Consider the following 51,347-nt stretch of genomic DNA (forward strand, 5'->3'; position numbering starts at 1 on the left):
GAAATAATATTCCCACTACTGGTCTGTGACAGCCAGGCCTTTAGACGGGATCCAGGTACTCTAGATTTGGATGTGTATGTTCTCTGGCCCTGGTCAGAGATCTGTGACTTTTTAAAACCTTGATGCATAGTTCTTTACCGTTTACCCAGGTGGTCACAAGGCTAGTTCCCCTAGGGCTTGGTGATCACTTGATGCTTTCCAAAGAGGTCCAGAACACTGTCTTCCCCCCCTTTTTTTTTTTTTTTTTTTTTTTGATTTTTCGAGACAGGGTTTTCCTGTGTAGCTTTGTGCCTTTCCTGGGACTCAATTGGTAGCCCAGGCTGGCCTCGAAGTCACAGAGATCTGCCTGCCTCTGCCTCCCGAGTGCTGGGATTAAAGGCGTGCGCCACCTTTTAGTCCTCCTTTTAGTCCTCCTTTGCTAAAGCTATGACCTCCCCTACCACACCCAAACTGCCCTCTCCTCATGCATGCATGCATGCACATATCCATCAAACCATCTACCCATCTACCCATCTATCCATCTATCCACACATCCATCCACCCATCTATATATCCAGCCACCCACCACTCATTCACCTATTCATCCATCCACCATTCATATATCTATTCACATATATGAGTTCACTCATGCGTGTATGCATCCATCCATCCAGAATTCTACCCACCCGTACCTTGTCTAACCACCTACCCATTTAACACCTATCCATTTCACCGCAGCGGAAAGCTCTATGCCTGACATGCTGTGTGACAGGCCACAGTTGGAACACAGACACACTTAAAATGCTGTAAAATCACCTACAAGTGTTCAGGGTGCGTGTGAAACATGAATGGGCAGGTAGGTGCAGAGACTTTGACATTCTCCATTGGTTCTGCTTTGGTAATCACTGTCATGCCTGGAGTCAGGGTTGTGCTTAAATGCCCCTGTCTTCTATGTAACTTTACTCCTTCTAGACCCGGGAATGAGGATCTTTAGCCCTGGGTACCCCACTTCTCCCCCTGCTTTAACTCTTGGGTCACATGGGATCCCTTTTTGCTGGTGTGACTTTTGTATGCTCTTTGGATACACCTGGAGTTGAACTGCCTTGAGTGGGCGAGTGAGCATCCTTAGCTGCCACCCCAGACCTACACATTTCCTCAACCCCCAGGCTTGCCTTGTCCTCTTATTCTTAGACATAACATCACCCGCCGTGCAAAGAATATGAAAGCCACATAGCGTGAACTCTGCCTCCTGTGAACCTTACAGTGTCTGTATTCACATGGTTTCCATGAGGATCAGAATAAGAAGGGTCCTTTTTCCCTTCTCCAAGGGACCTCATTATGCATATGAAAACATTTTATTTTTTTTTTTTAAAAAAAATCTGAAATTCTGGTTCCAAGTATTTCAGATAAGAGATATTCAGCCTGTAAGTTATTTGGGCAAGAATGATCAAAGGATGCTAAAATCATTAAGAGACGGATTATTGGGAAGCCATGCATCAGAGGGTCTCACAACAGATCATTTATTTGTGTATGTATGCACATGTGTATATGTGTGCCTGTGTGCATGTAAGTCAGAGGTTAACCTTAGGTATTGTTCCTTAGGAACCACTTACCTTCTTTTCTGGCACAGAGTCCCTCCCTAGGACATGTTGATTAGGCTAGACTGGCCAGGCAGTGAGCTCCAGGAATCTGCCTGTCTCTGTGTCCACCGTGCTGGGATTACAAGCACAGACCACCATGCCTAGCTCTTAAAGTTGGTGTTGGGGGTGCAGCTTGTAACCTTATGTTTGCACAGAAAAGCCACTGACTAACTGAGTGCTTTCCCTAGATTCCGAATGCTTTGTAATAACAGATAATCAAAGATGTTTTAGCAGTAGATAAATCTAGCTAGTATCATTTTAAAGAAGGATTCCATTTACCACCACTCATAAAAGAACAAATTAGGATAATCTGCTTCCTGGGCAGGATGTAGTCTGAATGCCAAGAATGTCTAACCTACATCCGTCATGGGGAAATCAAACAAACCCAAGCTGTAAGAGAGTATGCCCAGAAACTGACCTGTCTTTTTTAAAAATGTCAGTGTCATGAAATACAGTGAGGGGCCAGGAGCCATTCTAGAGCGAGGAGGCACGACACCCACGTGTATGACCCTCGGGGCACTGGATAGTGCCCCAGGATCAAAATGATGTTCTAATTGCCGTTACTGGGGCAACTGAAGAAAGTTCACATGGATGATATGTTTATGATCGTATTCTATCAATGTTTAAATTCCCGAGTTTAACAGTTACATAGAGATGATGGAAGATAATACCTTTATTTTTATGAATTCTTAATAATTTAGGGGGGACATTTGTGCCCCACTCTCAAAAGGTTTTACAAAAAGTACAAAGGAGGGTGAGAGAAAAAGGATAAAGAACCAAAATGTAGCAAAAATATTCATAGTTGATGACCCAAATAAAGGACGTGTGGGTGGTGGATACAGTGTCTCCTTTAAAACAAAGGCAGTCACAAATGAGGCTGGTCTGATAGACACAGGGATACAGGATGGTCACACCCTTGATCTTACACACTGTATCTCTATTAATGTAAATTTGGTAAGAATAGTGTTAGGTGGTGCCTGTGTCTCCTTTACTTATATTGAATATTAAAAAGCTGGGTCTGAACTAGCTCTCTCTCTCTCTCTCTCTCTCTCTCTCTCTCTCTCTCTCTCTCTCTCTCTCTCTCTCTCTCTCTCTCTTTGCCTGTCTGTCTGTCTGTCTCTGTCTCTCTGATTTAGGCTTATGCTGGATTCAGATTCTCCATTCCTCACAGTTCAGAACAGAACTCCAAGAACCACAAAGAAGACTTAACTTTTGGGATTGAACTACAGAGTACAAAATAGCATTACACACATACAACATTTGAAGCAACAAGAAATAAGTAAGATATGATGGTCAGCTATGACCTTCTGGGGGAGAAGAAGCAAGCCTTCCTTGGTCACGCCATAGCTGCCTGTGATGATAAGCATATCATATTTGAACAACTGACTTCACACTTCACAGTACACATACAAGAGATTTAAAGACTCGATTCCCTTAAGCTGTAATTCAATTAATAAACACACGGATTTAAAAACCATTATGAGATCATTATCTAGCGAAAAGAAAGCAAAACAAGACAGGAATTCTCTTGAAATATTACGGCCGGTGCTACATCATGCTGGCGAGACCCCAGTGCAAGCCAACATGTTTACACATTGCTGATGACTGTGCAAAATTCTCTTGGAGAACAATCTGGCAAACTGCAGCTTGTGCCAGAAAAATTGTTCACATTGTTCATAAACTATTCTCCCTCCTGGGGGTTACCCTCCAAAAGCTAAAAAAAAAAAACAAAAAACCCAGAGATGTGTCTTACATAACAGCACCAAGACACATACGCTGAAGTAGCAAGCAGATGTTATATGCTCGTGAGCACAGGGTTTAAAAAAAGCTGTTGTTAAGGTAACAGACTCGAGAGCATAAGAATGATGAGTGGGTTCTGATGGACCCACAAGGTGCTGCTATGTTTGGGCATTATAAGGAATTTGACCTAATCACATGTAGACTAAAGGAAGGAAGGAACGTGTCGAGCACTGAACTGTGTCCCCCCCCCCCCAATTCATACATTGAAGTCCCAGAGCTCAGCACCGTATACCATATGTGCAGAGAAGGCCTTGAGAGAAGTGGGAAAGGATAAAGGAGACAGTGAGAGGTTTCCTGATCCACACATGTGCCCGCACATGCAAAACTGCATACACAGAGCACACACACACTATATATCCTCTCTCACTCATTCCCTACTTCTCCCTCTCTCATACACACACACACACACACACCCCACATGTCCCACTCCCTCTGTCTCTCTCACAACACCACATTCATACCATACCGCACCACACATACCACACACCATACACAGCATACAACACACACACACATTATACACCACACAATACTACACACACATAACAGATCACACACATACCACACACACTACACATACCACAACACACACATAACAGATCACACACGTACCACACACACTACACATACCACAACACACACACAGACTGTGAGAAATGGAGGAAGATGGATAAAAGAGACCCCAGCCAACTATTATTATATACTCTTGTTCACAGCAGTATTCGTCAGAAGGCAGAAGCAACCCCATTTGCCCATCATCCAACCGATGAGCCTTGATGGTTTTCATGAAATCAACCCATCACAAACAGGATCCACTATTCTCCACCCGCAGGTGGTACCTCACATAGCCACAGAAAGCGGATGTTGGTGGTCAGGGACTAACAGGAAGTGAGATGGAGTGGGTGGTTAACAGCACAGTTCCCCCTTGAGAAGCTGAAGGTGGTTCCAGAGATCGAGCTGGTGGTAATGGCCACACAACAGCATGAATACACACACCATTAAACTATGCATTCAAAGGCTAGGTGTGGTGACACACGCCTTTAATCCCAGAACTCAGGAGGCAGAGGCAGGCAGGTCTGTGAGTTCAAGACCAGCCTCATTTACATAATGAGTTCCAGGCCAGCCAGCCCTACATAGTGAGACCCTGTTTCGTGGTGTGGGGGGCGGGGAGAAATAAGAAAGAAAGAAATCGACACACTAAAAATGGTTATTAGGGCAGATTCTTCTGTCATGCATTTTCCCACAATGAAATGATCCCAAAGGGTAGTTTAAGAAGGGTGTTGAGTGGGGTGGAGGGTGGGAAGATGGACTGGATCTCAGTCTGGGTTTCAAGATCCAACCCCAGGGATGATGGAGGCAACTTAAGGGAGAGTCTGGTTAGATTCAGGCAAGCTCTCCAGGCAAGTGATTACTCAGCGTCAGCCGGTCCCACCCAAGTCCACATGATGGATGGGCCAGCTGGGAGGGACCCCATGAAGCCCCAGCTCAGTTTTCACAATTGAAATTTGGGGACCTGGCTCCCAGCCCATCGGCCGGAGCCTTCACTCTACACCGCCTCTCGCCCCTTCTTGCTTCCAATAAAGAGGCAGAGAGGCCTGGGTTGGGCTTGTTCTATGAGCTTGTCCAGAATGAGGGCCCAGTCTCTCTGCCTGGAAGGAAGGGCACTGCTTGTGTACCACATGCTTGGGGCTGGTGTGACCGGCCGGGGATTTGGAGTTCCTCAAACTAGCCATTCCCACAGGCTTCGGTGGGTGCCATGTCCAAGCCCCTCTCCTAGGAAGAAAAACAAACAGCCGAGAGCAAGCAGCGCCAGCTGCTGCACATGCCCCGAAGCTGAGATGGGGAAAGTCATCCCAGCCCCAGATGTCTAGTTAAATGGAAAGCAACAGGCAATGGGAAGGAATGGGAACATTTCCATAAAGCCGTTTTATCAAGGAAATTTGAAAAGCCATCCCCGAGAGCTTGTGCGTTCTGCTTCGTAATTTCGATGTCGGTACTATGATCCTACAGCACATCTGTGTGTGAGCATGTGCCATAAAGCTGAACTCGTAAAACCCCACACGCCCAGGCTGTGTGTGCTGAGCCCAAACGAGGAGAACAGAGAATTGGCTCCGTACTTGATTCCTCGGGGAAAACTCACCCCCTGTGTCAATCACTTCTGGCTGCCTCATCCCCCCCACCCCTGCCGGCCTCAGTACTTGTTAAGAATCCAGTGTATGATGGAAGACCTGAGGTCTGGCTCAGCATGATCACATCTGAGGAGAGCTCTGTCTGGCCTAGGCTCTAGGTTCAACTATCTATCCACATTCCCCTTGTGGAGGCCAGGTATAAATCGTGAGTGGACAACAGGAACTTGTGAGACAGGCTTTAAATTAGGAACAGGGTGAACCCCAGACCCCTACCCCAAGCACGAGTATCATTTAATATTGGCTGAACTCCTATGCATCTAATTTTGTTATTGTTGGTGGGGATGTGTGTACGTGTGTGTGTGTGTGTGTGTGTGTGTGTGTGTGTGTGTGTGTGTGTATGTATGTGTGTTGTAATATGCCTGTGTATACAGTTTCACGTGCCTGTAGAGGTCAGAGGTCAATGTCAAGTGTCCTCCTCTATTATTCTCCATCTTATATTTTGAGACAGGGTCTCTGGCTGAACCTGGAGCTCACTTAATGGCCCGATGTCCGTCAGTGAGCCTACCAAATCCTCTGTCCCTCCTACCCCATTACAGGGGTTACAGACACACGCTGTCACATCCAGGCTTTTACGTGGGTGTTGGGGAGTTGAACGCAGGTCCTCACGTTTGTGTGGCAGGCACTTTACTCTGAACACCTCCTCCACCCACCCCTCCTGATGTGCTATCTCCTGTGGGAACTAGGACCCTCACTGGTCTTCTGTCTTCTGACCTGTGAATGGGGACGACACTGTCTCACACTAGGAGGATCAAGTGACGTATCAGTGTGAGACATAGTCACTACTGTAATACAATGGCGGCACTGGTGAGGCGTTCTCGTATATAGGAAGGTCGGGGTGCTTGGGTACTACAAGTTGAGCAGGTTGGAAAGCAGCCATTGTTACTACAGGACGACAGCTCAGAGGAAGGCCAGGTGAGTACAGATGAGCAAGGATCTTCATTCTGCTGCACCTGACCCCTCCCTCCTGACCACATCCCATTCCTGGTATTGCCCCATGGAAACGTGACTATGGAGACCAGAGCCAGGTAGGAAAGTCCTGCCAGGGTTTCAGATCTGGGGCCCCTCACAACCTGTTGTGTGTGGAAAGGGCCATGGGTATGAACCCAGCTCCTGAAAAGACCCCAGTGACTTTAGTGGGTAAGGCATGGAAATAACAGCTGAAGAATGTTCCAGATGGTGGGTGGAGAGTGGTTCGTGTGGACCGAGTCCTTGAAAAGGTAGTGGGCTGTGACCTTGATTTCTACCTTTGCTGCCACCACCTAAGGCAGTGGTTCTCAACCTTCCTAATGCTGTGACCCTTTAACACGGTTCCTCATGTGTGGTGACCCCCCACCATAAAATTATTTTCGATGCTACTTCATAACTGTGGTTTTCTACTGCTATGAATCGCAATGCAAATGTTTTTGGAGATAGAGGTTTGCCAGAGGGGTTGAGACCTACATATATAGTGACCTATGGGCACTATATACATTGCAAAGCGGTTTTCCCACAGCTGTGACCTCTCTCTTGCTTGCCCAATGTATAACTAAGCCATTTGCTGTGTTTCCCATGGGTGCCACGGATGACCCTTCTTGTGGACCCAATAACAATAAATCATTTACACAGAGACAGGATGATTAAAAAGTTGGGCCAAGCCGGGCGGTGGTGGCGCACGCCTTTAATCCCAGCACTCGGGAGGCAGAGCCAGGCGAATCTCTGTGAGTTCGAGGCCAGCCTGGGCTACCAAGTGAGTCCCAGGAAAGGCGCAAAGCTACACAGAGAAACCCTGTCTCGAAAAACCAAAAAAAAAAAAAAAAAAAAAAAAAAAAAAAAAAAAAGTTGGGCCACTCCAAAATGGTATAACCTTCATGTAAAGAAGTAAAATTATGCCTTTGCCCTCGATAGAGCACCATCAAGGGTCTAGCCTGAGGAAACCATTGGCCATGTGGATGATGGCTTCCGCGCAAGCATGCTCTATGCAGCAAATGGCACGCCCTAGTTCCTTCTGATACCAGGCACAGGCCAAGCTAGAGTCACAGAAGAGGGCCTTTTGTCATAAGCCACACAGAGAAGGAAAGGGTAGGGATCCTGTTCATCATCACAGTGTGGGGCAGGTTCACTTAGAGTGGGTCATTTCTCAAGTAAAGTATATTCAGTGTAGACACCTGACCTGGAAGCAGAACTGAGAAGGGCTCTCTCTTCCTACACTTGAACCCAGGAGAGGCACTACAGCTTGAAGACTGACAAGCAGGACCAATGGCTAAGGACACTTAATAGGATGGGAGAGAAGGGATCTAAAGCCAGGTATGGAGGAGGGAGTCTTTCTTGGGTGAGGGGGAAGGGCTGCCTCTTGTAGAGCCCGAGAGCCCAAAGCCAATATGCACACGCTAGCATGTCACAGGAGCCCATGGCTTCTCCTCCACCAGAGCCCAGGCTCAAGATCAATCCGGCCTCCTTCCTGGCCTTGGCCTGCTGAAGAACTCCACATCATTAATCTTGGCTCTCTCCTGACCCTCAGGGATGACGTTGGAAGCGTTAGCTCCCAGCAAGCGGGATTTAGTTAAAATACAACACTACACTTGTAAAATGGGGTCCCACCCTAGGTGGACCATGTAATTAATGGAGACGAGGAATGGGGATGTGGAGGGGATGGTGACATTGGGCTTCTCTTGACAAAGTAGAAGTCCCCGGAGTCTCCATGTGGAGCCATCTGGAAAGCAACTGTCTACGCAGAAAGAGGTGAGGCCCTGGTTGGAACATCTATAATGTGACCCAAGTATGATGGGGAACACACTGCCCCTCTGGTGCTGGGAAGGTGGACCTCATGGAAGAAGTCACCCAGATAAATAGCTTAAAGGATTCATGGCTTACTCAAAAAAAAAGAAAAGGTGGAAGTGAGTTCTGTTTTTGTTTTTGTGTTTTCGTTAGCAAAATAACAGGCTCTAAGAACCAAGGGAGGACCCAGAAGGGTGTGTGTGGATCTGGTGGCAACTGAGAGACCCCCCAAGGAGGAAGGCAGGGCTTCTGAAAACCAGAGCCTGCAAGCAAGGCCCCGCTTCATCTCCACCTTGGTTTCAGTCCCATTTACAGAGTTGAGGAGTGGCCAACGCTCCCTAACCCCCACCTTGCCCTGTGTCTACCCTGGGGGCCTTCCCAGCTCGCCCCTAGCTCTTTACTTCAGGGTCCTCTGCCAGCCAGGATGCTTAGCCAGAGAGACAGCGTCTAGACGGCTAGAGATCACCCTCCTGGCCACCTCAGGGTGTGGGTAGGGGGAGCTTGCCTGGATACACTCCCTTTGGGCTGTGGAAACTCCACTGGGTGAGAGAGATTCCTGTGGCATTTTAAAAGGGCTGTTGGATTACCAGCACCAACAGAGTTAGAGAATACTGAAAAGGAAAAATGTGTTCCAACAAACCTCCTACCCACCCTATGGTTTTTATGTCTCCAAGTTCCCTTCTCTTTATCCTTCTACAAACATATGTACGTAATGGTCCTCTAAGTGTACACATACACGCAGGGGTTCTCTTTCCCCTCCGTATGACTTTGTAAACACTCTGCTTTGTTGCTGACATATATACAGATATATTTTTTAAGGCACTACACATTAGGCAACATCTTTTATTAGAATCTTACACCTGGAAACTTCTCTGCTTGAGAGTGATAGGATGGTCCACCAGTTCAACTTCCTCCAGTAACACTCATATATTTCTCAAAAGCTAATATGGACCCCTCCCCCAACAGCCTAGTTTCCCAGGGAGGATCTGTCTGTCTGATTATGGACAGAGAACTCTCTAATGAAACTCCAAACAACCAAACGATTGGCAAGAGTATCTTGGAGTGACTTCCAGAGATGATCCCACTCATCCTGGTAGTCAGAGACTGGTCCCAGGTCTCTGCATGAATACAAGGATAGTGGCATCCAGGTCATGCTTGGTCCAGGGCTGGTTCTGGATCTATTGCAGCATCTCTTGACCTCAGACCTGATGGTAAGAGTCCTGTTTCCCCACTCTCTAGATCATGTCCACCATCCACTGCCTCGTCCTAAGCGGTCACAGAAGGCTGGAACTCCTCTCCAGGGTATAGCTGTGTACCTCTATGCAGTGAAGGTATTTGTCATCATGGCCAAATATGTGCTTCTCCTGGTCCTCCTCCAAACAGAACACCAGTAGGGCATTAGCATGCTCAGATACAGTTCACCATGCCTTCAAGCTGACAGCACTCATTCCCCATCTCCTGTAGTGCTCCTATTTGCTTCAAAGCCCAGCAGTTCCAAGCTACTGGTTTACAAGGTGTCATGCACGCACGCACGCACACAGTTTGGTTTTCTGACTTTGGCAGCTTTAGATGGAGACTGGGAGGAGCCACGTGAGAGACAAGGATGTGAGTGTGCTAATGGAGTGAGTGTGGAACGAGGGTGAGGTACTCTGAGGAGGGTTCCTCTCTTTGAAACCCACACTTGCGTAGACAATGGGCCATTTACAGAGATGCAGGATACTGAGGGAGAAAAAAGTCAAGAGGTTTGTCAGCATGCTAAGTTTGCTGTGCTTACTAAATATCCGAGTGGTCATAGAATGTATTAGATTGGGTCCAGGAGGAAGGTCAGAGGGGAAGACAGCCGGAATTTGAGGGGACACAGTAGTGACGTTGGTCACTAGGAAGACAGGTCAGCAGAGGACACTGAGAAGAGGTCCCAAGATGGACGAATGATGCAGGTTAGAGCAAGAAGCCAAGAGCACCCAGTGACTGCTTGAACCAACTAGAACTTCTCAGAGTATCTTCGACCCCCCTGTTGAGCTCTTCAAGGAAGCATTCATTGAGTGCCTGGTACAAGGCAAGCGATGCACAGAGGTACTTCAGACGTGACAGCCTGGAATGTAAGTGATCACTCACATCCCCATCTTAATGCTTTTAAAACATGAAGCTCAGAGGAATTTAATTCATTTCCCCAGATTGCAGATCAAGAATGACCAAGCTGGGATGGCTCAGCTGTTCCTAGCGGGCACTGTTCTGCAGAGGACCTAAGTTCAGTTCCCAGCATCCACACTGGGTCGCCTACAACCCCCTGTAATTCCAACATCCAGGGGACCTGCACTCACATGCACATACCCTCACATAGAAACACACATATACACGTAATTTTAAAAAATACGTTTTTAAAAAGAACAGTCAAGCTAAGATGCAAACTTTGGTTTGCTGACCCTAAAAACATCTCTGCTAGTTCTGTCTGATTCACTGTTGCCTGCTCTACTACCAGGTCTGATCTCTACGGCTAGGGCCCCTCCTTGTTCCTCTCCTTCCTCCCGTGTCTCCCGCAGTGTGGGGCAAGCGGCTGGCATTTGGTAAGGGAGGAGTTGGGTTTGATGTGGGAAGGCGCTGAGTCCTTGGGTGCGCCCACTAAGCCATGTTGCCTACAGGATTATCACGGAAATCCCAAGTGTTTATGACTTCTCACTGATAGGGTGGGGACAGAAGCATGCCAGTTACTTGGCTTTAATCCCAGTCCAAACTCACAGCCCTCAGCTAGTGGCCAAGTCTCCTCAACAGCCCTGGGAACCCCCAGCAGAAGGCAGAACGACAGGTAGATTGCAGAGGTGCATGGCTGAGCCCCGAAGAACGAGGCAGGCCAGGAAAGGAAGGAAGGCGCTAGCCCCAGCCTGCCTCCCTTGCTATTTGCTTAGACAATTGTGTTCTCTAGGGAGGTCTGTGTGCTGGGCACAGTCTCCCGTGTCCTCCTCTTCTGTGCCCTGGCAGAGTCTCAACACACTTGATCATTTCTGTGGAGTGTGGTGAAATAAGAGCCGGGTTCTTAGTTGTAACCACCTCACGAATGCCAATGGGCTTTGCATGGCCGAGCGCCAAGAGAGGCAACTTAGTATAACATGAGCTAGTGACATCCTGACCACGACAGTGGGAAGTGTCCAGAGGACTCCCTTCCTCTTCCTGGATAGGGGGATGAAGGGGGGTGTGTACATCCGGGGGAAGAGTCCTTTCCTCTTGGTGGATGGAGACACTAAGGATCAGACCTCTGGAATAACTTGTCCACAGTCAGTAGCTAAGCCAAGATCTGTCCCCGCTGCAGACGAACTCCAACATCAAAGTGCTTCCCCCACCCCAGGCAGTAGATTCTACCTCACACCAGGCAGCTCGGGGAAAGGAAATACCACGTTCTCCTGGTACCCTTCTATACCCCAGGCCTGCAGCCCAGCCCTGTGGGACCATGGGCCACAATACCCAGCCCCTGCATTTTCCTCACCTAAAAATAAACTGTTTTCTAGATCCCTTTGGTGTTATGGGGATGGATGACAAAAATCTACCTGAACACCTTTGAAGATTGTGAAGCATGAGGCCGAGGGTCTGGGAGCTAGCCGATGAGCAAGTAGGCTGAAGGCAGAGTTGCCAAACCCTTCCTCCCAAGCGTCAGGCAGCACATGTTTTAGGCACTCTAGGTCACATAATGGCTATTACCACTTACCTGGCAGCTACAGTGTGAAAGCAGCCATAGATATATGTGAATGAACAAGTAGGGCGGAGTTCTAATAAAACTTTATTTATAAAAAACGTGGTGATCAGATATGGTCCTTTGCCTAAAAAAAAAGGATTCCAGTGGGATGTGGATGAGACCTCCCTGCTGTGGGATGGTCTGTATGTCAAGTTGCTCTGATTGGTCAATAAATAAAACACTGATTGGCCTGTGGCTAGGCAGGAAGTATAGGTGGACTAACAGAGAGGAGAAATAAAAGAACAAGAAGGCAGAAGGAGTCACTGTCAGTCACCACCATGACAAGCAACATGAAAAGATGCTGGTAGCCACGAGCCACGTGGCAAGGTATAGATTTATGGAAATAGATTAATTTAAGCTATAAGAACAGTTAGCAAGAAGCCTGCCACGGCCATACAGTTTGTAAGCAATATAAGTCTCTGTGTTTACTTGGTTGGGTCTGAGCGGCTGTGGGACTGGCGGGTGACAAAGATTTGTCCTGACTGTGGGCCAGGCAAGAAAACTCTAGCTACACCTCCCCTCTACCCTTCTATCTGTATTGTGCAGCCAGGACTTGATTGGTGACCCGGACAGAGAACTTAGCCACCACACTGTCACCATGCTGCCTGCCTCTGTCCCTTACCTTTTTCACCTCAAGGGAAGTCAGAGACACCATCCTGGGTGATAGAGTTAGGGCTAGAGGTATCAGGGTGTCAGAATTAGCCTGGTCCTTCCTTTTCCTGCCACTTTAGACCTAAGGAGGGGATGGGAGATGCTCTGAGAGATGGGAAACCCAGCAGAGTCCGGTGGGATTCAGGGCAGCAGCCGTCTTTCAGGTGAGTGTTGCCCAAATCTAAGGATCCTAGAGGTGACCTGTCCCCACTTACAGGGCACAAGGGGAAAAGGACAAGTGTGGGCTGGTGAGCCCCTGGTCACATTCTCCAGGGAGCTGTGCACGTGGCAGCAGGCTATGGAGCGGAGAATGGGTTGGGACACTGGCACAAGGCTGAAAGGGAAAGCTGAATGACAGATGCCTGCACCCATTGTCAAGCTGGTGAAACAGACTGCAATGTTTGGCAGAACCCAGAGTGATGACATCTCGCTGGGATCGCTGACAACATCTGCATTTAAGTCGAAACAGCAACAAGACCGATAAAGCTTGTTTTCCTAGCAGAGAATTGAGAACTCTTACCAGGAAGTGTATCTTTTGAAAGAGATCTAGGGTTGGGTCAGGGAATGGCCAGGATTGTTGGGGGGCTACATCGTATTCCATAATTAGATCTGCCTGGGCCAGACCACAGTTGCCTCAGTCTACTATATGCGGCCCTGGCCACACCACACCATGAGTAGGGTCTATTTATGTTTGTTACTCAAACCTGGAACTTTTTAGGAGGTCTGGTGTTGAGGGAGAATGGCGTTGTGCTTATTCTATCCATTAATTTAGTATTGGTTGTATAGAGGGGATTACGAATACAAGAGGTAATGCCTCATCGTGAAAGGGTTCTCTTAGAGTGGAAGGGGACAGGGATCCAGACCAATCATTTCAAGATGCAAATGTAAAGAGTGAGGTCTCCATGCACAGGGGTCTCCAAACCAGGTCTGCTGTGCTACTGCTGTTGGAGGGATGGGCTCGCTCCTCTGGGAGTCGCACCTGATCAACACTACAGCAGGAACAGCAAGAGTATAAAGATGGCTCCCTCATTCGTGGCTGATCTTCAGGCAAAGACGAATGCTTTATCTGCCTGGAGTTGGGAGGAAGGGAGGCTGTGCAAGATGTCCTCGGAGGATCCTTCCAAGGCTGAGCCTCAGTGCCATGGGTGGGGCTGGCACTGTGGGTTTGGCAGGAGCACCCTCTCGGCTCCAGACCCGCACGTTGGAAGTGCTGTGCGGGGTCTGGACCAGGAGCCCTCAGATGGCATCATGAGGCACCTGTCTGGGTTCATTAGAGTCGGGTGGGGCTTGGGCACCTACTGCCCATGTGCAGTCCTAGCTCCAGACAGTCCTGAGTGCTCAGGCTAAACCAGTGGGTCTGTTAATCCTTTGCTATTCTCAAAGCAAAATCTCTCGGAGTGTGTTAATAATAATAATCTAGTGGTCACTGAGTTCTTTTCCTACGCCAAGAACTAAGAGTTTTCACGAATTAATTTGTTTAATCTTTCCAACAGTCCTACAGGGGTGTGGACAATTTTACAAATGAGGAAATAACAAATATTAAAGGTTACTCTTTTTACCCCCAAGATGACAAAATCATTTAGTGATGGAGCCTGGAGTTAAACCACAAGTTTGGCCTCAGAGCCCAGAGCCTAGTGGGAACAGAGATCTTTGTACAATATGCAAAAGACACAGAGAAAATAAAACTGTCATCTGACCCAGCATTTTTCAGACTATGGCTGTGTTCCATTCAGAGATAATGAAATAATGGCTGGGTTGGGACTGTTTTAAAAACTAAGAAGAATTAGAATAGGATAGAAAATCATCAGTGGAATCAGACATTTCAATGTCAGGTTTATATGTGGGTGCTGGCTGTGATGTAAAATGTACCTATGTGAAGGTGGAGAAGAAGAAGAAGAAGAAGAAGAAGAAGAAGAAGAAGAAGAAGAAGAAGAAGAAGAAGAAGAAGAAGAAGAAGAAGAAGAAGAAGAAGAAGAGAGAGCAACAACAGTACCAGCCGCTCCCCCAGTCCCACGTGCTGAGCACCTGCTGCTTTCCTGAGTGTTTTCTATACATCAGCCCTTTACCCTCACAGCAGCCCAGTGTGGCTGTGGCGGGGAGGAATGTCAGCTGTTGGGGGATGTCTTTCAGCCAGCTTCCTCCATTTCAACCTAAGGACCTAGTACAGAAAGGTCGGGTGACATGGCCATCATCACTTGGCAGTGGAGAAGCCAGAGTTCAAGCCCAGATGGGCTGGTTCCAAGGTCCAGACTCACAACCCTTTCTGTCTTAAGACTCTCTGAAGACTATAGGGTCAGCATGTATCAAAATGAACATGCATTCATAACCTCAGCTACGTAACATAAGTCTACTAGTCAAATGTTCTTGAAGGCCAATTCCATATTCATAGCCTTTAGATACTTGATTAAAATGAAAATAACCCTTTTTCCCCTCATGAATGTTTTTCCAAGGTTGCTGCATCCATCCATCCATCCATCCATCCATCCATCCATTCATTCATCCATTCACACATTTGAAAATAAGCCCTTGAAGAATCAAACTAAATGGGCAAAAAGTTGTAAGGCAAAACCATGTACAACACCCTTCTTTGTTCTAAAGGGGATTAAGGCTGTTGATGAGGAGACTGAAATACACTGTGATGGAAGTAGATGAGAACAGGGCTAGGGAGGGCAAGTGTAGAGGCTCCAATGGAGCATGAATAAGATGCCCTTCCCCCAATCTTTTCTCTGTGGTCCATGCACTTGCTATGGGTGGACCTCAGATCTGTCTCTTGGTTCTCATTTTAATTGCCTACAAATTCCCACAAGGTACAACAGGATGGTAATTAATGTAATTAATTTTAATGACTTAAGAGTCATAGCCTCCTTAGGAAGAAAGAAAACTAACTCCTCATAGATGCATACCTCTTTCTGCCACAGAGGCAGGAAAATTCTCTCTGCTATCCTCAAAGTCAGGATTCTGTAACACAATGAGCAATGTCCTTGACCGAAGCTACAGACAAGGGGGGATGCCATGGGATTGTCTTAATAAAGATTGATGGCATCACACACGGACCTCCAAATGTATGGCGGAGTCAGAATCTATGGTGCAGATGGCTGTGTGCTCTGAGCACACTTCCTTGACTACAGGTTTCAGGGACCAACTTGCTTGAAACCAAAAGATTGAAAAAGTAAGCACTCAGCTCAAATGACCCTTGGCCAGATCTCCCCTAGGCAGAGGACTCCACAGCTCTAGCATTTGGAAATGGGGCATTCTTTTTGCATAATTTGCTATGTAACATAAGCTACATTGTGTGTGTGTGTGTGTGTGTGTGTGTGTGTGTGTGAGTGTGAGAGAGAGAGAGAGAGAGAGAGAGAGAGAGACTTTAAACTCACTCTGAGCATCAACCACACCTCATTACATTTTTATTCCCATGATTGAAGGTGATGATGGCCATGGTTAACTGTTGCTATTAAGAAAGAATTAAAGCCAGGTATGGTAGCATATGCTGATAAACCCAGTACTCAGGAGGCTGAGGCAAAGGACTGCCAAGAATTTGAGGCCAGCTTGGGCTATGTAGTGAATTCCAGTCTAGCCTGGGCTACAATATAGAGAACATGGGGGGTATGGATAGTCAGTTCTGCCTGAGGTGAAGCATTACCAGGGAGAACCCCAGAGGCAGCCAGCCAGGCAAGTTCTGGGTCACCCGAATACCTCCTCCATTCCCCATCTTCATGGTATTTGCTGGGAAGGTGCATCCTTGGAGGTATTTAGTCAGGTGATCCAAGAGCCCTCTTCCCTGAGACTGGGAAACACCTCCTTAACGAACTTTGCTTAGTACCAGATGCGAGTGGCCACTGCTGCCTACATGTCTGTGGGCTTCCCTTATACAGCCTCTCCCAGAGGGCAACTTGGTTGTCCAGACAAGAACCTAGGGAGTTGACAGAGGCCACAGCCTCCAAGCCAAGAGATTAGTTCCAATCCACTGAAAATTTTCCTCGCACCCAGGCAATCATATATTACTTCAAAACTCACAGGCTCAAAGGTGACAGTAATAACCAAAAAACCCTGCTCAGGTTTGAACAATTTGAACAGCTAATAAAGTCTGGCAGCATATTCACAAGATTGGGAAACCACATCCCACCCTCCATTCTGAAGCTTCCAGGATGTCATCATAAATCCCATCCAATCACTAAGCCAAGAGAGAGAGCCTTTCTGTGTCCTGCTGCACAGCGTTGCTGCTCAGAGAGCGCTTCTCGGTTCTGAATGGACATCTGTCTTCACAATGGCCACCCTTGGGTCTCAGGTCCACCCTCAGCCAAGTAGAACGTGTCTACCCTTTTCCATGCAGCAACCCTTCAGGCATCAGAAGAGAACTTTCCTCCCCTGCACGTTTCTCTTGAGATGAGATGATCTCCCCCTGCCCCTGCCCTTAGCTTCCAGGATCCTATCCCAGGTTGGCTCCCACCCTTTATTCTCTCCTGGAAACCCCCTTTCGCCACCTAAACGTTCCTGTTCAGAGCGGTTGTAACACCACCATGGCTTTCCTGCTGGGCTGAGACACTTTCCAAACATTCCAGAAATTTGTTATGGTCCTGGCAGCCAAAACCACAAAACCCAGATCCCAAGAACATGTTCAAATCATCCCCTGGCTGGCTTGGCCCATGGTAGACCTTGCTGGACACTATCCTTTGGTCGCTGGGATGAATCATGAGCTTCTCTCAGTGTTGCTCTTGGCCACCCCTCAGTGCCGTGCTTGGTAAGACAGGCACCGCCCCTGATACCCCGAGTATGGAAACCTGAAGGCACAGGCAACACCAGCTATCCCATTTCAATGCCCAAGTGGCTTGTCCCACTTGATGGGGAGTGAGTCAAGATCAGGGAGGTCCTGGGCATCATTTCAGGATTTCCAGCAAAGGGTCATCTGTAAGGGCTGAACCTCCAGAGTCTTGCCCTCTAGTTAACTCAAGGACCCCACCCTGAGCACTCCAAGTCGGCTCTGCCTGGTCCATAGCCTCACTCCAAACAACCCCACCCTCTTCCATGCAAAAGCCATTTTCTCAGGGTGCACCACACCGGCACCGTTCTGTACCCTAGCACAGTGCCCCCTGCATTTCTCCATGACAGGGCTCTAGTCAGCTGCCCCTGGGTCAGCCTCTAGCCTGGAAATCCCTTGAGAGAACCCCCTGGCTCCTGCTTAGCTGTGTCTCGGTCTTAGCAGAGAGCCTGGCACAAGGCAGGTTCTCATGTGATAGGGAGTTCCTTTGGCCTGCTTTGTCAAAGTGTCCGTGTCTCCATGGGAAGGTGGTAAATGAGCAGTCTGTCCTCTGGAGAGAGCCAGGGAGAGACCACCAGAGCCCGGCTTTGCTGTCTCCACCATGGTGGGATGGCCTGCAGGAAACTGGGCTGCACACAGTGCAAAGCCAACAGGCTCCCAATGGATCCCTTTCTTATCTTTCTGTGTTTTTCTTCCTTCCTTTATTTCGTTCCCCCTTTTCTTTCTTTCTTCTTTTCTTTCTTTTTTTCTTCCTTTCTTCCTTCCTTCCTTCCTTTCTTTCTTTTGTTTTGAGACAATATCTCTCTATACAACTTTGGCTGTCCTGGAACTCACTACATAGATCAGGCTGGCTTTGAACTCACAAAGATCCACCTGGCTCTGCCTCCCAAGTGCTGGGATTAAAGGTGTGCCACCCCCCTCCCCAGATCCCTTTCTAAATCTGCCAGCTCTACCTCGCCCTGGCTACAGGATGTGTCTCCCCCTTCTCCCCCACATCCTACACATCATAAACAAACATGGAGGAAGAAAGAATTATGAGTTGAGAGGGAACCAACTCTACCTCCTCATAACTGCAAAGGGAAGCAGGCTTCCCCAACCCTGATTGGCCTCAGCAGCAAAGTGCTATGTGACTATTTTAATGACGCCTCAGGAAAAGAGCCTGCTTGGTACACACCACACCCCAGAGGTCAGGGAGGCTTTGTGTAAGGCCTATGTCCCATGATGACGCAGGGACAGTCAAAAGCCACCCTGGGAAACTGGATCTATCCTACTGGCTTCAGAGGCTCCACACCCTCAAACAGCCTCCCCTTCCGTCCACTCCACACAGAAACAGGCCACACTACCAAAGATGTTGTCTAATCAGAAAGACCAGCCAGCATCCTCCTCCATGGTTTCCACAGCAAGGGCACGGAGGCTCTGAGTCCTCCTCGATCACCCCCAAAGTCTTGGACACAAAAAGACTGCTCTTACCTGCTAAGATGAAGATACCCACAAGAATCAGGAAGACCAGAAGATAGAGTCCCAGGACGGCATGCTTCAGTGCTGACAGGGAGCCCAGCTGGGTACAGCAGCCACCCACACGCCGTTTGTGACATGGGCCTAAGAAGAGGAGACATGGAACAGAAATGATGTTTGAAAACAACCTCATGAGCTGTTTTTCTCTTGAGGTCTCGCCTCTCCCTCTTGCGTATGGATGTTTATGCCCTTCTGCATATCGATAATACAGCCACCTCTGTCGGGAAGGTTCCAGGACCATCACAAGCTGCTCAGCTTTGCTCTCCACTCACCCTCTGTGAATAACCTGAACAGGTCTGCATGGTCCCCACAAACCCATCTCCAAGTAACAGAAGCACACTAAGAAAGGCTTTCCTGTGCATTCTTTACCAAGCACCATTATCTCGTGCAATCCAGGGAGCATGGAGAAAAGTTAAAATAAGAATTGCTAAGCTCACAAAATGCTCAAGGGATGAAAACGCTGTCTGCACATGCCTGGAGACCTGACTTCGATCCCCACAGAGAGAACTGACTCCATAGAGTTTCCCTCTGACCTCCAAGATGTACTGTGTCACGTGCACCCACACATACATATCGTGCATGCACACATGTTAACAATGATTTTTAAAGAATAGGACTTGCAAGTTCCAACATCTGCAGTGGTTAGGAGCAAATGGGAACGAGCACAAGGCTCTGGTAGACTATGAATGGGGTGCCTGCCCTGGAAGAAGTTGAGGGCTATGTAAGACCTAGAGTTTTGAGACATGCTAGAACAGTGTTCTTAACCTTCCTAATGCCGTGACCCTTTAATACAGTTCTTCGTGTTGTGGTGACCCCCCAAACCATAAAATTATTTTCACTCCTACTTTATTTTTTTTTTTTATTTATTTATTATGTATACAGAAGAGGGCGCCAGATCTCATTACAGATGGTTGTGAGCCACCATGTGGTTGCTGGGAATTGAACTCATGACCTCTGGAAGAGCAGTCGGTGCTCTTAACCTCTGAGCCATCTCTCCAGCCCCCACTCCTACTTTATAACTGTAATGTTTTTACTGTTAGGAATCTTAATGTAAATATCCGATATGCAACCTCCTGGGAGTTGTGACCCACAGGTAGAGAACCGCTGTGCCAGAAGGTGCTGCGTGACTCCTTATCTTTAATGTTGGCAACTAATGAGGAGCTGGAAGCAGCAGAGCGGCATACGCAAAAACAGATTGGGAAGCCAAATCTGATCACCAGCTTGCAAACGTGAGCTTTTTAAATCTACCAAAAGCCATAGTAACCTCATCCTGTGCAGTTAGGCCTCTAGCCTCTGCCGGAGACAAAACAGTGACTGTTGTCATGGGCCTTACAGAGGGTGTGCTCACTTCCTGGGGCTCCATCCCACGTCAGCTAACTAAATGCCTGATGCAGTGTTTGATTTTTCTTGTTGCCGTGACAGAACACCTGACAGAAGCGATAAGGAAAGAAGATAATTGTTTGGTCCAAGCACGTCATCCTCACATGGTGGCAGTTGTGTGACATCACACTGCATCCACAGTCAGGAAGCAGAGAGAAATGAACCGTGGTGCTTAGCTGTCTTCCTCCTTTTTATTCAGTACCGGGATTCCAGCCCATAGGATGATGGTTCCCATATTCAGGGTAGACCTTCCCTCTTCAGCTAAACTTTTCTGGAAAGACCCCCACATGTATACGCAGAGGGGTGTTTCTGTGGTGATTCTACAACCTGATGAAGTTGGCAATCAAGATTAACCATTACAGCTGGGTGCGGTGGTGCACACCTCTAATCCCAGCACTCAACAGGCAGGGGCAAGTGGCTCTCTATGATTTTTTAGGCCAGCCTAGTCTATAAAATGAGTTCCAGGACATCTAGGGCGGCTATACAGAGAAACCTTGTCTCAGGGAGAAAAAAAAAGATTAACCATTAAACCTGTCAATACAGTTACTTGAGAGACTGAAGCAGGAGGATGGCAAATTTAAGATTGTCTGGGCTACATAGTAAGTTCAAGGCCAGCCTGGGTAACTTAGTGAGCCCTTGTTTTCAAAATAAAAATAAAAAGGTGGTTGGTAGTTCAGTGGTGGAGTGCTTGTCTAGCATGCGCTGGGCCCTACGCCCCATGCTCAGCACAGCAAATAGCAGCTACCGTTAGTTAGTGATAAACCTTACATTAGGACTCAGGTGGCATGTCAACTCAAATTGTCCTTCAAGGCAGTCCTTAAAAGCCCACACAGAGACCGGGGACTTACAAACCTCCCTTGTCAATCAAGAGAGGGAGAAAAAAAAAAAAAATGGAGGACACCTTTCCATCCCATCTCAGGACAGTTTATAGTAATCAGTGTACGACATTCTTTTCAAAGCACATTGTCTCTATTTCACTCTCTGCTTCATGGAGGTGACAGGGCCCTCCAGAAGGACTGTCCTTCATAGTCCAGTGCCACTAACTGGACAGGCACTGAGAAAGAAAGGGTTGGCAAGAGAGGCTGAAGTTGGTGAGGCCCTTGCAATCCCTTGGTAGTTTCCCTGACTTTGAGAATCTTCGAGAGCTTGGTTTTCTCTCTTGAGCATCCTTACTAATTCCTGGCCTCTGCTGCTTTTGTTACCATGGGGAAATTGCAGGTGGCAACTGAGGCCTTTGGACCCAAACAGTCCTGGATCCTCAGAGGTGTTTTGACTTGAACAACATTTTCCCATTCATATACTCCATTTTATTGCAAACACTAAATCACTAAGCAGGACGGTTGCACAATCTCACCACAAAACATCAGGCACAACACAAAGCTAACTGCCAAAGAAATAAAAGCCAATGATCATTCTCCTCAGTCCTTAAATGTTAGCAAATTTTGAGAATCGAGCAGGTTTTCCACTAGCATTTGAACAGAGCACATCTTTTTAATTTACCTGAAATTTTCTTTCTAGAATGTTCCATCTCTTTCCATACTAGGATCCAACTGGCTTTACTCTTGGATATGTAGGCTCTGGGAACACTTCATCTACCTCTTCAGGGGAGAGCCACCAGCTTTCCTATTGCCACTTAACAGAGAAAAGCCTGCCCCCTCAAAGAGCCAGGGCAGTAGGCACACATTGTACAATAGTACACACATGGCAGTTCTCATCAGCACAGTGGGAGTTCCAGCTGCCCTGCTCTGTGTCTCCCAGCCCTGAGCCTCAAACCAGACTAGGAGCAGGAAAATCACAGCCACGCATATTGCTAAGTCAAGTCTACCCGTCGCCATTTGTGTGCACACTGTTAGCTTGCCACAGGAGGGTGTCGCCTTGGGCATTGCATGTAGCACTCTACACCCCTTTCCTTTTATCTGTGGCTTCTCCTTAATAGTGAGCACCCCGCCTGTGACAGACCCCTTTGTCAACACACACAAGGAAACTAGACCTTCCTTTGAGATGGTCTGGTTCTCTTCGGAAGTCTGAATTCCTTCCTATACCAAAGAAAACTATTTCCAATGGAGCACAAGAGGGGGGCTTCAGATATATTTCCACAAATGGTTGGACAAGCAGAATATGAATACCATGACAAGAGTCTTACAGAATATGACTTTGAGGGAAGGAAGAGAAAATGAGACAAAGACTAAAACATGGAGGAACTTTTGTTACTGTTGGTCTGTTTGTGTGAGTGAGTGAGTGAGTGAGTGTGTGTGTGCGCACGCGCGTCCAAGAGGTCAACTTTGACTGCCTCAATGCTTGACTTTATTTCATGAGTCTGGTCTCTCACTGAATCTGGAACTCACCCATTTGGCTAGACTGACAGGTCAGTGAGCTGGAGGAGGCTCCCGTCTCTACTGGACTGCAGATGTGCGCCGTCAAGTCTGGCTCCTGACATGGATTGAAGGGGATCAAACTCAGGTCTGCATGCTTCTGTAGCAAGCACTTTACTGACTGAGCCGTCTCCCCAGACCACAGAGAAGCGTGTTTTTATTGTTGCTTGACTTTTTGTTTTTGTTTTTGTTTTGTTGGTTTTTGGGGGGTTTTGTTTGTTTGTTTGTTTGTTTGGGTTTTTTTTTTTGGCTAAGATCAAGTGAGGAGGCATATTTTTGAGCAGAATCTCTATGTGGAAAAGATGGCAAATTTGGGACTTTCTTTGCATACCTATGACTTTCTCAGAAAACATGTGAGGGAGGTATACACATCTGTTTGTTTCATCCTGTTAAGTCTGGGGGGGTTAACATATTGTAGTAGCTAACTGATAGATTTATGAGCAGCTACGGGAGTGAAAAGACATACATGAGGAAGAGACATGGCCTGGTCCTTCCTTGTCAACTTCCTGGTTCCTAGACCAGGCTCAGTACACATCATTCAACTTTGAACAAAGGCAACCACTGCCCTCCTCCAGTAGCTCCCACAGGGCAGAAGAAGGTGTGTGAAGAGTGATGTGGGGCCTCCAGAGTGAGCACTCTGGCGGAAGAGGAGATCCTGATCTGAGGAAGAAACCACCCAGAGGAATCCCATGCCTGTAGGCCTGAAGGACAGGCTTGACTATGGACGGGGCTGATGCCCTCTTCTCCCTCCAGCCTAATGGTGACAGGAGCAGCTGTTGGAGATTCAAAAGCTGAGCCTCTGAGAAGAAAATGTTCTTCCCAACGCGAGAACAGTTCTGAAGCGAGTCCTGGCGAAGCTGCTAGTTATTAAATGTTGTTGTTGCTGTTTGCAGCTGAAGGGACACTGGCGACCAGAGTGATGGAGAAAATGGTGAATGACAAAGAAGAAGAAGAAGAAGAAGAAGAAGAAGAAGAAGAAGAAGAAGAAGAAGAAGAAGAAGAAGAAAGAAAGAAAGAAAGAAAGAAAGAAAGAAAGAAAGAAAGAAAGAAAGAAAGAAAGAAGGAAGGAAAAGAGAAAGAAAGAAAACCCTTCCAAGACAGCAGTTCTCAACCTGTGGGCCATGAGCCCCTTGGGGGGGGGCAGAATTGAATGACCCTTTTTCATGTGTCACCTAAGACATCAGAAAACACAAATGTTTATGTGATTCATAACAGTAGCAAAACTACAGTTAGGAAGTAGCAACTAAAAAATTTTATGGTTGGGGTCACCACAACATGACCATTAAGAAGGCTGAAAACCACTGGAATCCAAGCTCTAAGAGGATTATGGGAAAGTTTTTCCCTCTGACTATGGCCTGTGGAAGAGACAGCAGCATTTTGGAGACCAGGAAGTGGCCCAAGAGGTCAGCAGACGGCAAGGCCAACAGCCCTGAGCGAGTGGAAAACTAAACCCACATAAAGTGACTTAAAGAAAGAGCTCAGTGTGCCAGCATAGGAAATGGTGACCTAGGCTCAGTGTGCCAGCGTAGGAGACAGTGATCTAGTTGAGGAGCAGGTGGATGCTGCTGACCACTGGAGTGCCCCATCTTTGAACATCTGCATCTCCATGCTCCCTGTACTACTTGCCTATGGCTGGGCACCCCAGAGTCTTACATTCTTGTCATCATCCCACTGTTGAAGTTAAATTTATTTAGGGAGAAAACTGCATCATCATCACAAGTGAAGGGTAAATATCTTCCTAGTAGCTAAATAAATATCCCACTATTAAAATGACAAACACACACTTGTGTGTGACTCAGTCACTTTTAGTGCTGCTGTGTTGAACATAGTCACCTTCTGGGAAACTTTGGTGACAATAAGAAAACCACAATTTTCTTTAGATGCTCAAGATTAAGAATGCTCTAGAAGGGACCAGGAAGGATAGCTCCGTCAGGAAAGTGCTTATCTTTCAAGCATGGGGACCTGAGTTTGATTCCCAGAACATGAACGTACCACCGTCCCCCAACGCGAGCGAGTGCGCGCGCGCACACACACACACACACACACACACACACACACACACACACACACTACACTCATACACAAGCCATGGTGGTACAAGTTTATGATCCCAGCACTGGGGAGGTGGAGACAGGGGGATCGCTGGGGTTTGCTGACTAGACAGCCTAGCTTACTTGATGAGTTCCAGACTAGTGAGAGGCCCTGTCTCATGGAGAAAAAAAAGAGAGAGAGAGAAAGAAAGAGGTGGACAGCATTTGAGGAACATCCATGATTGTCCTCTGGGTACTTTTCACACGCATGCACACACACACACACACACACACACACACACACACACACACTCAAACTCATCCTTCTAGCACTATCCTCCTTCTGTGTAACTGTCAGCATGCACCTCCGTCCACCGCACACACCCAGCAGGGCTTCAGGGACAAGACTTCAGGGACAATCGCCCTCTTGTTTCTGGGAGCAGCAGGGCCTGGTGAGGTTCTCTGTAGGAGTGGACACATGTGAGCACATTTATTTTTGCTGGAAAGGTCATCTCTTACATTTGCCTCATACAAATAAATGATTGGCAAATTCTACTTGGCTACCAAATGTACCTTGGAGCAAAATTTTGTTCTGGAAGGGCAAACGAAGGCTCGGCTCCCCTCACATACCCAGGATTTCTGAACCCCACTCGGTGCCCACGTAGGTAAGCCACGTTAGCAAATCCTTGGAACTGAATTCGTTTTCTTCGACCTCCTGGAGGCTGTGATCCACCCTGGACAGTCTCATTCTGATCAGTGATGAGATCACAGATCCGGGGCACAGAAGTGCACGGTTCTAGAGTAAAACACTCGTCATAGCGAGAGAGAATGTGAGGACACATTCTTGGACAGAAAACGAATTGTCTATTGTCAGAATTCAGTTTATTGGGGGAAAAACATCTGATGTCTTTTTTGATAGGGCATATTCAAAATAAGCTTGTCTTAAAGTATTTTATTATTCCCAGGGGTTAGAAGTGTGGAGTGCTTTAATGATGGGAGCAAGAGCAGGCCCAAAGAGTATCAGGCAGCCCAGCCCCCCTCCCAGCCCTGCCACGAGGACAGGCATGGGTGTGGGGCTCTCTGCAGGGAGATTGAAAGCCTCTCTCTCACGGAAGAGCTGTGAGACATGTGAAAGCATTCCAAACTGTCCCTCATCAATATACTCTTCCCCTGAAAACAGAACTTTCAATTTCTCCAAATATAATGTTTCAATTTTTTAGTTATAATTTTAGACCCTTTGGGGAGTTATCTGCTTAGATTTATTTTTCTCTCCTTCTACAAGCACACTTGTAAGTTAAGTCTGATAAGTCAGGATTTTATCTCCAAAGTAACTGGGTGGGAACAACAGCATGCAGGGGATGGAATGATTCCGAACCCACCAACTTGAGTTTTAACAATCACGACAGTCGTGTTCTTTGGGTCTCTTTGGTATTGGTTCCAGGCCCATAAACAGCAGGTGGGGCCCGTTTTATTGCTGGGAGGAACCCCAGTTCTCAGCTCATCCAAGGATCTCCATTAAACCTGCCCAAGTCTGACTTCATTAGAAGCTTCATTCTCACACTGGTTACTCATCGCTCACGCTGTTTTCATTGTACAATATGCATGATGAGAGGCAGCCCCAAATGACCTCTGTCTCTGATGCAGCTGCAACTTGGTGCCTTTGGGGGGGGGGGCGCTCCATTAGGTTTTGTTCATAAAAGTGAAGAGGACACATATGTGGCAGAGACAAAGTCAAGGAAAGCCTCTGGCCTGAAGTGACAGTGGGTTATGCAGTAAGTCTTAGGAGGACCCGGGAAGGTCCTAAACATCTTTGATACAGTGATGCATACAGCGGTCTTCATTGTATATACTTGAGGAATCGCCCCAAACCCTTGCAACCTCAAGAGTGAACAGAAGGCCTTTTGTACATCAGTAAGATAGTTGGGGGCATCTATGTAGCTTTAAAATAAGCCTGGCCACCAAAAAGATCAAGGTACACAGGGAAGGACCAATGTGCAGCCCACCCCTAAACCACTAAGAAGGGGAGAGGGATGAAGGTGATCACCAATAGCCAGTGATTACTCAATCATACTAGCTAATACAGTCTCTCTAAAATCCCCCAAATAGTGGGTTCTGAGAGCTTCCAGATAGCTGAATTTGTGGACGATGCTGGAAGTGGTGTGTCCCAGGAGGTTATGGGGGTTCTGCACCCCTCTTCACTACCCCATCCTGCGTAATGCTTCCATGTGACTGTCGAGCACTGCCCATTGTAATAAATGGGGACACGCAATTAAAGTGTTTTCCTGAGCTCTGAGCCACTGTAACAAATTAGGCTGGAGGAAGGGCTCATGGGAATTCTGGTTTATAGCCAGGGTTAGAAACATGCCATGATCTAGGGCACATGAATGGGCTCTCTAGTGGGTCAGTGTTGCGGTGGGCCCTCCCTCCGTGGGATCTGATGCTGTCTGCCAGAAGATGCTATCAGAACTGAAGTGAATTGGAAGACAGCTAGCTGGTGTCCAGGTACTGCAGAGCTGGTGGAGAGGACACCCCGCCCCCCCTCCACTTTTTGATTCCCCCCTCCTGCTTTTTGATGAGCTGAGCTAGAGTATTCTGTGTTGACTGTTGAGTGGGAGGGTGGGAGAAGAAAAGCCACCACCACCACTTGGTCTGGTTTTCCTATGAGCACAGCCAACTGGGCTATAGTGACCAGCAAACAGGACCCAGCCTGTCCCCAGGCTTTGTTTAGTCCTTGGGGAAGATGGGCCAAAAAAGAGGAGGTGCAAGGGGAGGGGTGGATATAGAAGTGATCACCCCCATCATCCCATGAGTCTGAACCTTTCACGTCCATTTTTAAGAAAAGGAAAGGAGATGATTAAAATGGAGGCGGGGTAGCCTGAGCTAATTCCATGACGACTTCATGGGGCTCTAGGACAGTTCCTCCTAATACTTCCAGATTGTCTTATAATTCTGTCAGTTCCCCATAAAGTTTCTGTGTCCCAAGCCCTATTATCTGTTCCCAAGGTTACTCTGGATAAAGATTCTTTGAAAACAATGGGTGGTTTGTGCTCATTTCCCACTGATGCAAGAACAGCAAGAACTGCTGGCTGCTGTGTGTCTGCTTTGAGAGCCATGGCTCAGAGATGGAAGAGAGTCCAGGGGTGGAGAAGAGCAGACAAGGTAGTCAGCTAGCTACTAAGATCCAAGTGGGATGGAGAGGGCCATGGAGTCTTATACAAAGAATGAGTGGCTTGTGGAGCCTGGTGGGAGGTACCACTAATTTTGTCCCAAATGGAATCATATTATCTCAGGTTTACTTGAAAATACATACATAGTATATGTTTACACATACATATGTGTATATATATTGACTATATTGAATGAAGTTATGCCACTTGGGGTGATAATGCTCTACCCAAGAGCCATAGACTAGCTAACAAAATTCCCAGTGTCTGGCATGGGAAGCCTCCTTTCAAGTTGTTGGTCAGGGGAGTCGAAGAGACTCCCAGAACAATCCAGGCCCTCACCCTTGTTTGTCTCCCAGAACTTAAAGGCTAGATCTCATTGCTGAAGACGCCATGTGCATTTGACCCAAGACTCCAAGGAATAGATCTGGAACTGACCTGGAAGCCACCTCCCTGGGGGGTAGCTGAAGCCTCTACACAAGCTGCCAGGAAAGGAAGCCAGCCAATAGTTGTACCCAGCTGTGAAGCCCAATGACCAGCACGGCGAGATAGCCCCAAGGGTGTAGTAGTGACCCCTGTGTCTTGAGGGCAACCAACAGCCATCTAAATTGGACCTTAGGCAAATTCAACAGGAGAGAATTGCTGTCTGGTACATGAAACCTAATCAGCTACCAACTACCCGTGGCTGGTGAAGCCGTCGATCCTAAAAGAGGACTTAGCATGCCACTTCCCCAAGCCAGCACAGCTCCTAACAACATCCTAAATAATTCTCCTTATGCTCGCAGTAAATGAGCTCTTGCTTCTTCTTGCAGCAGATGGAAACCATCTCAGAAATCTATGGCCAATCAAAATGAAGTGGGCAACTGACCGTGGGGTGCCCAGCCCCAAGTGGCCCCTCTACAGTACACCTCCTACACACACGGCTCCAAGAACACCACAGAAGAGAAGACAGAAAGACTTCAAGAGTCAGAGCAGAAAAACTACACCCATAAAATCCCATAAATTTGGTCATGTAAACAGGGCTGGTCCAATGACAATGTGGGTGGGGGTCAATCTCACAAGGCCCTACCACTCCTTGAAGAGCTGGGGCGATCAATGGCAGCTGAGAGAAGATCAGCTTCTATTAGAACAAGTGCCCTGTTGGGTAATCAGGTTAGTGGTCAGCTCTAAACAAATGGGACGAGGTGGAGGGGAGAGAGGGGGCAGGGGAATGTAAATACAGTACTCACATATGAAATTCTAAAAAATAAAATTTAACTTAAAAAAAAATGAATGAAAGGCAATGCCCTTGTCTTAAAAGGATACTGCAAATATGGGGGCAGGGGGCAGGGGTGGGGTAATGCTGTCACAGGGCGGGGGGTATGCTGTCTAAATGTACAGGGCCTCAAAAAGCACCAGCCTAGGATTCTGCCTCAACGTAGACCAAAAGATCCTCTTCTTGGGCTGGGGAGGTGGCTAAGTCAGGAAAGGGCTTGCTCTACAAATGTAAGGACCTGAATTCACCCTAGAACCTGTGGAAACAGCTGGAATAGTGGCACATGCCTGTAATCCCGGGACAAGGGGAAGGAAGCAAATAGACCCCTTGGGTTTACTGCCCAGTTGTCCTAACCTGCCTGGTGAGTTTCAGGTCAGAGAGATAAACAAGGTACATGATGCCTGGGGAACAACACCAAAGACTGACCTGTGACACAGACACACAAGCACGCACATACATACACATGCATGCACATGTACACACATACCTACACATGTGTGTACATACATACCCCAAAACAAACAAACAAAAAATCCCAGAAGGTCACCAGCTTGCAGAATAGCCCCAAATACCAGTAAAGATCCCAAGTTCCTCTCCTGTCCCTGTCAGATGCCTGAGCTGAAGATGTTTACAAGGTGGAAGTGGGGGACTCACCCAGGTCTAGATCTGCATCATCATTATTGCCAGACCTGTAAAGCATCCCCGCCCCAACCCTGCTGTGATGGGTGAGCTGACTTCTTTGGGCAGAGGAAATCAAGTTTAACATCCCTGACTTCTCTCCCTCAGTTCCGCAGGCAGCTGCAGGCACACGTTGGAAGGGTCACACGGGTGTCTGCTTTGGAAGACCGGAGGGTTGGGCCATTTGAATGCGACTGAGCTTGATGTGTCCCTGAAGGCTGCAGCTGGACCACCTCAACCCCAAAACAGAGCAGGGTGTGCCGCAGAAGAAAGCGCATCATGTCTAAGCAAAGAATAAACACATTTAATTCTGGGTTTGTCTGTGGTGGTGTTCAGCCTCCTCCCCCTCCTCTTCTTCCTCCTCTTTCTTCTCCTCTTCCTTCTCCTCTTTCTTCTCCTCTTCCTCCTCCTCTTCCTCCTCCTTCTCTTCCCCCTCCTCTTCCTACTCCTTCTCCTCTCCCTCCTTTCTCTTCTTCCTCCTCCTCCTTCTCCTCTTTCTCCTCCTCTTCCTCCTCTTTTTCCTCTTCCTCCTCCTCCTCTTCCTCCTCCTCTTCCTCCTCTTCCTCTTTCTCCTCTTCCTCCTTCTCCTCCTCAGGACCTCTCTGTCTTTCCCTTTCCCCACCTCCCCAAGTGTTTCAAGGTCTCTCAAACAGGTAAAGGGACACATGGGACCGAGTGTCTACTGCTTTACATGGTTCAGTCACATGATCCTCCTCTGGTCCTGGGAGGACAATGACATTACTGTCATTTAAGGATGAGGACTCTGAGCAAAGCTCCCCACCCAGGGCAAAAGACGACCCTCTCTTACACACAGACTCCTGGGTTTTAGAAAGGTAGTCTATGCCAACAGGTGACAAGGATATGAGACACTCTCCAGGGACAGAACAGGGTCCCGGAGCTGCCACCACCCTTGGGTCTGAGGATGTCTCAGGGATGGGACAGAGGAGCTGGAACTCGGAAAGAAAAAGCTCTCCTAAAGAGGACCCCCAGCCTGAGGCAGCCCTGCCGAGCAGGCCTTGGGGAGTAGTATACACCCGAGCCCCCCATCTCCTCCTGCCAGGGTCCCCCAGTACCTGAACCCAAGGGGACATGAGACAGGCTACAGAACAGTGGCAAGTGGACCAGGGTGGGTACTCAGGCTCCCGCGCCTAGCCTGAGGTCTGCGCCCAAGCTCACAATGGTTGTGTGTGGCCCATGATCTGAAAAACTACAATTCTTTCCCCCTCTCTAAGCCTCTTTGGGGAGATGACCCCTTGGGTCATCAGGCCACCAGCAACCCCGGGTGCTCACACCTCCTCTACCAGCGCTTGGCTCTTTGCTCTTCCTCAACAGGACATGTCCCTGGGTGTCACAGTACTGAGTGAGTACTTGTCACACAGCCCTTGTCTGCTCTAACCTGTAAAGGGGGGTCACCCTAATGCCGCCCTCAGCTACGCCAAATGAAGCAGTGATGCTTGCTGGATGGAAGGTAGATGTAGCAGGTCCCCTGGGAGAATGATTGAATTTTATGGGGGAAGGAACGTGGGACCAGAGAGACCAGGCTGCAGGCATCCTGCCATCACCAGAAGCACGTGTAACTCATTACCTCCCCTGGCTTCCCGTGGGCAGCCATGGATGACGCCACACGTGCGCTGGGGCGGGCTGAGTCCAGGGAGAGAGCAGGACTATGTTTTTCTGACACTAACACCTCTCTTGGGGCCTCACAAACCGCTTGAGAGGAGGCGGGCCCCAGCCAGGCGCCTTCCATTCCCAGGCTGCCTCTGAGCCCAAGATCCCGCCTAGAGAGGCCCCCAGTTGGCTGAACAGGCAGGGGAAACTAAGGCTGGAGGCGGGAGGTTGAAGCAAGGCTGAGGCAAGGGATGAGAAGGAGCATGGGAGGGAAGGAAGGAAGAGGAAGCAGGCCTGGCTGCCCCCCGCTTTGAGTTTCTGTTTGGAGGGCTGAGCGAGACCACATGGCAGAAGAGGCCTTTGGGGGTTTTTCTGGGACAGCTCTTCTAAGCATTTCTGCTATAACATCTCCTATGCAATTGCCTAGCAGGTTCTAGTCCCTGCCCTTAGCCTTCTGGTCTACAGTGGGCTCCAGGGAGGCTGCTGAGAGGTAAGACATAGAAAAGAAGACAGAACCTCAGAGGTACAGAGGACCGGAACTACCAAGGCCATCGGGGAAGGCGGACAGCTCCACAGATGTAAGGATGAGATGGCGCCCATGTTTGAAAGTGTGTGTGGGGGGGTCAGGGGGGCTTTCATGGAGGGGACCAGTGACGAGCCACAGTCCCTCCGCTTCCCTTCCCACCTGTGAAGTACAAATCAAAAGGAATGAAGGCAGGGAGGGGGAGGAAAGGGCAGAAGCTAGGAGCAAGCAGAGAGGAAGAGAGAAGGGAGGGGAAGAAACAGAAGGGGCGGGAAGGAAGGGGGCAGCAGTCGTAAGTAATAAACGCAGCAAGGTGGTATGGGAGATGCTGTTGGGGAAACGCCCCTTCCTTTGCACTGAGGACACTCCCTGGGCAAGGGACCCCCCCCAATCCAGCATGCAGCATGAGGCTGTGACCGTCAGACCTGGTGCTGCTTCCATGCTCTGGAGTTCTGACCTGAGCCTGCAAAACGGGAACCCTCGACCCTGCAGCCTGCACAAGAACCGCCGGCTGGTTTGAGGAGACAGCTGCCTGTGCCTTTGTCCTTTGTCCCTGATGCTCTGGCGAGAAGGGTAGGGGGCAGCGATCAAGGAAGGGGCAGTACCAGTGCAGCCGCACATGCTGGCTGGCTGTGTGAGCATCGTCTTCCCATGAGCTCCTGCCTAGGACTCTCCTGAGTGAGCCCAGCGCAAGCCCGTGGCAGACCCGGGCCACACCCCTGAAGGTAGCCTCCCCAGGTCAAAGGCAGATTCTGTGTCTTAATTCTCACCCACCTCCTAGTCAATTTCTCTATCAGTTCAGAATCCAGAGATGAGGATCAGTCACTTAGCAGCATCAGTCCACTTTTCAATTTCTTTCCCAGGAAGAAACCCTGAATTACGGGCAGGGAAGCCCTGAGTCAGGCTTCAGTCCATTACTGCTTGAGTGGCCTTGGGTGAGTCATGTGCTGTCACTGAGATCTCCTGAGTGTCCACCACCTACACAGTGTCTGGAGAACCCAGAGAAGAGCCTGTCACCTCCCCTGGCTTCGAGTCATACACACACACACACACACACACACACACACACACACACACACACCACCCAGAGAAGAGCCCAGCCAACTGGAATACACAATATTTTATGCAATGATTGGTTATGGGTTTGTGTCCCCCAAAAGTCTCAGGTGTTGAAGCCTTGGTCCCCAGACACTGGATCAGATCCTTGAGAACTGAGAGGCTCCTGAGGGCCCTCGCGTAATTGGTGGGTAGGCACAGTGATGGGCTCATAACTTGATGACATCATTTGTAGGTGATGGAAACTTCCAGAACTTGGGTCAGCTTGGAGGAAATAGGTCATTGGAGTCTTGCCCTCGGGGGCTGTAACTTACCCTAGGCTTATTCTCTGCTTCCTGGCCACCATGGAGTCAAAAGACGGCCTCTGCTACCTACACTCCCACAGTCACGATGCTCTGCCTCACCTCAGGCCCAAACAATGGATCCAGTCAACTGGAGGCTAAAAGCTCTCAAACGGTGAACCCAAATGAACGCTCCCTCCTGTGAGCTGTGTCTGCCGGGTGTTTTGTAACAGTGACTGGACACCAACAAACAATACAAGCTCTGAGACCCAAGCAGGGCTGTGCCCGGGGAAGTGGTCCGTGGGACTTGAGATGGTGGATGGGACACAGGTCGGTGAAGAGTGTGAGGTGGGAAGGCTGTGGCTGCCTCAGGAAGCGTGTAAGAGCAAGAGGGTCCAGACAGAACCCACGGACTCTCGCTGGGAGGGATGGGGCAAGGAGGCCAAGACAGAACCCAGAAAGGATGCAGCCAGGGCCAGGCCTCTGTCCAACATGAGTATTTACACTCATGGTTCTCATTTATTTTATTGTTTTCTAGACTTCTCTGAGTAGCTCTGGATGTCCTGGAACTCACTCTGTAGATCAGGCTAGCCTCAAACTGGAAAATCTGCCTGGCTATGCCTCCCTTACAAATGTTACTTTTTAAAAAATAATTTATTCATCTTATTTTATGTGCATTGATGTTTTGCTAGCATATACTCCTGTGTGAGGGTGTCAGATCCCCTGCAACTGGAGTTACAGACAGTTGTGAGCTGTCATGGGGTACTGAGAATTGAACCCGGGTCCTCTGGAAGAGCAGCCAGTGCTCTTAACCACTGAGCCATCTCTCCAGCCCCCACCCACAGTTCTTAAAGTCCCACCTGCAGTCAAATCTGAGTCACACCTGAACAGCTGGGCTATGCTTTGAGGACCTTGCTCCATGCCAGGACTCAAGGGCCAGCCTCCAACAAGAGGAAACACAGGCCCCCTCCCTCTTTCCTCTCACCCTACATTTTAGGAGGCTGCCCTAGAAGGGGCTTGGAGTTCATCCAGCACTTCTCAGTTTTAATCTCCTGAAGGCCTCTGGGACGGACCTGGCTCAGGCTCCCCCGCTTCGCCAGCTCCTTCCAGTTTCCTCTTCCCTATCTTGGCCTCACGCCCCTTGTTCCCCTGTTTTACTCTCCGGAGAGGAAGATCAAAAAAGTATCCGGATCCTTCCAAAACAGATCCAATCTGGCTCAAGTCTCCCGTTTCTGCGTCCCCTCCCAGAACCTACCAGCCAGGGGCCAAGAGTGAAGGAATGCAGAAAACTCAGGAGCGGGCCACAAAGGCTTTTGCTTGGCTGCTTTTAGATCCCAAGGCCCTTGTGCTCCCGTCCTTAGTTCGTTAGCTCTTCCGTGAACAGCTGAGAGTGCTCGTCCTGCACGGGGCCTGGGAGGCATCCGGGAACAAAGCAGCCCTCCTACTTTGGAAGAGGTGCCAGGCCTCCGCCAGCCCACGTGCTCACCATGTGAGCAGAGAAGACACAGTGTAACAACTGTGCAGAGTGTGTGAAGAGAGAAAAGGTTGTGGAAGCACGGAAACGAGAGGTGGAAGACAGAGGTGGGCGGATAGCGGGACAGGAGGCAAGAAGAGCAAAACCCAGAGTTCCAGAGGCCTGACTCCAGGGGCAGTGACCTTTGGTGGCTCCCTCCGCCTACCCTCAACCCCAGTGCTATCTGGCCAAACCTGGCCTCTCTGCTAATGTGCCAATGAGAACCAAACCAAGTCAAGAGCAAGGGTCAGCATCACCCTTGCTGATATCTTGAGTAAAGCAACACACACACACACACACACACACACACACACACACGCACGCACGCACGCACGCACGCACGCACGCACGCACGCGCACGCACGCACACGCACACATGCATGCACTCACACACATTCTCCCTAGCCTTCCCCAAGGAAGATGCTGTCTCCAGAGCACACACAGACACTGACTGAGGATAAAATGTGGCCTCTGCCACCATACCATATCTGCCGTGACACCCTCAAACTGTGAGTCAAAATAAGCTCTTCCTTCCTTAAGGTGCTTTTCTTGGACATTTTGCCACAGCAGAGGAAAAGTGGTACAGTCATTCTCCAGCCCTTTTCCGGAAGACATTTCCCTGCTTGACGTCAAAATCCACACTGAGGGGACTGCTCTCAAGCCTGCTCCTCCTCCCACCAGCAAATGTGAGCTGTCTGAGGGCAGGCATTGGTCCAGTTTCCCTCCAGAGCACCCCTGACATCCAGCACACAGACTAGAACCCTGAGAGAGCAAACTGCTAAATGTCCCCAAGGCTGGGCTGAGGAACCCTCACTCAGAAGCTCAGATCTCCTTGTCTGTCGCTCCTGCTGGGGCTGTCCCCTCCCGCCTCTCCCAGACACGTCTTCCTTTTCTACAGCTGCTCCCGTGAGGAGAAAGACAAGAACCATCGCTCCTGAGAGGCAATTGACAGGGTGTCGTGTCGCAAAGCACAGACCACAGTGTGGACAAGGCGCTGTCTCTAGGTAGCCAACCTGAAGTCTTTCCAAAACAACCCTCTCAGAAGTGGGACAGTGTTCTCCTCTTCCACACAAGCCCCGTGAAGAGTGGGTTTGTGCATGGAGCAAGTTCTATTAGGTACCTACTCAACGACAGTACAGACATTCATTAAGTGCCTGCTTGCTGGTGCACAGGGATCTGGTGCTGGGAAAGCGTCCTGGTTCCTCTGTCTCCATTCTGAGGAACAAGGCAATTCCGTGCCGGCACCTCTCTGAGGGGCTGGTGAGTTATAGAATCTGCAATGTGTTGTTCTCAGTCTCAACAAGTCCATCCATAAAACGGGTCCTCACCTTGCTGTTAACATAGGCTTCTTAAGATGAATGACAGAAAACCCAGAGAAAAGACCTCCAAAGATAGAGTAGCCACTATCTGCAGAGCTCAGCAAGGAGGACCAGAGGCTCTGGGGCCACCAAGGCCGGGTGGAAAGCAAGGGTCCCCGAGAGCTAGAAGTACTCACCATCTTCACACAGGTTCAGCTTGGACAGGCTCCTGCCGTCGAAGGGCTCCTCAAAGACAGAGCTGGTGTCCCGGTCATTCACAGTGTGCATGTACATGGCTTTGTTGTCCATCGTGTCCTGGAGCAGGAGAGACATCAGATATAGTGTGAGGGACAGAGGAGACACGAAGTCAACTATGTGGAAAACAAACGGTCGAACCAGGTGCCTGTCCACAGGACCCCCAGCCTGGAGTGGGCCCTTTCTACATCTAAGGAGCTAAGTGTACCATCCAGGTCCTTGGGACCCCTCCATCTCCAGCCTTTCCCTGTTCAGTGCTACAAGGCCGAGCTCTGGACAGTTTTCAGCATGGGAATCTTTCCCTTTTACAGATCTCTGTGGGGCTGGAGCCTTAGGCTGGAGACACCAAGGCCATCCTGGACAGCACTTGAAGGAAACACTACTATCCACATGGTGACTAGTGAGCAGCGTTTGCCGAAGATGCTCAGCCTGTGGGTTATGACCACTTTGGGGTGGGATGACCCTTTCACGAGGGTCACCTAAGATTATTAGAAAACACAGATATTTACATTATGATTCATAACAGTAGCAAAATTACAGCCATGAAGCAGCAATGAATCTAATTTTATGGCTGCGGGTGGGGTCACCACAACATGAGGGACTGTATTAAAGGTTCATAGTGTCAGGAAGGTTGAGAACCACTGAATAAGCCATCTGCAGCTTAGGAGGGTCAGATAATTGGATAAGGGAAATTAGAAGCACAGATGGATTGAGAGTTCTAGGCTCAGCTGAGGAGGTGAGATGGCCCCCTAGCTCCACAGTGGGCCATGGCAGGAATTCATCTCCCAGGGGGTGAGTCTTAATGAGCAACTGTTAGCCAGGGGACTTCTGCCTAAGTGACCCCCCAAGGCGGAAGCAAGGGCTTGAGCTCCCGACGTGGGAAATCCTTTCACTTGAAGTGACCCAGGCATGGTGTTTGCACAGCAGTGAGACCCACACCGTCCCGTCCCGTTCTGCTACGCACAACTGTGTGGCTGGAAGGCCATCTCAGAGCCCGTGGGAGCTGCTCCAGGGCAGAAAAACATTATGAGACCCAGGCTGGAAGGGATTTTTCTGAGCGTTTCTAAGATGCGTTTGCATTCTTTGTGTAATGAGAAAAATCCTTTTTAGAAAACCAAATTGCAAAGTGTTTATTTACACAAAACCCTCTGGCTTTTTCCTCACATATATGGCCCGTCAGCACAGGTCTAACTGGCCATACGTTCATGTTGACTTGCTTTCCTGGTGCTCTTTAGCTGTATGGCTATTTAACCAAAATAAAGAAGGGGGGAGGGGAGGGGAGAGAAGGGAAGGGAAGAGGAAGGGAGGGAAAGGAAGGGGAGGGGAGGGGAGGAAAAGGTGGCAAAGGAAGAAGAGAAATCAGATGGGGTGGTGTCTATTTTTCTTTAAAGTGAATTTTGGAAAAAGAAAGTCCCCAGGAAGATGGGTACCATCCCAGCATGGAGGAGACCCACTGAGATCCTGAGAAACAAGCAAGGCCCCACAGCCTGGGTGAGATGGTGCAGCGCCTGGAAGATCCTAGTGGGGAGACCACGTGGGTCTTAGGAGTCAACCCTTCCCTCTTTAGAGGCAGGGCATGAAGGAGGCATCAGTGGGGATGAGGAAGGGAGGCAAGCCCAGAGGAAAAACATGTGCTCTCTTTTCCTGACCTGAACTTGGTCCCCAGAGACTAGGCCTTTAGGGCTGAGAAGAGGCTGGGGCAGAGCAGTGGCTGCTCAACTGCCCTTCCAGTGACCCAGGAGTGATGGAGTCTTCTGCTCTACCGCTCCAAGTAATGAGATGCCACAGTCTCCACACATTGGCTCACTCACCTGGACACACACACACACACACACACACACACACACACACACACACACGCATTCAGTTTCTTGGTCTTTCTTCCAGTCTATAGAAGGGTCAGAAGATGAAGATGGTCCTTGGGTCTACCAGACTGTCTCATAGACAGATCCCACCCAGCCTCTCTGTGTCTCTCCCCATAGTGTCCAGTCTGCTAGTCTCCTAACACTAGTTCTCCATTCACGCCTTCCACCCAGCAAGGGCCTCTAGGTGGGGCACTGGGTGGCTCCAACCCTGCTCAGCTATAGGGGATCCTCCCTGGTCTTAGGATGTGTGTGGTCCCTTCCCCTCTGGCCTCGATCTCGGGGAGCTTACAAAGCAGAAGGCCACTGTTTCTGCAGCCCTCACTCTGCCAAAGGCAGCGGGGTCTACAGTCAGAGATTCCCAGAACCTGCAGGGCAGGGAACCCTACTGCCACGCCACCTTCCTTCTCTCCCAGTTGGCTTCCCACTGGGATCTGGAATGTGTCCACAAGGCAACCCCTCCTAGGCATCCTTCCCACCTTTTGGCTGGACTCAGCAGCAGCCTAGGGGAGCTGAGAGAGGGGGCTGGGGCCGAGCAGGTCCAGATGTGAGAGGGATGAGCTTGGAAATGCTCAACTCTTCATTACTTGGAAACAAAATGTAAGCATGTTCTGCCTGCCCTGGTTTTACGTGGGGCTGTGTTTTCTCCTCAGAGTCGGGAGCAGGTCCTGGACTCTGAGACCCTACCTGCATTCTCGAGCATGCCACAACTGACCATCTAGAGAACTGGTAATCGTGCAAGCTGCTAGTGCATTGTAAACACCCCTCGGGCCTCAGACAGATTGTCCTCAGGGACCTCCTGGGGGCTCCTTCTGGGAGCACTGTGAGCAGAGCAGGAAGGCAGCCCATCATTTTACCATTCTCATTTTAAAGATAACCTAACCAAGACCAAAGAAGCAAGAATGATGATATTTGAAAAATTAGAGTGAAAGAGGCAGTAATTAGATCATTCAGGGGTCCCCAGGCTCAGCCATGGTTGCTGTATCAATGATATACATGTGTGTCAGTCACTTTCAGTGGCCATCTTTAGGGCCACTATAAGGCAGCAGAGATGAGCACACCTTGGAGGGCCAGCCAGAGCACCTCTGTAAGGGCGTGATCAGAGGAGGGAGCTGGAAGGAAAAACTTGGGCAGTGAGGGGGCCATAGGTCCACTGGTGCTCAAGGAGCCTGGACTTCAGTTCAGCTGATCAGAGGGAGGCCACCCTGTAAACAGGGAGGGGCATTCTACTGACCTCCAGGGGGTGTTATGATTCATTCCCCACCAAGTGTGGGGTAGGGCACAAGCACAGCTTCCAGAATCTCTATCTGAGAGCTAAAGGTGCCCTGGGACAGCCTCACAGCTCTCCATAGGTGTGGGACATCCTCACACCCTCCAAGAAGGTGTGGGACATCCTTCACATGCTCCACACAGGTGTGGGACATCCTTCACATGCTCCACACAGGTGTGGGACATCCTTCACATGCTCCACACAGGTGTGGGACATCCTTCACATGCTCCACACAGGTGTGGGACAGCCTCACATGCTCTGAACAGGTGTGGGACATCCTCACACCCTCCAGCAGGTGTGAGACAGCCTCACACCCTTCAAGCACTTGTGGGACATCTTCACACACTCCGCACAGGTGTGGGACATCCTTGCATGCTCCGCACAGGTATGGGACAGTCTCACACACTCAAGCAGTTGTGGGACATCCTCACACACTCCGCACAGGTGTGGAGAGAGAGTCAGCTCACAGCACAAGGGCTCCTTTTTTTACCTATCAGTTTGGGAAGGTGGCCCAATCTGCTGACCTCTTTCAGCCTTCTGTGCATCACTCCTGTGATGTGAAGTCTGCTCTCCCGATCCCCTCCCTAGAGCAAGGGGACAGTGAGCACCATGGGAGCTGATGCAGGAGAGAGGACTTTACAAACAAACTCTTACAGAATAGCCAGGGGACAGGGTCCAAAGAGAATCCACATCCTCATTGGTTCGGGGGTCTCAGAATCCTGAAGACTCCCCATGGCTCAAAAAGTCCTAGAAATGAAGCTGTATGGAGTTCCCTTTTGGAAAAAAAAAAAAAAGGAACCTCAAATGTAGCATAAGACTGAGATTAGGACCCAGTTCTAGAAGTTTCTCTGGGAGTACCAAAAGGGGTGAGATGAATCAGGAGCCTCACTTGAAACTCTGAATCAATTTTCATGGGTTCTGGCTTCTAACTCTGCAGGGCTTACAGTTTTTCTTTGGATTGCCAGATTTCTAAAATATATTTAGACCAAATAAAGTCACTGCAAATGTGGCCTTTGAGAAAAAGTTGGTAGGCAGATCTTTCACCCTTCCATCTTCTAACTATACTCAGTTCTCTGGATCCTAACTCACAGCTGGAGAGGTGCAGATGCTCCATTTATAACCTCCTGCATCATGCATCCAGCACAGATGTGTGCATGTGTGTAGATAGATACACATCATATATATATATGTGTGTGTGTGTGTGTGTGTGTGTGTGTGTGCATATATACAACACACACACACACACACACACACACACACACACACACACACACACACACGGCTGTCCCTGACCCGTTTACTCCCTGAATAGGCTCAGGAGCTATGACATGATAAGATAGCCAGAAATACCACTGAAGCAACAGCATCCCTCTGGCGTCAGGATGCCGACTCCTACTCTACATCCCTAGCAGCTGGGTCCTGGGGCCCAGGTGTCTACAGGCTCGGATCACCAGGACCCTCCCACCTGAAGCAGGCAACTCCAGGTTCCGTGTCTGCAATAACTCCCAGCACTCTGCTCCATCAGCACACCGTTTCCTGCATCTGCCTTTGGGGCATTATCACCCAGTAGCTTCTAGATCAAAGCATAAGTAAGACTCACCTGCGTGCTTGTGCTGAGGCTGGAGCCCCGTGCCTTCAGTTCCCAGCAATTGCCATGGTAGCCAGAAAGCTGACTGCTACCCCACGGAGACCCAAGCAGTCCCTTGAAGCTTGTCCCCACAGTCAGCCAAATCCAGGTGGAGTCATAGAAAGAGGCTGCGGGGTCACCCAGTGACTTATCTCAGGTCAGGGCCACAGGTTCACTGCTGTAGGAGAACCACTTCGACCTGGTGGCTGAGTGAGGGGTCAGCACCTGGGACACCCTGTCCTGGTTCAGCGGTCAGCCTCGGAACGCGATCCGGAGATGTTCTGTGGAGGCTCCGCAGCTCTGCTAGGTACTGACTGGGTGGGAACTACTCCAACCTCCAGTCTTTATTTAAAAAAAAAAAAAAAAAAAAAAAAAAAAAAAAAAAAAAAAAAAAAAAAAAGTTCTTAGAGCAAGGCTAAATGGAATCTGGACCGCGCTCTCCCTCTTGTGGCCATTCTCGAAATTACAGCTCTGCCCCGAGCTTCCAACACCAGCCCGCACAGCAAATCAGCCTTGGCTTTGGGACCCAGCGCTCCTCAAAAATACTTTTTGGACAGCTTCGGGGGAAATGGCAGCTAGGCCTGGCTTATGACCCACCCAAGGAAACTAGTCTTTTAATTCATTGTAGGACAGAACTGTCATTTCTCAATTCATTCATTCATTCAGCGAATTTGGCATTTCCTGAAGTGACATCCACTCCCAAAGGACTTGGACGTTCACACTGGAGCTATTTAGAATAATGTCTGGTGTGGGGGGGGGGCTCTGAAAGAACTTCCCCAAGTCAAGTTCAAGACGATTCCGTCACAATACCAGTGTCTGTGGAGCACAAAAACTGTACAAGAGCAAGAGACAGGACTGCGAGAAGCCAGCTAGCTGCCCGGGAGCCTGACGGCACCTCAAAGAGCTGGAAACCTCGGCACAAACAATTGCATTGTAAAGAAGGAGCTGGACCAGGCTGGGAGATAGCCAAGTCTGCCTGGTCCCGACCTCTCAAGCAGGAGGACCCAAGCTGGATCCCCAGAACCCACATTTTAAAAAAAAATGGTGTGGTGGCCCACGCTGTGCCACACTCCCCGGTGCTGGGGGAGGTGGAGACAGGTCGATGATGGGCTCAGCAGCCAGCTATCCTAGCCTATTTGGTGAGTTCCAGGCAAGTCAGGGACTCTGTCTAGAAACTCCCAAGGTAGAGGATCTTCCTTAGATATGGCATCCAAGTTGGACTTCAGTCCCCCGCATACATTTGCACAGGTGTACACTCATAGACACATGTACACACACACATACAAATAAATAAAAGATAAACACAAATTTTAAAAAAAGATCAAAAAGGAGAGCCAACCAAATGTTAAAGAAGCAATCAGATAAGAGCACTGGGAAAAGTGAGATAACATCAGAGAACGTCCCTCCCCCCTCCAAAAAACAACCCAGTGTGAGCCATGGACAGAGTTAGATCCCACGGTGGATCTGGACCACAGTGCTCAGAAGGTAACATTCACGAGTAAGTTTCTGTTTGTTAGTTGAACACGAGAAGCCCCACCGGCGTCAAGGTCAGGCTTTGAACAGAGAGAGTTTGCCAAACTCAACGCTGCCCACAGTGCAACTGCCAACCCTCACTGGCTCAGACAATCGTGGTCGTTTTTGGTGACCACCTTACTAACTGTCCCCAGAGGCAGCTCCGGCAGGACGTTTACAGGAAGAAAAAAAAAAAAAAAGCAGTAACCGTATAAGGAGGAGGAAGTGGAGGAAAGGGAGGAAGAGGAGGAGGAAGGGGAGGAGGAGGAAGGAGGAGAGAAAGAGACACTTTATGGTATATATTATATACTATATATACACACGTATGTATATGTACACTATTCCAAATGCTCTTCATATACCAAGCTGCTGTGTGTGTGTGTGTGTGTCTGTCTGTCTGTGTCTGTCTGTCTGTCTGTCTGTCTCTGTGTGTGTGTGTGTCTGTCTGTCTGTCTGTGTGTGTGTGTGTGTCTGTCTGTCTGTCTGTCTCTGTGTATCTCTCTCTCTCTCCCCACCCCACTCCGGCTTTGAGTTCAAGATATGAGCCTTCAGCTTCTGCTCTGATCTCCATGTCTGCAGCCTGCTTCCCTGATCACCTCACGATTAAGGACTCTCACCCTCTGGAACTGTAAGCCAAAGGAAACCCTTCCTTCCATTAGTTGTCCTGGCCGTGGTGTTTATCACAGCAGCAGAGAAGGGACAAGACACGGACCAAACCTCTCCTCCGCCATCCATAATTAACGATACTGATTGAGACAAGGTCTGGTTTTCTGCACGAGGCCCACAGGATTGTCAGACTGTGAGACTGCTGGAGGAATCTGAGTTCTGTTTTCAACCCAGTGGCTGTGAGCCAGGAGACTTCTCTCCTTCCTCTCCCTTGCTTCTGGCTCATTTGACTTCTCACAGGGTAAGGTTTACCTGTGCTAACTGGTTAAAGCTTTGCTTTTTATTCCTTTCTTTTTGCTGAATAGTATAATATTATGTGCATGGACCACAGTTTGTTAACTTCTTTATTTAACTTTTCTTTCATATGGATGTGTGCCAGAGTGCATGTATGTGCATCCCACGCATGCAGGAACTCACAGAGGCCAGAAGAGCCATTGGATCCCCTGGAACTGAAGTTACAGACGGTTGTGAGCTGCCACATGGGTGCTGGGAATTGAACCAGGGTCCCTCGCAAAAGTAGCCAGTGTTCTTAACAGCTAAGCCACCTTTCTGCCCCTGTTTATCTCTCCTTTATGGGCATTTCACTTGTTTACTGTATTTGTTGTGAATAAAAAGCCCCCAGGTAGTTAAGGGGCCTCCTGATAATGGAGGAGAGCAGGGGGCCAGGCTTTCTTTTTAGTGGCCAGAAGATCCTCAGGCAGCTCAAGTCACATCTTCCTGTCACCTAAGATCAGAACAGTCCAGGGCTTGAGAGATGGTTCAGCATTCAAAGGTGCGATGGCCCGAGTTTGATCCCTGGAACCCACGTGGTGGAGGAAGAGAATTTACTCTGGCAAGTAGTCATTTTACTTCCACATGCACACTGTAATGCACACACATGTGCACACACATGCAAATAAACCAACAAATAAATAAGTAAAAATTGGTTGCTGTTAAAATAAAATAATAAAAATGTTCAAAACCAATTTGTTTCCATTCAAACCATGAGCTTATGTATGGCAGCTGGTCATATGCACATACACCACACACACACACACACACACCACACACATATGAACACACACCGCACACACCACACACCACACACACACACACCCAAGGTAACAGGAAGCATGATGGAGAGTTAACTAGGCTTTGCCCATAGTTGAATCAGGGAAACTAAAGAAAGTGGATTCTGAGTGTTAAATATAAATATGAAGAGACAATATTTTTGCACAATTGAGAACTCTTCAAGGCAACCCCATCAGTTCTGCATTCCTGGCGATGAGCAATGTCAGACTGTAACACATGCACTCTAGTGCTTCCTGCTTTCTTGGGATCCGTCTGTCTTGTGTGTGTCCTATTCCAGCAAAGAGCTCAGAAATGGGTCCAGAGGAAGCAGAAAGTCAACGCTTGCCGTGGGCTTCCTGAGCAGCACCCCTCAGAAGGGCCCTGTGAAGAGAAGACAGTGTCAAGCCAGGCAGCCTCCCAGCTCTGCGGTTGTGGGTAAAGTCATGGGACCTCTTGGAACCCAAGTTTCCTAGACCAAAAAACCAGGTTCCTAGTTTGAGCTTCCCTGTCTCAGTGGTATTTATGAGAGAGAGGCTCTTTAAAAAACATAGTCAGGCTTCCCCAAAGGTCAGCCATTGCTATTACTTTTCAGAGTTGACAGCTCTTGACAAATGGGATACTAATTGTCATGTGGGTCCCCACAGTGTCCAGCTGCTGACAGCTAGCGCTGACTCCAAGTCGGGGAAGCAGGGGCCCCTGGAACTCCCCGCTCTTTACCCGTCGTGGAATCTGCCCAACCACCTGCTTTGTCTCCCTGGCTCATTTTAGCTCTTTAGAAGGAGTGTGGATGATGAATTGCAGGAGACAGCCTAGGTCTTCCCACACTGGTTCAGAGTCATAGGCTGTAAAGTAGATGAGCATCCCTGGCCTACCTCAAAGGACCAACCTGGAGCTTCTTGTATTGTCAAACTCAGGGAGCCAGGTTGCTTCCTAAGGGGTATATCTCAGAACTCGCATGATCCAAATTTTGCTTGAGAATTAGATAATGAAATGATTGTAATGTGGGCAATTTGTAGTTGGTAGTCAAGCATTCAATCCTAAGAAACTAGTCAGAACAGAGTGAGACTTTGGGCCAAAACCCTTAAGAAGAAAGTAATGGGGGCTGGAGAGATGGCTCAGAGGTTAAGAGCACTGGCTGCTCTTCCAGGGGTCCTGAGTTCAATTCCCAGAAACCATATGGTGGCATCTGGTAAAAACTGTGACAAGGATGCTGAAGGGTCCGGGGTAGGCAAGAAAGGGGTGGGTTCAGCTCTGAGAAGAAATCACTCAGAGTAGGTTTGGGTTGCAGATACCTGTAGGCTGTCACAGGAAGAAATCTCTGGATTTCTCTGAATTATCTGAGGAAATGCAGAATTCTCTCCATAGGCAAAAAGTCTGTGTATTAGGTGTTTTTCTGTTGTTGTAATAAAATACCATGACTAAAAGTAACTTATGGAAGACTTTATTTTAGCTTAGGGTTCCAGAGGGAGAGTCCGTGATGGTAGGAAGGGCTGATCACATTTCATCCACACACAGGAAGCAGAGCGAACAGGGAATAAGACTATAAAACCACAAAGCCCACCCCAAGTGATGGACTTCCTCCAGCAAGACTCTATGTCCTAAATGTTCCATAACCTCCCCCAAACAGTACCATCAACCAGGGAACTAAGTACTCAAATACATCGGTCTCTAGGGGATATTTCTCATCCAGACCACAGCATCCTGGGTCAACACTGGGTCATCTAGAACTGGCTGTCAGAATCGAAAAGTCCCACCATGGACTTTGTGTGATCACAGCCTGGGACTCTTTACCCAACAGGATTACCACACCAGGGGTCTCCTCCATCATGTGTCTTGCCGGACCAGTGACCTCTGATGCCCCCCACCCCACCCTCACCCACCCCCCCCACCCCCGCCACTTCTGAAAGGAACGTGTGATAACCCCCTCCTTGGTGCTGAGTGCTACCTCACAATGGATTTTGCCACTTACTTTGCTGTGGTCAGAAAGAGAAAGAACATTCCACGCATGCATTTGGTAGTGACTGAGAATTGGAAATGAGCCTAAGAGTAAAGGCATTTCAGCATACATCCTTCCAGGAAGAGGGGAAAGGAGAAAAATCAAAGACTAAGAAAGAATGAAAGAAAGGAAAGGAGGTGGCACAGATAAAATTAAAAAAAAAAAAAAAAAAGAAGCTGGGATCGGTGGCGCACACCTTTGATCCCAGCACTTGGGAGGCAGAGGCAGGGAGATCTCTGAGTTTGAGGCCAGCCTGGGCTACAGAGTGAGATCCAGGACAGCCAGGACTACACAGTGAAATCCTGTTGTGAAAAACAGACAAAAATTTTTAAAGAAGAGAGGGAAAGAAAGGGTGGTGATTTATTGTCCTTCTTTTCTTTTCTAAAGCATAAGTTACAGTTGATGCAAAATGGAAGTTTTATTTTTTTTATTTGGATTGTATATTATCAAAGGAAGGCATGCAAGCATTCTACTGTTTTGCTGTTTTTGTTTTTTAACAATCAGATAGTTCTGTAAGGCTTACATAAGCAAGAGCTCTCTAAACTCTCAACTACCATGCCAAAAACCTGTTTTCCATCAGCATTCATTCTGTGATGATATATTGTGTACCCCAATAAAGTTTTCCTGGGGATCAGAGGACAAAACCAGTCACTATATTAAACATAGAGGTCAGGAAGTGGTGGCACATGCCTTTAATCCTATCACTGGAAGGCAGAGATCTGTCTGGATCTCTGTGAGTTCGAGGCCACACTGAGAACAGATCCAGGCGTGGTGGCACATGCTTTTAATCCCAGCACTAGGAAGGAAGATGGCAGGGCACAGAAAGGTATATTGTAGCTGGAGAGTTTCTCTCCAGCTCCCGCCAAGCCCCGGCAGTCCCACAGCCCACTTATAAAATAAACACACAGACTCTTACATTATTTAAACTCTTTGGCCTAATGGCTCAGGCTTTTAGCTATCTAGTTCTTACATCTTAAATTAATCCATTTCTATAAATCTATACCTTGCCACATGGCTCGTGGCTTACCAGTATCTTACACATTGGTCTCCTGACTCAGCCTTCCTGTTCCCAGAATTCTCTTTTCTGCTTGTCCCGCCTATACTTCCTGCCTGGCTACTGGCCAATCAGCATTTTATTTATACAGAGCGACATCCACAGAAGAATATAAGGTATGAGTAAACAGCAAGTCTCTTTCTTGAGACTGAGGATTTTGTAGAGGTAAGAACGTGGCTGGTTTGTTCTGTTTCTCTGATCTTTCAGCTTTCACCTCAATATCTGGCTCTGAGGGTGGTTTTTTTTTTTTGTTGTTGTTTTTTTTTTGTTGTTGTTGTTGTTGTTGTTTTTTTAAGTAATAAGACCTTTTAAGATTCGTGTTACATATTCCAACCCTTTAACTTTACTATTTATATTTATCTTCTGTATTTCTAAAAAAAGAAAAAAAAAAGAAAGGAAAACTACAGCTCAGACTGGGGTTGTGGTCTTTTGTCTTCTCTACATTCACAGAAATTGTTTTCAAATACATCAGTAGGGAGGCTGGGGAGATTGCTCCGCATTTAAGAGCACTTGCTGCTCTTGCAAAGGACCTGGGTTCTGCTCCTAGCTAGTACCCACATGGTGGCTCACAACTGTCTACAGCCCCATGCCCAGGAGATCCCACAAATGGTACACATACATGCATGCTGCTGTATTAGTTACTCTTCTATGGATGTGATAAAACACCATGAACAAGGCAACTTATAAAAATGTGTTTAGTTGGGCTTATGATTTCAGAGGGTTAGAGTCCATGATGGTGGAGCAAAGGCATGGTGGCAGGAACTGAAACCTCAAAGCCTGTCACCACTGACACACCTCCTCACAATCCTTCCCAAACAGTTCCACCATCTGGGGATCAAGCATTCAAATATATGAGCCTATGGGGGCCATTCTCATTCAAACCATCACAAAGGCAAAGCAGACACACACAAAGAAATAAATAAAGAGAAATATAAAATCTATCAGTAGAATATCTAAGGAGACAAGAGTCCTTGAGAAGACAGTACATTAATTCCTCTTAGTTCTGGAGAGAGAGGGCATGTTGCTTACAGGGGATTCTTTGCATGGCTCCTTCTCTGAGGAGTCCTCTCCCTGCTACATCTCCTAAAGTTGGGTGCAGAACCAGCTCCACTGCATGACTGGTCTCCAAGCTGATGAAATATCGCAGCAGGCTCTGGGCACGCTGCAGAGGCTGAAACCCCAGCATGGGGGCTGACATTCCAGGCCCACACCAGTGGCCACTCTCGAGTCCGGCAGGCTTCCAGGGCCTCATCGCGCTCTCATTCCAAGTCTCAGCTCAACACAGGCACTCACACAGTCTCACGTTACTGTAAGAGCCTGGTATTTGTTCAAAGACCACAGAGTGGCTCCTGACCTCCCAGGCCAGCCCTCAAGCCTTCTTTATGTCCAATCCTTCATGATGAAGAGGCAACAGCACTACCCAGAGACTGGGGTGGGGCTGTCATTAGCTGGATGCTGGGGATGGCTGAACCTTCAAGGACACAGCAGTTCCCTCCCAGGGGGAACTCAGGAGTGAAAGAATTAGCCGAGCTGGAAAGGGCTCTCAGGCAACTCTGAAGCTTCTCAGCTGCGTGAGTCCATAGTGGTACCTGCCGTAGCATTTTCTGGAAATTGCTGGCCCTAGAGGGACACAGAGCCTCCGTCTGTTCTTTCCTCCCTTTTTTTTTTAATTTTTTATTTTTTAACCTGGTCCCACTTTCATTCCAAAAGGAAGACCCTAGCCTGAATTCAGCACACGGCAGCTTGGTCTCTTAGAATGGGAGGCTATAGTTCAACGAGGTCCTTTGTCCAGGTGACCAGGCAGAGGTAGGCACTGGATCTGGGACTCCTGACCCTCTCCCTTGGCTACCTGTATTAATCGTCATTGTTATCGTTGCTGTGATCTAATACCTAACAAAGGATTTCTTTGGGCTCAGGTTTCAAGGGTACAGTCTGCAAAAGTGGGGAGTCGTGGTGTCAGGAAAGTAGGCCGCTTGTCACATCCTGTCCACAGTCAGGAAACAGCAATGGATGCTGATGCTCAGCTGCCTTTCTCCTCTCTGCTCAACCCAGAACCCCCGCCCACGGAATGCTGCCACCCATGTTTATGATGGCTCTTCCTTCTTCAGCTAACCCACTCTAGACACCCCTTCAAGGACAGCCTTTCTCCTGCATGACTCGAGATTCTGTCACAGTGACAATCAACATTGCTAACCGTCATGTGGTGGTAATCTAATTGTACTGAAATATTATTTTGATTGTATGTTAATAAATAAAGTTGTCCGGGGGTCAGAGCTATTAGAGCCATAGCAAGAGTGTGGCGGTGGTGGCACACGCCTTTAATCCCATAGATATCTGTGTGTTCAGGGTCAGAGCTATTAGAGCCATAGCAAGAGTGTGGCGGTGGTGGCACACGCCTTTAATCCCATAGATATCTGTGTGTTCAGGGATATAGCCAGCATTGGAGACATATGCCTTTAAGACCTAGGGGGCTGTACATTCAGACAGTGACGAGGCAGTCATGTGTTTGGGTTTACAACCAATGAGAAGGCAGAACAACATACTATAAAAAAATGAACAGACAGGAAGTAGGTCTTTTTCGCAAAGCTGGGACAGCAGGAGGAAGGGTGAGATTTTAGCTCTGAGCTCTGACCTCTCGGCTTTCTCTTTTACATTGTTTCTGTGTTTCTTATTTAATAAGACGGTTGGTTACATCTACATCTGGCGCCCAACGTGACAAGAATCCATTAAAAACTGCTTGGCTTGATGGCAGGTCCGCTTTCCCACAAGGGCGGCAGGAAGCGGCAGGAAGCAGCCGGAGTCCTAGTCCGAGCTGCCGGCTTCCTAGTCCGAGTGGCAGCTTCTAGCCTGGGCCTAGGTCTGTGAGCAGCTTGCTTAAAGCCGGTGCTACAAACAACTCAAGCCTGCCAGTGCCCCTGCCTGTAAAGCCAACGCACATGGTCGGAGCTTAAGGAAGCCAGACCCAAGCCTTGACTCGGCACAAGAGGGAACACGTGGCTGCATTTAAACTTTAGCCAGCTACGCTTTCTTGCTCTCTCTCTCTCTCTCTCTCTCTCTCTCTCTCTCTCTGGATTTACACCTGGGACACTAGGTGGCTGCTTTGAAAATCCCCTCGGATTTCTACTGTTCTACGCAGATTTGGTAAGTCATAACATATCAGATATTTTAAAGGAAACTATCTAAAAGAGAATTTTTTCCACATTAAAAAACAAATGGGTTTTATGTGTACATTGGAAGAAAATTGGTTTTTGTTCGAAATTTTAGGCAGTCTGGCAATGGAACAACTATATAATATTAGTATTGGTGGAATTATGCACCTTATCACTATGCTAATCCACATTTTAATATTTAAAAAGATAGTCAATTTAAGTGCCAGGATAACAGCTTTAGAAGAAGTTGTTAAACCTGTAAAAATTCAGACAGAAGAAATTAACAGTGAAGTTGTTTCAAGTCGGGATCATAAGGTTGCAGAAAGAAAGCCTGTTTTCACACAGTCACCCTTAATTTATCCTGTAACCGTACAGCAGATGCCTGATCAAATGGCTACACAAAATAATTGGGCTCCAATTGAAATGTTGGATTTAAAAAGGTTTAAGGAGGCAATAGTATCTTATGGCATGCATTCCCCATATGTAAAGCAAATGTTAAACTCTTGGTCAACATATAATAGGATAGTACCACAGGACTGGCGGGACCTTGCACAAGGTGTTCTGGAACCCAGCCAGAGACTTCAATTTCTGACTTGGTTTAAGGAGGAGGCTAAAAACATAGAAAAACAATGGAGGGATAAAGGAATACAAGTTTGCCAGGATCAGCTTATGGGCGAAGGCCAATATGCTTCAGCACAAACACAATGTTTATATGATGTCCAAACCCTAATTTTATGTCG

The 51,347-nt window shown here is 48.4% G+C and overlaps 1 protein-coding gene across 1 annotated transcript; it reads right to left on the reverse strand.

Annotated features, from left to right (window-relative positions):
- Nucleotides 1-18,832: 18,832 nt before the first annotated feature.
- LOC119088441 (scavenger receptor class A member 5-like) lies at nucleotides 18,833-41,500 on the reverse strand. Its single transcript, XM_037208273.1, has 3 exons — nucleotides 41,154-41,500; nucleotides 36,364-36,481; nucleotides 18,833-19,092 (listed from the first exon to the last, which is right to left on the reverse strand). Exons 2-3 carry the CDS (start codon nucleotides 36,473-36,475, stop codon nucleotides 18,833-18,835), a joined length of 372 nt encoding a protein of 123 aa, XP_037064168.1. The 5' UTR covers nucleotides 36,476-36,481; nucleotides 41,154-41,500.
- Nucleotides 41,501-51,347: the final 9,847 nt, after the last annotated feature.

This window comes from Peromyscus leucopus, chromosome 9 (genome assembly GCF_004664715.2).
Source record: "Peromyscus leucopus breed LL Stock chromosome 9, UCI_PerLeu_2.1, whole genome shotgun sequence".
Taxonomy (NCBI): Eukaryota; Metazoa; Chordata; class Mammalia; order Rodentia; family Cricetidae; genus Peromyscus; species Peromyscus leucopus.

What these genes read in the sequence shown, in the direction of transcription:
- LOC119088441 (XM_037208273.1), bottom strand. Translation starts at nt 36,475, where the DNA reads ATGGACAACAAAGCCATGTACATGCACACTGTGAATGACCGGGACACC. An exon ending in GCTGAACCTGTGTGAAGATG is followed by an intron (nt 19,093 to 36,363) that starts GTGAGTACTTCT and finishes TCCTCTTCTTAG; the next exon opens with GCCCATGTCACAAACGGCGT.